Source organism: Pan troglodytes, chromosome 11, assembly GCF_028858775.2.
Source record: "Pan troglodytes isolate AG18354 chromosome 11, NHGRI_mPanTro3-v2.0_pri, whole genome shotgun sequence".
NCBI classification, from domain to species: Eukaryota; Metazoa; Chordata; class Mammalia; order Primates; family Hominidae; genus Pan; species Pan troglodytes.
This window is the reverse complement of record NC_072409.2, coordinates 89034677-89106765: the sequence shown is the minus strand read 5'-3', so window position 1 is coordinate 89106765 and position 72089 is coordinate 89034677. Positions and strand designations below refer to the sequence as shown.

The 72089-nt window shown below is 38.6% G+C and overlaps 1 protein-coding gene across 2 annotated transcripts; it reads right to left on the bottom strand.

Annotated features, from left to right (window-relative positions):
- Positions 1 to 15522: 15522 nt before the first annotated feature.
- CAAP1 (caspase activity and apoptosis inhibitor 1) lies at positions 15523 to 68569 on the bottom strand. 2 transcript variants are annotated; one of them, XM_520516.8, is made up of 6 exons: positions 66173 to 68569; positions 62156 to 62356; positions 60947 to 61031; positions 59648 to 59723; positions 35888 to 35961; positions 15523 to 17501 (listed from the first exon to the last, which is right to left on the bottom strand). In XM_520516.8, the coding sequence occupies exons 1-6, from the start codon at positions 66473 to 66475 to the stop codon at positions 17155 to 17157; spliced, it is 1086 nt and encodes a 361-aa protein (XP_520516.2). In that variant the 5' UTR covers positions 66476 to 68569; the 3' UTR covers positions 15523 to 17154. The 2 variants fall into 2 exon arrangements, with proteins under 2 accessions (XP_520516.2, XP_063643981.1); XM_063787911.1 differs by having other exon boundaries at positions 66019 to 66582.
- Between the last annotated feature and the right edge of the window lie 3520 nt (positions 68570 to 72089).

The following is a 72089-nucleotide window of genomic DNA, read 5'->3' as shown; positions in this document are numbered from 1 at the left end:
CTCTGCCTCCCGGGTTCAAACGATTCTCCTGCCTCAGCCTCCTGAGTAGCTGGGATTACAGGTGCCCATCACCACGACCAGCTAATTTTTGTATATGTTTTAGTAGAGACGGGGTTTCACCATGTTGGCCAGGCTGGTCAAGAAGAACTCCTAACCTCAGATGATCTGCCTGCCTTAGCCTCCCAAAGTGCTGGGATTACAAGTGTGAGCCACTGCGCCCAGCCAAAAATGCATTTAATACATCTAACCTACCAAACAATCATAGCTTAGCCCTGCCTACCTTAAACATGCTCGGAACACTTACGTTATCCTGCAATTGGGCATAATAATCTAACACAAAGCCTATTTTATAATAAAAGTGTTGAATATCTCATGTAATTTACTAAATTCTGTACTGAAAGTAAAAACTAGAATAGTTGTATGGGTATTCAAAGTACAGTTTCTACTGAATGTGTTGCTTTTGCACCAATATAAAATCAAAAAATTCTAAGTTGAACCATCATAAGACCATATTCCTATGATATTCTCATGAACTCCATAATATAAATTATTATTTATTATTAGAGCAGGCCACTAACGAGTCATAAAACCTTCATAATATCAGCATTTCTGTGGAAGAAAGCAAAGGAAAGCCAATTAGGATAGGTTTTGTCTCTAATAAGAATGCAAGGAATAATAAGGTCTGAACGGAGCCGGAACAGTGTAACCCCTAAGAACTCCAGAAACTGACCAGCCAGGACTCCCTTCTAGGACATAATTCCACACTAAGGAGAAAGAGCTAGTTGTGATATAGAAAATCCTTCCGCCTTCCTCGAGCGGCTACGGGAGGACTTAAGGAAATATACTCCCCTGTGACCCGACTCCCTCGAGGGTCAATTGATCCTAAAAGATAAGTTTATTACCCAATCAGCCGCAGATATCAGGAGAAAGCTCCAAAAACAAGCCCTGGGCCCTGAACAAAATCTGGAGGCATTATTAAACCTGGCAACCTTGGTGTTCTATAATAGGGACCAAGAGGAACAGGCCCAAAAGGAAAAGCAAGATCAGAGAAAGGCCGCAGCCTTAGTCATGGCCCTCAGACAAACAAACCTTGGTGGTTCAGAGAGGACAGAAAATGGAGCAGGCCAATCACCTGGTAGGGCTTGTTATCAGTGTGGTTTACAAGGACACTTTAAAAAAGATGGTCCAACAAGAAACAAGCCACCCCATCATCCATGTCCCCTGTGCTGAGGCAATCAATGGAAGGCACACTGCCCCAGAGGGCAAAGGTTCTCTGGGCCAGAAGCCCCCAACCAGATGATCCAACAACAGGACTGAGGGTGCCCGGGGCAAGGGCCAGCTCATGTCATCACCCTCACTGAGCCCCAGGTACGTTTAACCATTGAGGGCCAGGAAATTGACTTCCTCCTGGACACTGGCGTGGCCTTCTCAGTGTTAATCTCCTGTCCTGGATGACTGTCCTCAAGGTCCATTACCATCTGAGGAATCCTGGGACAGCCTGTAACCAGGTGTTTCTCCCACCTCCTCAGTTGTAATGGGGAGACTTTGCTCTTTTCACATGCCTTTCTCATTATGCCTGAAAGTCCCACACCCTTATTAGGGAGGGATATATTAGCCAAAGCTGGAGCTATTATGTACATGAATATGGGAAACAAGTTACCCATTTGTTGTCCCCTACTTGAGGAGGGAATAAACCCTGAAGTCTGGGCATTGGAAGGACAATTTGGAAGGCCAACAATTGCCCACCCAGTCCAAATCAGGCTAAAAGATCCCACCACTTTTCTTTATCAAAGGCAATATCCCTTAAGGCCTGAAGCTCATAAAGGATTATAGGATATTGTTAAACATGTAAAAGCTCAAGTCTTAGTAAGGAAATGCAGCAGTCCTTGCAACACCCCAATTCTAGGAGTACAAAAACCAAATGGTCAGTGGAGACTAGTGCAAGATCTTAGACTCCTCAGTGAGGCAGTAATTCCTCTATATCCAGATGTACCCAACCCCTATACCCTGCTCTCTCAAATACCAGAGGAAGCAGAATGGTTCACTGTTCTGGACCTCAAGGAGGCCTTCTTCTGTATTCCCCTGCACTCTGACTCCCAGTTTTTCTTTGCCTTTGAGGATCCAACAGACCACACCTCCCAACTTACATGGACGGTCTTGCCCCAAGGGTATTGGGATAGCCCTCACCTGTTTGGTCAGGCACTGGCCCAATATCTAGGCCACTTCTCAAGTCCAGGCACTCTGGTCCTTCAGTATGTGGATGATTTACTTTTGGCTACCAGTTCAGAAGCCTCATGCCAGCAGGCTACTCTAGATCTCTTCAACTTTCTAGCTAATCAAGGGTACAAGGCGTCTAGGTCGAAGGCCCAGCTTTGCCTACAGCTGGTCAAATATCTAGGCCTAATCTTAGCCAGAGGGACCAGGGCCCTCAGCAAGGAACCAATACAGCCTATACTGGCTTATCCTCGCCCTAAGACATTAAAACAGTTGCGGAGGTTCCTTGGAATCACCAGCTTTTGCCTATGACTATGGATCCCTGGATACAGTGAGATAGCCAGGTCCCTCTCTATTCTAATCAAGGAGACCCAGAGGGCAAATACTCATCTAGTAGAATGGGAACCAGAGGCAGAAACAGCCTTCGGAACCTTAAAGCAGGCCCTAGTACAAGCTCCAGCTTTAAGCCTTCCCACAGGACAAAACTTCTCTTTATACGTCACAGAGAGAGCAGGGATAGCTCTTGGAGTCCTTACTCAGACTCATGGGACAACCCCACAACCAGTGGCATATCTAAGTAAGGAAACTGATACAGTAGCAAAAGGCTGGCCTCACTGTTTATGGGTAGTTGTGGCGGTGGCTGTCTTAGTGTTAGAAGCAATCAAAATAATACAAGGAAAGGATCTCACTGTCTGGACTACTCATGATGTAAATGGCATACTAAGTGCCAAAGGAAGTTTATGGCTGTCAGACAACCGCCTGCTTAGATACCAGGCACTACTCCTTGAGGGACTGGTGCTTCAAGTGCGTACGTGTGCTGCCCTCAACCCTGCTACTTTTCTCCCAGAGGATGGGGAGCCGGTCAAGCATGGCTGCCAACAGGTTGTAGTCCAGACTTATGCCGCCCGAGATGATCTCTTGGAAGTCCCCTTGGCTAATCCTGACCTTAACCTATATGCTGATGGAGGTTTGTTTGTGGAGAGTGTGATGCAAAGGGCAGGTTATTCCATAGTTAGTGATGTAACCGTACTTGAAAGTAAGCCTCTTCCCCCAGGAACCAGCGCCCAGTTAGCAGAAATAGTGGCACTTACCCAAGGCTTAGAACTGAGAAAGGGAAGAAGAATAAATGGGTATACAGATAGCAAGTATGCTTATATAATCCTACATGCCCATGCTGCAATACATAAAGAAAGGGAGTTCCTAACCTTTGGGGGAACCCCCACTAAACACCACAAGGAAATCATGGAGTTATTGCATGCAGTGCAAAAACCCAAGGAGGTGGCAGTCTTACACTGCCGAAGCCATCAGAAAGGGGAAGGAGAGGGGAGAACAGCTGCATAAGTGGCTGGCAGAGGCAGGAAAAGACCAGCACAAAGGAAAGAGAGAAAGAGACAGAAAGTCAGAAGAAGAGAGAGAGAGGAAGAGACAAAGAAGGAGTCAGAGAGAGAGACAGAAAGTCAAAGAGAGAGAGGAAGAGACGGAGACAAAGAAGGAGTCAAAGAGAGAGACAGAGAGAGGAAGAGACAAAAAGGGAGTCAGAGAGAAAGAGAGATACAGACAAAGAAGAAGTCAAAGTGAGAGAATGAGAAATATAGAAGTAGTAAAGAAAAAACAGTGTACCCCATTCCTTTAAAAGCCAGGGTAAATTTAAAACCTATAATTGATAATTAAAGGTCTTCTCTGTAACCCTATAACACTCCAATACCACCTTGTTGTCAGTGTAAACAAGGGCGTAGCCTGAAAGCACTGAGGCCACTGACAACCCATAGTCTTCTTATCAAAAATCCTTAACCCAGCAGGTTTCCTAACATGGGATCTAAATCTTAATTAATTACCACACAAAGGTCCAACCAGATCTAGGAGGAACTCCCTTCAGGACAGGAGGATAGATGGTTCCTCCAGGCGATTAAGGGAAAAAGACACAATGGGTATTCCGTGATAAGCAGTTAGGAAAATTGCCTAATAACCGGTCTGCTCAAACTGTTTGCACTCAGCCAAATCTTAAAGTACTTACAGAATCAGGAAGGAGCCATCTATACCAATTCTAAGTTAATAGGACTGAATGAGGTTTTATTAATAGCAAAGAAAAATTAAAATCCCCAACTTACAAGGTTTTCAACTAAAGTAAATTTTGCCAAGTTAACAGGGTAATATGCATTATCCTACTACCACACACTCTCAAAGGATTTCTCAGACAGTTTGCAAGAAATAACGAAATCTATCCAGTAAGGATAGTAATTACAACCCCAAATAGACTCTTTGGCTGCAGTGACTCTCCAAAACTGCTGAGGCCTAGACCTCCTCATTGCTGAGAAAGGAGGACTCTGCACCTTCTTAGGGGAAGAGTGTTGTTTTTACACTAACCAGTCAGGGATAGTACGAGATGCCAACCGGCATTTACAGGAAAAGGCTTCTGAAATCAGACAATGGCTTTCAGACTCTTATACCAACCTCTGGAGTTGGGCAACATGGCTTCTCCCCTTTCTAGGTCCCATGGCAGCCATCTTGCTATTACTTGCCTTCAGACCCTGTATTTTTAACCTCCTTGTTACATTTGTTTCCTCTAGAATCGAGGCCATCAAGCTACAGATGGTCTTACAAATGGAACCCAAAATGAGCTCAACTAACAACTTCTACTGAGGACCCCTGGACTGACCTGCTGGCCCTTTCACTGGCCTAAAGAGTTCCCCTCTGGAGGACGCTGCAATGGCAGGGCCCCTTCTTTGCCCCTATCCAGCAGGAATTAGCTAGAACAGTCATTGCCCAATTCCCAACAGCAGTTGGGGTGTCCTGTTTAGAGGGGGGATTGAGAGGTGAAACCAGCTGGTTTTCTGGGTTGAGCGGGGACTTGGAGAACTTTTCTGTCTAGCTAAAGGTTTGGAAACGCACCAATCAGTGCTCTGTGTCTAGCTAAAAGGTTTGTAAACGCACCAATCCATACTCTGTAAAAACGCACCAATCAGCGCTCTGTGTCTAGCTAAAGGTTTGTAAATGCACCAATCAGCACTCTGTAAAAATGCACCAATCAGCGCTCTGTATCTAGCTAAAGGTTTGTAAACAGACCAATCAGCACTCTGTAAAATGGACCAATCAGTGCTCTGTAAAACGGACCAATCAGCAGGATGTGGAAGTGGCCAAAAAAGCCGGCCACCCAAGCCAGCAGTGGCAACCCATTCGGGTCCCCTTCCACACCGTGAAAGCTTTGTTCTTTTGCTCTTTGCAATAAATCTTGCTGCGGCTCACTCTTTGGGTCCACACTACCTTTATGAGCTGTAACACTCACCACCACGGTCTGTGGCTTTACTCCTGAAGTCAGCAAGACCACCAACCCACCGGGAGGAACAAACAACTCCAGACGTGCCACCTTTAAGAGCTGTAACACTCACTGTGAAGGTCTGTGGCTTCACTCCTGAAGTCAGTGACACCACGAACCCACTGGAAGGAACAAACTCTGGACACACCATCTTTAAGAACCGTAACACTCACCGTGAGGGTCCGCGGCTTCATTCTTGAAGTCAGCGAGACCAAGAACCCACCAGAAGGAATAAATTCCAGACACAATATCTGAGCTGAGCCTTATAGTGATAATCATCAGGATGGAATGAAGCCCAGTTAAAAATGGGGGAAGGGAACAGAGCTGATTAATCTCAGAAAGCAAGCCACCATATTTTTGAACATTAGAGAACAAAAACAGACAAAGGAGCATAAAGGTAGAAAAGCTAACCTGTGCCAAGTTCCCTCTACAAGTTCAGGAAAACAAGCTTCACATAAAAATGAGAAACAAAAATATTAAGGTCAAATCCCAGGCAATGTTGTTAAAAATAAAGAGAAAATGAGCAGAATAACATTGCTACAGACAAAGGTACACATATTAAAATTATTAATTGTATTTTAAAGTGAGATAAAAGTTGTGAAAATGATAAAAGGCATAGCAACGTAAATCAGCATTAGATATGAAATGATGGAATTCAGAGAATTAGAAATGAAAGAAAAAAATTTCAGAAATGAACATTAAACTAGAAGGAACATAGGAGTGAATAAACACAATAGATAAAGCCTGAAAAGAAGCAAGTGAAAAGGGAAAAATTTTAAACTCAAAAAGAAGAAAACCAAATGATTTAAGAAAGTGACATATGTTGAAGCAAGGCAAAGAAGATAAAATGCCAACAATGGGAAATCCAAAAGAAAAATCGAACCAAGAACAAATACTACAACAATAATTCAAGGAAATGTACTTGAAATTTTTTTCAAAGAATGTGAAATTACATAATGAAAGAGCACATTGCATATCTGATTATGTCAATACTAAACAATCAATACCAAGACATATTCTAGTAAAACTTACTGAAGCCAAAGAAAGAAGAAACATGGCCACCTATAAGGAAGAGTGTCATTGCCAGCCTCACGTATCACTGATTTTATTTGCTGCCATTCTTGTCTGTTCTTTCTCACATCCTTTCTGCTTGTAATCTATTAAGATTCTACATTAATTTCACTAAACTTGGATTCAGCAAAAAATAAAAATTAGGATTGACAAAAGCAAAAATAGATTTTTAAAAAGTAACAGCTGCTTAAACATGGTATACTGAACATCACATTTACCATGGCTCCCTCATGAAAGTCCACTAAAAGTTCAAGAGATTAAAAGAATTATCCTATTTAGATAGTGGAAGAAATGACAGAGGTGAGTCGAGAAAATTTTGGAAGCTGGAGACAAATAAGTGAATGGAAACGATTTAGCAGATGAAGAAGGTTTCAACCTAGGGGCCTGTGAAAAGATGAAACTGTAACCACCTGATGGGGTTCTTTCTGTCCACTGCACAAACAAAAACCAATCCACAACATTACAGTACAATTGACATGAGGCTGGCCACGCCAAGCAGGAGATACCCCCGAAAATTTGGAGACAGGATTTTTAAGGATAATTGGCAGGTAGGGAGCCAGGAAGTGGGGAGAGTTGATTGGTCGGGTCAGAGAAAAATCACAGGGAGTCAAAGCTGTCCTTTTGCGTTGAGTCAGTTTCTGGGCCAGATGAGCTAGTTTATCAATCTGGGTGGCACCAGCTGATCTGTTGAGTGCAGGGTCTGAAAAATATCCTGAGCATCAATCTTAGGTTTTGCAATAGTGATGTTATCCGTAGGAGCAATTGGGAAGGTTTAGAATCTGACGGCCTCTAGTTGCATGCATGACTCCTAAACCATAATTTCTAATCTTGTGGATAATTTGTTAGTCCTACAAAGGCAGTCTGGTCCCCAGGCAAGCTTCGTTTCAGGAAACGGCTGTTATCATTTATCTTTGTTTCAAAGGTAAATTATAAACTAAGTTCCTCCAAAAGTTAGTTCAGCCTACAGCTCAGGAATGAACAAGGACAGCTTGGAGGTTAGAAGCAAGACGAGGTTAGTTAGGTCAGACTTATTTCACTGTCATAATTTTCTCGCTTGTTAATGTTTTTGCAAAGGCAGTTTCAAACCTAAGAACTTGGTTCTAAACACAAACAGAAGTAAGGCTCAGTACTGATCCTAGGTTCTTCTAAGACAGAGTGCAAGGAGCAAAACATGAAAGTCGGTCTCCTCACAAACAGGCAACCATTCACTATCTTCACAGAAGACTCAAAAAAGTAAGAGATTCTAAACTCAGGTGTACCAAGGAGAGTTAATTGGAGGGTTAGCCAATTGAAAACAGGGGGATTAAGTAAAAGTCTACATAGTGATCTGTGGGTATCTTCAGCCAGCCCAAGAGAAAAGACAGAGTTCCTCCAATTAAGAAGCTTCATCCATAAACACAGAACTTCCAATCAGCTTTTTAGTGTCTTAACTCTTACATATAAAAGCAGCCATGGCCGGGTGCAGTGGCTCATGCCTATAATCCCAACACCTGGGGAAGCTGAGGTAGGTGGATTGCTTGAGGCCAGGAGTTCCAGACCAGCCTGGGCAACATGGCGAAACTCCGTCTCTATAAAACAAACAAGCAAAAATTGGCCAGGCATGGATGCACATGCCTGTAGTTCCAGCTACTTGGGAGGCTGAGGTGGGCGGATCACCTGAGCAGGGGAAGTCAAGGTTCCAGTGAGCCATGAATCAACCACTGCACTCCAGCATGGATGACAGAGTGAGACCCTGTCTCAATAAAAAATAAAATAAAATAAAAAAGCAGCACATAATCAAAGATTTAAGGAAATTTGAAAAAACATCAGAGACAGCAAAACAAGAAAAAATTAACTTGAAAGAAACAGCAAGCAAGAAGCAGACGAAAACTTGAAAACAACGACTAAAATTAACATCCTCAGAGAAGTAAATATTATATCCATGAAACCATCAAGCACAAGGCCAAGCGCAAGGGGCCAAGCGTGTCCTGACAGATTTAGCCAGAAAACAAAACAAAACAACAACAAAAACAATGAGTTCGTTTTAGATTCAGACAGCTTATTATTTACATAGACAGTGAAAAATCATAGTCAAAGGTGCCAAACCTCCAAGGTCCTGACCTTGTGCGGGGACATCAACACAAAAGGGACCAGACAACACAACAGGAGTGAGAGACTTCTTGTTGCTGTAGAGCTAATGCCATGCTGCCGCTAAGCAATTTTATAGCCTGCAGCTGTGCCCCGGGTGGGGAGGAGGTGGGGCAAGTGGGAGTAGAAAGTCCCATGTCTCAAAGGAAACAGTGAGGGAGACGAGAAAACTGCCTGAAGGCATCCTCCTGCAACATAGGGAGCCTCCCAGATGAAAGCACGGCAAATGAGAAAAAGATCATGCAAAGGCTCCTCACAAAACTGTCTGGCTATGCTCCTGGGAGGATCACAGGGTGTGTTCTACCAAGACTTAGTTCAGTTTGAGGTTCAGGCTCCACCTGCATGGCCTATCAAGATACATGCAGGGTCACCAGGATGCCAAGCAGGAGTCACTGCCCTACAGACGCAAAATTTTAGTGCTATTTTAAAGAAGGAATATTCAGAGAATAAAAAATAACAAGATCTTTGGGATATTAAACATATGTTTGAAGTTTAAAAAAAAAAAATCATTGGAAGAACCAGAAGAGAAAATTGAGAAAATATAAAGTAGAAAAGATGAAAAATAGAAACAATAAGAAAAAAAAGAATCAGGCCTAGATATCAATATCTGAATAAAAAGAGTTCTAGAATAAACACTAGAAAAAACAGAGGGAAGGAACTTTTCAAGCAGTACTTTAAAACTTCCAGAACTGAATGACATGAATTTCTCCACTGAAGAAGACATCCTCCTGCAAGACAGGGAGCCTCCCCGATGAAAGAACGGCAGATGAGAAAAAGATCATGCAAAGGCTCATGATTAACTCATTAACATTAAATGAGTAACTAAATGGATAAAAAAATCCGTATCCTGACATATAGTCAAAAACTTTCAGAATATTGGGGATAGAGGTTAGATTCTGACAGCTTCCAAAGAGAAACAGGACACACATTAAGTATCAAGAAATCAGACCACAGTGCAACCAAACTAGAACTCAGGATTAAGAAACTCACTCAAAACCGCTCAACTACATGGAAACTGAACAACCTGCTCCTGAATGACCACTGGGTACATAATGAAATGAAGGCAGAAATAAGGAACAAACACACAACATACCAGAATCTCTAGGACACATTTAAAGCAGTGTGTAGAGGGAAATTTATAGCACTAAATGCCCACAAAAGAAAGCAGGAAAGATCTAAAATTGACAACCTAACATCACAATTAAAAGAACTAGAGAAGCAAGAGCAAACACATTCAAAAGCTAGCAGAAGGCAAGAAATAACTAAGATCAGAGCAGAACTGAAGGAGACAGAGATACAAAAAACCCTTCAAAAAATCAATGAATCCAGGAGCTGATTTTTTGAAAAGATCAATGAAATTGATAGACCGCTAGCAAGACTAATAAAGAAGAGAGAAGAATCAAATAGAGGCAATAAAAAATGATAAAGGGGATATCACCACCAATCCCACAGAAATACAAACTACCATCAGAGAATACTATAAACACCTCTATGCAAATAAACTAGAAAATCTAGAAGAAATGGATAAATTCCTCGACACATACACCCTCCCAAGACTAAACCACGAAGAAGCTGAATCCCTGAATAGATCAAAAACAGGCTCTGAAATTGAGGCAATAATTAATAGCCTACCAACCAAAAAAATTCCAGGACCAGATGGATTCACAGCTGAATTCTACCAGAGGTACAAGGAGGAGCTAGTACCATTCCTTCTGAAACTACTCCAATCAATAGAAAAAGAGGGAATCCTCCCTAACTCATTTTATGAGGCCAGCATCATCCTGATACCAAAGCCTGGCAGAGACACAACAACAAAAAAGAGAATTTTAGACCAATATCCCTGATGAACATCGATGCAAAAATCCTCAATAAAATACTGGCAAACCGAATCCAGCAGCACATCAAAAAGCTTATCCACCATGATCAAGTGGGCTTCATCCCTGGATGCAAGGCTGGTTCAACATACGCAAATCAATAAATGTAATCCAGCATATAAACAGAACCAAAGACAAAAACCACATGATTATCTCAATAGATGCAGAAAAGGCCTTTGACAAAATTCAACAGCCCTTCATGCTAAAAACTCTCAATAAATTAGGTATTGATGGGACGTATCTCAAAACAATAAGAGCTATTTATGACAAACCCACAGCCAATATCATACTGAATGGGCAAAAATTGGAAGCATTCCCTTTGAAAACTGGCACAAGACAGGGATGCCCTCTCTCACCACTCCTATTCAACATAGTGTTGGAAGTTCTGGCCAGGGCAATCAGGCAGGAGAAAGAAATAAAGGGTATTTAATTAGGAAAAGAGGAAGTCAAATTGTCCCTGTTTGCAGATGACATGATTGTATATTTAGAAAACCCCATTGTCTCAGCCCAAAATCTCCTTAAGCTGATAAGCAACTTCAGCAAAGTCTCAGGATACAAAATCAATGTGCAAAAATCACAAGCATTCCTATGCACCAATAACAGAGAGCCAAATCATGAGTGAACTCCCATTCACAATTGCTTCAAAGACAATAAGATACCTAGGAATCCAACTTACAAGGGATGTGAAGGACCTCTTCAAAGAGAATTACAAACCACTGCTCAATGAAAAAGAGGACAGAAACAAATGGAGAACATTCCATGCTCATGGGTAGGAAGAATCAATATCGTGAAAATGGCCATACTGCCCAAGGTAATTTATAGATTTAATGCCATCCCCATCAAGCTACCAATGACTTTCTTCACAGAATTGGAAAAAACTACTTTAAAGTTCATATGGAACCAAAAAAGAGCCTGCATTGCCAAGACAATCCTAAGCCAAAAGAACAAAGCTGGAGGCATCACACTACCTGACTTCAAACTGTACTACAAGGCTACAGTAACCAAAACAGCATGGTACTGGTACCAAAACAGAGATATAGACCAACAGAACAGAACAGAGCCCTCAAAAATAATACCACACATCTACAACCATCTGATCTTTGACAAACCTGACAAAAACAAGAAATGGGGAAAGGATTCCCTATTTAATAAATGGTGCTGGGAAAACTGGCTAGCCATATGTAGAAAGCTGAAACTGGATCCCTTCCTTACACCTTATACAAAAATTAATTCAAAATGGATTAAAGACTTAAATGTTAGACCTAAAACCATAAAAACCCTAGAAGAAAACCTAGGCAATACCATTCGGGACATAGGCATGGGCAAGCACTTCATATCTAAAACACCAAAAGCAACAGCAACAAAAGCCAAAATTGACAAATGGGATCTAATTAAACTAAAGAGCTTCTGCACAGCAAAAGAAACTATCATCAGAGTGAACAGGCAACCTACAGAATGGGAGAAAATTTTTGCAATCTACTACTCATCTGACAAAGGGCTAATATCCAGAATCTACAAAGAACTCAAACAAATTTACAAGACAAAAACAACCCCATCAAAAAGTGGGCAGCAAAGACTTGGAACCAACCCAAATGTCCATCAATGATAGACTGGATTAAGAAAATGTGGCACATTTACACCATGGAATACTATGCAGCCATAAAAAAGGATGAGTTCATGTCCTTTGTAGGGACATGGATGAAGCTGGAAATCATCATTCTCAGCAAACTATTGCAAGGACAGAAAACCAAACACCACATGTTCTCACTCATAGGTGGGAATTGAACAATGAGAACACTTGGACACAGGAAGGGGAACATCACACACCGGGGCCTGTCGGGGAGTGGCGGGAAGAGGGGAGGGATAGCATTAGGAGATACACCTAATGTAAATGACGAGTTCATGGGTGCAGCACGCCAACATAGCACATGTATACATATGTAACAAACCTGCACGTTGTGCTCATGTACCCTAGAACTTAAGGTATAATAATAATAAAAAAAAAAGAATCAGAATGACCAATGAATTTTCAACAAATTTAATGGAAGTTGGAAGGCACTGGTGCAATACTGTAAAATTCAGGACATTGATTTCTGGCATGTAAACATTATTATTCACAGAAAGTTTCAATCAAGTATGTAGGCAGAACTGAGCCATGTGGGGTCACACCAATGAATCAAAATAACTTACTGTGCGTGCAGTCTTTCACAGGAAGCTGTCGGAAGAGGTATGCCACCAAAAGAGAAAGAGAATTCAGGAAATGGGGGATCCAACATAACAGAGGTGAAGAGCAACCAATCCAGATTAGAATAGTACAGAGAGCTCCAGAAGGAATATCTTTGAAGAAAAAAGTGATGGATTATATGATGTGTTTGAACCTACTGAGAAGAGATTTACACTTCTGGAGGACAGCCTGAGTGTAAATTCATGTCATTCTGTTCTGGGAAGTTTTAAAATACTACTATATAGCAGTCTTCTGCTATATAGACCACTCAACAAATAAAATAATAAGGCAGTATTATTAATTCCAAAAAACTCAAGCCAAAAATTGGACCAAAAAAGGAAATATAATTACAGATACCACACATTCCAGTTGTGAATAGTATTTACAGAGTCAAAATAGTATAAATATTGAATGCTAACTTAACCAGAAAGTGTGATGTAACTGCACTCTACTGTGAAAATGAGAGAGGAAGGTATGCGCTTAGGAGAGGTAGAGGAATTACAGCTTAATCTTCAAATCCCAAAATAGACCAACTGATAAAATCTAAAACTGAAATATTTAAAAAAGGGATAACAATCATGTTATTTAAAAATACAGAGATAAACATTACAGGTAACAGCTAAATAGCTACATTTATGGACCGCAGCAAATAACTCTACACAATATATATTAATACTTACCAAGCAATCTTGACATTGAAGACTGGAACAGGTAAAAGAAAGAATACTAGGTTGTTCACATCCAGCAACAGTGAGGGACAAGAGAGACTAAACAAATGGCTTCATTTTGAATTGGGTGGGGAAAGGAAGAAAGAGAGATGAGAAATACTTGAACTCAAAAGAGTTCTGTAAGTTTGGCTAAGTTTACAGCATTCTGTATTGGAATCACAGACTATTATAGCTGAAAGAAATCTTACATAGTGGCTACAATTTATTTCCCTCATTTTACAGTTACTTGCTAAGGTAACACAGCTGGTTAGGCAGAATCAGACCCTTCTGCTCTTAACTCTCACATTCTTTTTCTTGTATCACAAAGCACTTAAAAATAATTATCAAATATCAAATATGTCAGTATGTTGACTATATGAGTTCCTATTGATATACTTCATTGTTTTATTTGAAGAATATAAAGAAAATGTAAACACATCTAAAGATGAAGTTTTAAGTTAAAACATATTGGCCTTTTTAAAGAATTAAGAAGATACAATCAAAGAAAAGTATCCATAACTGACCTCTTCTTGCTTTTTATGATGGGCTAGAACTGAGAATTTTTAAAGCCCAAATATTCGGCCCAAATTACAGGTTCACCTCTGCTTTATCTACCTTGAAAATGGCATTGAAAAATGGTGATTGTATTACAGTTTGTATTACTGTCCAAATAGTTCAGAATACCTTTAATCAGATAACAAATCCTAAGATCTAACATTTTGCTGAAAGTAAGTTTTGGCCAAAAGATTTATAAGGAAAGAATATATTGCCTGATTAACTTGAGGAATTAATAGCGTTCAACAAAAAGATGTGTGGATTTTGAGTGATTTTTCATAATTGAAATGTTACTGGTACCCTGGTGATAGATTTTTAGGATATATCTGTGTGGATTAGTAGGATCATCTAAATGTGAACCAAGGCTTAGTTTGAGGTATCTGCTCATTAACACAGAAGACTTATTATCAGTTGCCACTCAGCATTCAAGATTTGAGGGGCCAGACTCTGTGGCGTGTGCCTGTGGTCCCAGCTACTCAGGAGGCTAAGGTGGGAGAGACAGCCTGAGCACAGGAGCTTGAGGCCAGCCTGGGCAACATAGCAAAAACCTCATCTCTAAAAAAATAAAAATAAAAATAAAAAGGATTTAAGTCAAGTTCTTCATCAAATATCAGGATTGCTTGACATTGAATAAAAAATTCAGCTGCCAATTGTTTTTGTTTTAATTACTAATTAAATATTGCCTAGAAATGTTGCTCACCTTAACAAAAGGAAGGAATCAGGCATAAAAACCAGCAGCACCCACCCACGTCTTTATTAACCAGTCTACTCCATGATAAAATCTATATTGTAAGATCTCTAGGTTTAAGACTTTTTTTTTTTTGAGATGGAGTCTCACTCTGTTGCTCAGGCTGGAGAGCAGTGGCGTGATCTCGGCTCACTGCAAGTTCCGTCTCCCAGGTTCACGCCATTCTCCTGCCTCAGCCTCCCGCGTAGGTGGGACTACCGGTGCCCTCCAACACACCTGGCTAATTAGCTTTTTGTATTTTTAGTAGAGACGGGGTTTCACCATGTTAGCCAGGATGGTCTGTCTCCTGACCTCATGATCCACCCGCCTCGGCCTTCCAAAGTGCTGGGATTACAGGCGTGAGCCACCGCACCTGGCCTCTAGGTTTAAGATTTGAACAAGACTGAGAACCTTATAGGCGTTCAATAAATACCTCTGGGCTGATTATTTAAATGGCAGCATCAGACCGACACATGGTATTTTCCCATTACTTAGGCATTTCTAAAGCAAACATTCCCATTCTCTAAAGCCATTCATTTTCAAAAAGCTCTCAAGTCTTTCAACATTTTAAAAGAAGATAAAAATTTGATTTTCCAAGGTAGGGAATTAAGTAGCCTCTAATTTGTTCTGTTCATTCTACCTCACACATATACACTCGAGTCAAATGTCCTGTAAACCATTCCGCATAGAGTAGAACAGACACACAATGCTTCATGAAGGTGGAGACTTTAATCATCTACAAAGCCCTCAGACCTGTTTTACTTTATATGTTTAATCATACAGATGCCATCTACAGTATTTTGTAATTAGTAAGCAGCAATAAAGTTTATTCTGTACTACTTTAGCATATTAACTATTACTTTTAAGTTGAAATAGAAAAATTATATCACTGTCTTTTCATCTTGAAGCAATAACAATGAACTCATAACTCAAATCTGTTTACCAGCTTAAGAGAAGCATTTAAAATCATATAGGCTTTTTCTATGCTTTATTAGAAAGATTTACGGATGGGAAAAAAATGGTAGAATTATTCCAAGGCATGTTCAGGAACAACAACAACAAAAAGAATTTGTAACTGCAATTCCAGCGTTTCATAAATGTCCTCTATTTCCATTTAAAAACTCTCTAAAATTAACATAATTAAAGCAGCTAATAAAACACAATCCCTGCAACTTTTATATATAAGGAAAGTCCTCATACAGTATCAGTAGACCATGGCTTATAAATAAAATATACTGTATTTGTTATCAAATATAGAAACAACAGTTCCAGATTTATGTTTTTTGAAAAAATTAATTTATTTTAAGTTAAGGATCTCTACGTAAATTTATTTTGGTATCAAACAACTGCAATTAGTGATGGGGGGATAAAAGCATCCCTAATTGTGGAAGGATGGTAATTTATTTACAAAAACTATACAAAATTAGATTAATTATAACAACAACTTATCAAAGGTTTCTGAAATTAATTTTGCTTTTGAAAAAGTATCAAAAGTCTTCAGATCCAGAATGATAGCATTTTATTATTTCTGATTCATGGAATTATAGCACATCAGATCTTTAAGCAACTACATCAGATAAAATCCTAGATAATAAAATATTCTTCATTTCCTGACAGCTTGGAATGTAAATGAAAACTTGTTCCATTTTTATTAAAGAAAAAACCTAGAATAATGCATCCAATGGTATCAAATACCTGTTAGAATGGCGTGTCTGCTATAATTAAACATGGGCAATTAGTTCTACATAGTTAAAAATTGCCTTAAATTAATTCCTTCCTTTAATAAAAAAGTTTTTCTCAGTCATTTCAGATCTCTGTTATTCGGTTTTAACTAGGAAATTTGCATTTACATAAGGAATCTTCAAAATAGTATATATTTAAAAAGTGCATATAAGCAAAACTAAATTTCTCAAATTGTTAACAAATTTAAAGCAATAATTTAATATTGTATTGTAAAATACAAGTAGCCTTAAGAGAAACATGCTTCGTCAATCTTTTGCTTTTAGGTTTGGTGCCCAAACATTTAAAAATAAAGAAAAAAATACCACGACTCTTTGCTAATGGCTTTTAAGATTTGCAGACACAGCTAAATACTCATCTAACAAAGTATCCAGGCTATCCAACTATATTGCCATGAATTCATAAGACAGTAACACACATTTATAATATAAAAGTAGTCAAAAAAATAAAAAGAAACAGCCACAGGTAATTTAGGGCTAAAATGAGTCCTAATAAGGGTTACATGAGAAATAACATATAAGACCCCAAATAAATTTTAGATACAAAATTAAATGATGTGGCTTTGTTCAAACATACCTAAAATTCAAACTCAAGTTAAATACCTAGGCTGGCTTTTTTATATCACCAGCTTTCATTAGGGCTTTAATCGCTCTTGCCCTCATCTCAAGTTCTAGCAGCTCCAGTTGCTGTGCAGAAGGTTGAACATCTTCTGGTGGAGGAACAGCCAGGGTGGCTGCTTTGGGTTCGTCTGGGCTAGACTCTGCTAGTCCTAGAATCTCATTCACACTTTTCTCAATGTCTTTCTCCAGGTCATCTATCTGACCAGCTTCACTTTGGACTGTATTTTCTGGTGCCTCGGGAGCAGCTGCTTCTTCGTTGCATGGGCCTTCTATGTCGCTGTCATAAGCATCTGCATTTATACTGAGTACATCACTATCTTCCCCTTTTCCTGTAACCAAAAAAGGAGAAAGATCCATGTAACCTAAATACCATGGGTCACAATTTCCTTACTGTTTATAATTTAAAAACTGCTTTGATCCCACCTCCCACGATGGAGTCCCAAACACATTCCATAATCCCCATGCCACCCTCTTTTCCCCTGACTCCTCAACCTTCAAAGCAGATCTAATGTAATGTAAATTCAAATGTATTTTTCATTCTGATTTAGTAGAACATGGGAACATTAAGAAATTTCTTCCATCATATGCAGTACCCATGATCTATTTTCCTAATTAAAATGTCATAACATTTTTATCACAGTAAAGCTTCTGCACTACAAAATGAAAGCTGACATTGGAAATCCTCTGGATACACTATGGCTTACTATTCAAGCAGTAAAATTTCATTCTAGAAGGTGTTTAAATACTTTGCTTTATAAACCACAAAAAAGAAAAAGTATCATCAGCAAGCAGGACAACATATGCATTGCAATTATCCCAATCTTTTCATACGCTTTTTCAAACACTTTGTTCCAAATCAATAAATTAAAGAAGAATGCCTAAGGCCATTTTCTAAGGTAAAATTTGTTTTAATGACGAGGATTTTAATTAACAAAGTTAGTACACCATAATTTTAAAAAATGCATTTGTTATAAAACTTCTATAACTGATGCTAAGAACATGAATAAACACAGATTATGGCTCTCAACCACCTTGTTCTTGGCATTGAATACTACTCAATTCCAGGCATCATTTGCAACTTTGAATACTCACTTATATTCCTAATTAATTTATCTTTTAAATATTGAATATGTTTTTTGTGTGTTTTTCTTGCATTTTCTTTTTTTTCTTTTTATTTTATTTTATTATTATTATACTTTAAGTTTTAGGGTACATGTGCACAATGTGCAGGTTAGTTACATATGTATACATGTGCCATGCTGGTGTGCTGCACCCATGAATATGTCTTTTTTTTAAAAAGTCATGATCCCCAAAATGTTAGCTTTCCCTAATATAAGAAAGCTTTGATAGCACTTTCCTTACAGTAGGGAAAGCTTCTTTACAAAACACAGATTGACGGATGGTAAATTCTGATAACAGACTGTACAGGAAGGACATAAACAATTATACTCCATTGGTTTTATAATCAATGATGATTTACTGACCTTCAGTGATCCTCCTACATGCTTATAATTGAAAAACCACCCCCTATTCCAAAATTAAAGTGGAAAATAAAACAAAAAATTATTTGTGTCCATAAATAGAACTTGCAAAAATAAGATTATCATTTTATTTGATGGCAAAGAACATTTTATGTATGTCTGCAAAGCAACAAATATTTCCAAATAGCATAAAAAACTACATAAAATTGAATAAAACCTTTTAAGAAACAATATTTTATACAAGTATTCTAACTTGAGACTAAAATAGATTTAAGAAAATAAGGCCAGGTGCAGTGGCTCATGCCTGTAATCCCAGCACTTTGGGAGGCTGAGGTGGGCAGATCACCTGAGGTCAGGAGTTTGAGACCAGCCTGACCAACATGGAGAAATCCCATCTCTACTAAAAATACAAAATTGGCCAGGCGTAGGGGCACATGCCTGTAATCCCAGCTACTCGGGAGGCTGAGGCAAGAGAATCACTTGAACCTGGGAGGCGGAGGTTGTGGTGAGCCAAGATCGTGCCATTGCACTCCAGCCTGGGCAATAAGGGTGAAACTCCGTCTCAAAAAAAAAAAGAAAATAAGTGCTAAGTTGTTCACAGCCTCAAAAAATTAACTTTAGTGTCTCCGAGGCTTTACCTAAAATTTAAAGTGTATAGTCACTGATTCTGAATAAGAAACTACAGGCTGTATAAAATATTTTAAAATACAAATTTTTGAAAAATGTGACTTGTTTTTCAGACTAGAGGTTGTTGCGAGATAATGAATGAAGAGCTGGATAATATAATGAGGGGGTGGAGAAGAGGTAAACGGTAGTTGATTCAGAGGCTTGATCAGACTCGGGTTCAATTTTCTGGTAAGAATATTTAGAAGTGACGTTGTGTACTTCCAGCACATAATATATAATTGCTTTTCTTTTTGTGATCATGTCAGTATCCATTGAGATTGGGTATTGTCTACAGTGCCTGATGAGAATACTCTTGATTCCCTGAACCTAACCATTGTAATGCTTTTGTCTGTAATATAGTTTTTTTCTGTGGCAACTTTCAGGAATTTTTTTTATTCTTGAATTCTATTTCATAGGATGTGTCTTAGGTTTGATGTTCTACACGTGGCAAGCCCTTTCAGGGTGACGGCCTTCTTCACCTCCTAACAGTTTTATCCAGATTATTTCTTTATTTTCCCTTTTCACTATCTACTTTCTTGCTTTCTGACTTATTCTGTCACTTTATCAAGTCCCTGCTCAAATGGTACCTTATCAGATCATAGTGATCACTCTCTGTGAAAGTGTCATCCTGCTACTGTCTTCTTATCCTGTTTTATTTTTCTTCATTGCACCTGACATTTTTATGTATTTTTACTCTCTCTCCACTACTTAAATGTAGGGCAGAGATTTTTGTGTTGTTCCCTGCTGTTTCCTTGGTGCTTAAAACAGTGTCTTGTACACAGTAGGTGCTCAGTAATATTTGTTGAATTATACTCAGTTCATGTTGGACTTCATGAGTTGTTCATCTTCATCTCTTAACTTTTATTGCACATTTAAAAATATTTTTCTTTTCTGGATTTTGAGATATTTCCTTAACATGATCTCCCAGCACTGCTGAATATTTGCTTTTTCTGTCACCCAGGCTGGAATGCAGTGGCACAATCTCTGCTCACTGCAACCTCCACCTCCAGGGTTCAAGTGATTCTCCTGCATCAGCCTTCTGAGTAGCTGGGATTACAAGCACGTGCCACCACACCCGGCTAATTTTTGTATTTTTAGTAGAGACGGGGTTTCACCATGTTGGTCAGGCTGGTCTGGAACTCCTGACCTCGTGATCCACCCACCTCAGCCTCCCAAAGTGCTAGGATTACAGGTATGAGCCACCACGCCTGGCCGATATCTGTAATTTTAAATTCTAACAATTCTTGGTCTCTGGCTTTTTTTCATTGCACCCTGTTTTATGGCTGCAGTGTCCACATTAGTCTCTCTCATAAGGATATTAAATGGACTCTCTTCTTCCCTTTTCTCCAAAAGATTATCTTCTGATCCCTGAATTTTATTTCTTCTTTTGTTTATCTTGGTCCTTCATTTGTTTTAGCTATGTTTTTCTGGTAGCTGGTTTGGTTTTTTTGAGCAGTTGTTTATTTCTCTAACAGATCTTTTTCTTTGATATAAAATGGATGAGGGGTAGGCCTCTCAGAGTAGAGTGCTTGGATATATGGCCATGAAAAGGAGGGAAAGGAGGAGGAGTTCAGTTGGCTTAATTATTAAAAATGAATTTAATTTTAATTGCCATGTTGTTTGTTCCACAGCCAATTCTTCCTTCTTTCCAAGACTCAAGAAAGAGTTACACTTACTGGCTGGGCACGGTGGCTCACGCCTGGAATCCCAGCACTTTGGGAGGCCGAGGCAGGTGGATCACGAGGTCAGGAGTTCAAGACTAGCCTGGCCAAGATGGTGAAACCCCATCTCTACTAAAAATACAAAAATTAGCCGAGCGTGGTGGCGGGTGCCTGTAATCCCAGCTACTATGGAGGCTGAGGCAGAGAACTGCTTGAACCCAGGAGGCAGAGGGTGCAGTGAGCCGAGATTGCGCCACTGCACTGCAGCCTGGGTGACAGAGCGAGACTCTGTCTCAAAAAAAAAAAAGAAAGAAAGAAAAAAGAAAGACTTACACTTATCTATGGTGTCTTTGGCTATGATTTTCCTTTCTTTTGTCAATTTGATCCTGTCTACTTATATTTTGTGAAAACCATAAAATTTCTAATCTTTACATTATATCTTTTTTTGTTATACTGTAAATTCATTTTTTCTTTTAACACTTTTTACAGTTCATTCTTGTAAAAGGTTGAAGAAATACATGTTCACAGAGCAAAATGGGAAAATTAATTTTTCTTCTTTTTTTTTTTGAGACAGAGTTGCACTCTTGCTGCCCAGGCTGGAGTGCAATGATGCGATTTCAGCTCACCACAAGCTCCACCTCCCAGGTTCAAGCAATTCTCCTGCCTCAGCCTCCCAAGTAGCTGGGATTACAGGCATGCGCCACCATGCCTGGCTAATTTCGTATTTTTAGTAGAGACGGGGTTTCTCCATGTTGGTCAGGCTGGCCTCAAACTCCCAACCTCAGGTGATCTGCCTGCCTCAGCCTCCCAAAGTGCTGGGATTACAGGCATGAGCCACTGCGCCCAGCCAATTTTTCTTCTTCTTTTACTCCCCTTCCCAGAAGCAATCACTGTTAATAACTTAGAGTATTTATTTTATTTTTAACAAAAACATAATTATCACTCTTTGGCTTACTTTTTTGACTTAAAAATATATCTTGGTCATTTTTTTCATCTTAGCAATGTACTAGCTTCTTTTATAGACAGATAAAAATCCTCGTTTTTACTAGTAAGTAAAAAGCAGTATTTTTTTTTTTTTTTTTTGAGACGGAGTCTTGCTCTGTCACCCAGGCTGGAGTGCAGTGGCGCGATCTCGGCTCACTGCAAGCTCCACCTCCCGGGTTCACGCCATTCTCCCGCCTCAGCCTCCCGAGTAGCTGGGACTACAGGCGCCCGCCACCACGCCCAGCTAATTTTTTGTACTTTTGGTAGAGACGGGGTTTCACCATGTTGGCCAGGATGGTCTCGATCTCCTGACCTCGTGATCCGCCCGTCTCGGCCTCCCAAAGTGCTGGGATTACAGGAGTGAGCCACCGTGCCCGGCCAAAAGCAATATTTTTTTAATTTACATTTATCTGATTAGAAATTAGGTTGAGCATTCTTTTCCACGTGTGTATTGCCTTCTGTATTTCCAGTTTTGTGAAATATCTGACTTGTTTCTACCCTTTGCCCATGTTTTTGTTTCTTAATAATACCTAGATTCTATATATTCTTATATTTGTCCTTTTTTTGTAGTTTTCCTGTCTTATAATTTTATTTATGGTGGTTTTTTTCTCAGAAATATTAAGATTTAGCTAAATCTGTTGATTTTTTTTCCCTTTGTTTATTCCCTATTTTGTGGTTTACTTTGGAAGGACTGCTGTTTATTAGTTTTGTCATCAGTTAATTTACAACTTATGTTATTATTTTAAGTATCCCTCTTCTGTCACTTCAGTGGGTTCTTGGTAGGGAGGGGAAGTAGATACGTATGTTCAATTTGCTGTCTTTAGAGGAAATTCACACCAGTATCTAAATAATCCATGTTCTAGAGTTTGTCTTGGCTTAATTTAATAATTCACTATCAAGAGGTTTCACAAGCATATCACTGAAAACACTAGATATAGTTTAATCTTATGCATAAGAACTGTTTCTGATAAGCTGAATTATTATCAACTCGAATATTTATAAGTCCTATCAAGGTTTAAATACTTTAGCATAACTTAAAAGTTCCTTTTATTTTTATAACTCAAAATGTTTGTGATGTGATTAACAGTTCTTATACGTGGCCAGGCGTGGTGGTTCATGCCTGTAACCCAGCACTTTGGGAGGCCAAGATGGGCGGATCATGAGGTCAAGAGATGGAGACCATTCTGGCTAACACAGTGAAGCCCCGTCTCTACCAAAAAATACAAAAAAAATTAGCCGGGCCTGGTGGCAGGCACCTGTAGTCCCAGATACTCGGGAGGCTGAGGCAGCAGAATGGCGTGAACCCGGGAGGCGGAGCTTGCAGTGAGCCAAGATTACATCACTGCACTCCAGCCTGGGCGACAGAGCGAGACTCCATCTGAAAAAAAAAAAAAAAAATAGTTCTTATATGTTTGTTTACTTTCATTGGATATTCTATTTAAAACTTTCAACAGAAAGCAAACCTATGCCACAAGTGTTTACTTTTATCTAATTTAGAGAATCCCACAGCTCTCACGCACTGAGGTTTGTTATAGATGATAATAAAAACAGTGGTATTACATTTTAGTTTTTTCTATTATGTGGCACACTCCTTTTTATTTATATTAGGAGTATATTACTTTTAGAGAGATTGGGTCTTATGTTGTTTATTTTTTCTCCTGGCTAATAAAATGTTTAGAGTGTTGGCTGTTCTATTTAGCTGCCAAATATTTTGCCTTTATGGTTTTATCCCATATTCACAACTATGGCTCACTGAATAACATAAACATATATTCCTCTGAAAAATTATTCCATTTATTTATATGTCAGTGATGAATCTGAGCAGTGACTGGTTCATTTTGCTGTCTAGACACCAAGCCTAGATGGATTCGTTTATTTAAAAAATCTTCAGTACTTGGGTGCAGAGTTTGAGATATGAATCAAGTTGGTAGGACTGAAGATGGCAGGAAAACAAGAGAAATAGTGAAAGTATACAGGCTAGACGACAGTGTAATACAACAAAGGTACATTGGTGAGTAGCTAGCCAGAGGATCAACTATAAGGGATGAACGCATGATAAAGCCCTTTTTTTCCCTGAGAAATCTTTTACATCTTTGTCTTCCTATAACTATTGCCTAGTCAAGCTCTTAAACTACTTTACTCCTTTCTCATAAGCTATTTGCTCCATTTCTTCATTTGCATTGTTTTTCTCTCAAGTGCCCTAAATGGTATGTAGTATTTCAGGGGTTACCCATCTTAGTGAAGGAGCACAGTTAATGTAAGGAATATATCGTATCTTCTTGTTTCTTTGTGTATTGTTTAAAGTTAACTTTAGTTCTTTCGCTGCTCTATAACATCAGTAACTTAGATCTAAGTTTTTACTTGCTATCTTTCCTGTGCCACTTTGATTATTACGTCTCTAGTTAACAGTCTGAATTTTTATTCTTATTATTGTTAATTGCATTTTTTATATTTTACCTCAGGCCCAACTGTCTTTTATTTTTCTTGGTGGATTTCAGTAACATTAGTTTAACATCATGCATACATCAAAACTGTTTTTATTTCTTTTCTTTAGGTATTTTTTAAAAAGCTTAAATTAAGTGGGCTTAAAGTACTAGCAGTGCCTTTGTAGAACCCAAACACCTCTTTAGTTCATAAACAGATTTTTGACATTTTACCATAAACCATGTTATATGATTACTTCTAATAGTAAAACAATTTTTTTTTTTTTTTTTTTTTTTGAGATGGAGTCTCACTCTGTCGCCCAGGCTGGAGTGCAGTGGCATGATCTCGGCTCACTGCAAGCTCCGCCTTCCAGGTTCACACCATTCTCCCGCCTCAGCCTCGCGAGTAGCTGGGACTACAGACACCCGCCACCAAACCCAGCTTATTTTTTGTATTTTTAGTAGAGACAGGGTTTCACCGTGTCATCCAGGATGGTCTTGATCTGTGACCTCGTGATCCGCCCCCTTGGCCTCCCAAAGTGTTGGGATTACAGGCGTCAGCCACCACGCCCGGCTAGTAAAACAATTTTTTAACAAAACTTTATGAAGACTTATTTTAATGCTTTATTAAAATAGGTATCACATTACCTGTTATATTTCTTGCTACTGACTAGACTTTATTTGAAGGAGTAGAAATAATTTACCTCACTTCTTCCTGAAAACTCTCTCTCTCACACACACACAAACACACACGTACGTGGGCAGAGTGGGGGTTGGAGAGACAGAACATGACTACCCCAAAAATGTCGAGATCTTTGAATGAGTTATTTGAGGATGAAGTTACTTCTTTAGAAAGAATGTACAAGTTTTACCTCTTCTGTTTGAGGATCATGATTGACAGGGAAAACCCCATAATTCCCCAATACCAAAAACAAGAGTAAATTATCTTTGGAAATACATTAATAAGTTTGCAGATGATGCTTTTAAAAATGAGTTACTGACTGATTCTACTGGAATGATGAAAATTAAGAAATACTGAAAAGACTTGAAGTATAAAGCTCTTCCAATAATTTGCCATGTTCTATTGTACAAGTCACTTAACGTATACTAAATTATTTCAGATGTATAAAAAGCTTTGGCATCTATGATGCAGTTATAATGGACAGGTGAAACCTATGAAGGCATTCAGCAATACTGTGTTATAGAGAACTTGGCTTTTTTTTTCTTATGTGTAGTGTATTAAGCTACTAATTTAGATTTAAGTGCATTAGGTTGACCATCATTTATAAAATTTAATTGTGGCATGACTGATTTCTAAAGATAAAGAAAAAATGCAAATGATTCAGTAAAGAAAACCTGTCTAGTATTCTACTGAACCATTATTGAACTTCCAAATAACATGAATATCCACCAGCCTGTAAACTTGACTTTTAAGACTCACAAATCCATTAACTATCCCCTTCAGAGATTATTCGAAGAATCAAATAAATATTCACTAAGTATCTTTTACACATGTCATGATGGTGCTGCAAAGGCCTTAGAAGTAGGTGACAAAATATTTGTGACATGATTAAGACACAGGTTTTGCCTTCACAGTATGCTTAATGTATGGCATTATACTTTAACATACCAAATTACGCAATACAAAATATAACAGAATTTCAGAATATACAAGGCAACAGGCAAAAATCAGGGAGATATTCATAGATATATGATATGAGACGGGCCTTTAAGAATGGGTACAATCTAATAGGTGACATTAACAGAAGAGGAAACTGCAAGTGTGAGGGACAGAATGGGCACAAGCAAAATGCTAGATGTAAAGCTCGGTACAGAGGTATGTGAGCCTGACAGAATAAAATGCACAGGTGAGAATATATAAAAAAAGGCAGTATCCAAAATTATTGTCTCTGAAGACATCACCATTCTAGGATAAAAAGCACAATAGGGACTCCCTGCTAGTCTTTTACAATGGATCAGATAAGTGGATATTTTTGGTCTTGCATTGGGGCACAATAACAGGCTGACATAAGCAATTCCTGACTATAATCTTTTGTTGAGTAATCTGAAAGTAAATAAAAAACTGTTTAAAATAGCATTTATCATTTCTCCTACCACTGATTAAACAGGGTTCTGGTAGAATAAAAGTTTGATATCAAAAATGAAAATACCCAAAAGGGAAAAATGAAGGCAGAACAGCTGTCTCAATTTCCAAGCATCGGAGTTTGGAAGCAAGCAACTTTTCCCCCTCAAGATTTCTTGGAACTTACACTCATTCAAAAGGGCATCACACTCAAATACTTTCTGTTAGTAACATCTCAGTGCTCCATAATCTACCCATCCTAGGAAAGTGTGCTCAAACTCATTATCTACTTCATAAACTACCATGTTTCCTGTGGCACTGCTTTTGCTTGTTTAAATATAAATATAAGCTCAGAAAGAGATACTAGAGACTTGATTCTAATTTTAGATAATGTAAAATTATTTATTTATTTTTAAATTTAATTTTTCTGGAGACAGGGTCTCACTTTGTCACCCAGGCTGGAGTGCAGTGGCCCAATCATGGCTCACTGCAACCTCTGCCTCCTGGGCTGAAGCAATCCTCCTACCTCAGTCTCCCAGGGCTCATGCCTGTAATCCAGCACTTTGGGAGGCCAAGGGAGGTGGATCACTTGAGGTCAGGAGTTCAAGACCAGCCTGACCAACGTGGTGAAACGCCGTCTCTATTAAAAATACAAAAAAATAGCTGGGCGTGGTGGTGTGCACCTATAATCCCAACTACTCAGGAGGCTGAGGCAGGAGAATTGCTTGAACCCGGGAGGCAGAGGCTGCAGTGAGCTGACATCACGCTACTGCACTCCAGCCTGGGTGACAGAGAGAGGCTCTGTCTCAAAAACCAACAACAACAAAAAAAGGGTATTGAGAGAAGAGGGGAGGTGAACAGAAGTAGGTTAGGGAAGGGAAGGCTTCATAGATAATGGAGATAATCTTAAAAACAGTAGTTTGATGTAAATAAGAGTACACTACTGGTGTAAATAAGTTTAGATTTCAGATTTGACATATTGGAACACATGTATTAAAACCTGCAGTCACAACTGATAGGCTGTGAAGTAGACATGTGATAGATCAACACAGTCCTGCTTTTCAAAAGGTGACTTCTATAAGACTACAGTACAGTAAACCTGACATCAATTCCCAGTGAAATTCTAGGTTTATTAGAAGGTTTACGAGCTCTGGAAAAAAAAATTAGTATCAACTAGTTTAGACAGATCAGGTAACATTTGATCAGGAATCTAAATGATGCATGGAAGACCCATATGGTTATCTGAGGAGCAAGCGGGCAGGCAGAAGGAACAGCAAAAGCAAAGCCTCTGACACAGGAGTGTTTGCAGTGCTAGAAGCAAGCAAGGAGGCAGGAGCAGAGAGAGCAAGGCGGAGAGTAACAAGTCACATCATGTTAAGGCTGTATACTGGCCAAAGGAAAGATGGACTATGGATTTTGCGTAGAGATGGGAAGCTATTAGAAGGCTTTGATAAAGAACCGTGACATGACCATTCATACAGTACAAAATAATCAGACTGCTGTGTGAAAGAGACTCCCGGGAGCATGGATAGAAACAGTGGGATCAGGATGGAGATGAAGGAAAGGACTAAGGAATGATTCCAAGGTTCTTGGCCTGGACACTGAGAAGAATGTAATTGCTATTTATTAAGACGGGATAGATGGTAGAAGCAGCAAGGTATTGCTGTTTTTATGTTTCTTGTTTTTAGGGTGGGTGGGGAGTCAGAGAGGGATCTAGAATTTATTCAGGTACATGCTAACTTAAAATGCTTATTGGACATTTAATAAGTAAACCGGATACACAAGTGTTAGAAGTCTGAATTGTAGAAATAAATTAGTAGTTGCCAGTCTTAAAACTACATAAGATCATCAGTTAGACAGTGTAGAAAAAAGTCAGTCCTGGGGCACTCATCCTTTAGAAGTCATAAAAAGCCAGGAAAGCCACAGTCAAGAAAGAGAAAATAACCAATGCTGTCAAATGCCGCTGATGGGTCAAGATGAGCACTGAGCAATGACGAGTGAAATGGCTGCTGGCAATAATTCACTAGAGAGGGGAACATTAATTAGGTGGAGAAATGAAGTATTCGCAGGTACCAAAAGGTAGCAGGATCAGTACTCAAACAGAGGGTCTGGTCTTGGCAGCACAAAGAGTTCATCCATTTTAACAGGAGATAAGTGGAGTATACAGATTCAGATACAGATAGATATGAAAAAATTTATTTACATATCTGTTTTCCTTTATTAGACAAGTTCTTTCCAGATCCAGACATATTTATCTTTCTATCCCTAGTGCCTAGAACAAAACAGTAGGTTTGTTGGATGAAGGGGTGAACTTCAAAATTTGAAGAGCTATTATTTAGAAGATGTATTAAACTCTTTTTCTTCAAATCAAAGGGCACAGAGAAACCAATGAGTACAAGTTACATAAAGGCATATTATGATTCAATATATAGAGACCCTTTTACCAATTAGAAACTGCCAGGTTGATACTGAGGTGATGAGACAGAAAACAACAATGATAACAGAAATAATTACAAGGGCTGATACTTTTGAGCACTTAATATCTACTAAGCACTGCCCTAAAGCATTTTGCATGTATTAATTCATTCAATCCTTACACCTACATAATGAAATAGGCATTCATATTTACTATCCTCATTTTATAAATGAGGAAGCTGAGGAACAGAGAGTTTAAGTAACTTGCCCTAGGTTCACATAGCTAAAGTAGCAGAAACAAAATTCAAACCCAAGTAAGTTTCCAAAACCTATGCACTTAAAACATTCTATACTATTTCCCAGAACTTAACAGATTCAAAATAACCACAGAAGCTTCACAAATTAGGATGCTGGGTTCAGCTGAATGTATCTTCTTCTTGTGGGTCCCGTAAATGATATATTTACAAAGTCTCACCTGAATAAACATAGTATGTACCAAACATACACCTAGAGTCTGTGTATTAAATATGAATAAGTAGTAAGAGAACAAAAAGACAAGTTACAGATTCACAGAAAACATCTGCAAAACATATGTGACAAAGCACTGGTATCCAAAATATATAGAGACCTCTTAAAGCAACAATACGAAAACAACCCAGTTTTTAAAATGCACAAATGATCTGAGAAGACAACTCACCAAAAATATAGAAATGGCAAATAAGTGTATGAAAGATGTTCAACATCACATATCATTAGGGAATTGCATAAGAAACAAGAGATTACTTATATGCCTATTAGAATGACCAAAATCCAAAACACTGACACTACCAAATGCTGATAGGAATGTGGAGCAATGGGAACTCTCATTCATTGTCAGTGGGAATGCAAAATGGTACAATTTGGAATACAATTAAGCAATTTCTTACAAAACTAAACTTGGTATTTATCCAAATGGGTTGCAAAGTCATGTCCACACAAAAACCTGCACACTATTTTATCCACAATTGCCAAAACTTGGAAGCATCCAAGATGTTATGGGTGAATGGATGAACAAACTGCTGTACATCCATGCAATGGAAAATATTCAGCAATAAAACGAAATGTGTTATCAAGCCACACAAAGACATAGAGGAACTTCAAATACTGAGTGACAGAAAACAATCTGAAAAGGCTACACACTGTATGATTCAAAACTACAGAGATTCCAGGAAAAGCATAACTATAGGGACTATAAAACGATCAGTGGTTGTCAGGAGTTGGAGGGGAGAGAGTGGGCAGGATAAATAGGTAGAACACAGAAGACTTTTAAGGCAGTGAAAATATTCTGTATATTGTAATAGTGGATTGATGTCATTATAAAATTATCAAAACCCACAGAATGTACAACACAAAGGTTAAGCCCTAATCATAAATTATGGACTTGGTTAATAATAATGTACAAATTGGTTCACTTGGGGAAGAGTTGGTAAGCAGGTATATGGGAACTCTCTGTACTTCCTGCTCACTTTTTCTGTAAACCTAAAGCTGCTACCAAAAAAAAAGCCTTTAATAAAAAATAAAATGTAAGTTCATCGTGTATCAACTATACGATGTGGCAGCCAAAACTGCAAATTAAATCATAGACTATGATGTGCTGTGTGTAAAGAGTTCTGAAACTGGTAACCAAATCTGGATTCAAGCCTAGTATTTACTGTCTTTCCTTTGGTAGGAGCACTTTGGTAAAGAGCTGCTTTCCCTAATGAACTGGGTAAGAGCGTAATGACTAAAAAGAACTCAGTGTCCCAATAATGACTGAAGGTTTACACTATGTGACCTCCAAAGTAGATGCCTTAAGAGTGTGTCTAAGATCCTATGATACACATCACAGGATAGAATGTTTAAAATGAGTACTTAAAGACACATAAAAATAAACATTTCTCTCAAAATACTGAAATCTTTGTGGTGCAATCATGGCTCACTGCAGCTTCGACCTCCTTCCTGGGTTGAAGCGATCCTCCCTCCTCGGCCTCCTAAAACTCTGGGATTGTGGGTGTGGGCATGAGCCTGGCCAGTAATTTTTTTTAAAGGGGGGAGGGGTAGAATTTGAGCCTATTTAAAGCAAAACTCTGTGTGCATATTTTGTGCTTGCATGTCTTTAGGGAAAAGATTCTCACATGCGACAGTTAATGTACAAATATTCAAAATAAGATGTAAATATCTTCATTGATTTTGATCATTTTATATACCATTTAATTATATTATTTATTTTAATGACTGTATTCAAATGAATATATTTTAAGGAACCATTAAACAGATCAAAGACTAAATCAAACATATTTTCTTTTCTTCCAATAGAATAAAAAATGTAGAGATAGCAAAAAAGAGTGTATATTTCACATTGCTTCCATTAAACAATTTAGGAAAACAGTTATTAACCATTCTTCCTAAGTACAAACAATGCACTAGGCACTGGTCTTAAAACCTGACAGCTAGAAAGGAACTAGAAGATCAAGGCCAAACAGCCAACCATTGCTTGAATCCTCTACAACAGCACCACCAAGTGGCTATTTATGTGGCCTGTGTCCAAACACCTTCAGCATCAGAAACATGTCTTAGAAGGCAGTCCACTGCGTTAGACCAAAAAATTTTGTCTAATGATAATGCTATCTATTGGTTCTATTTTTTTTCTCCAAGGCCATACAGAAAAAAATCTAATCACGCTTCCATTTAATAGTCCTTCAAATATTTTACAGCAACTATAAACCTCAACTCTTCAATCTAACTTAACAAAGCTATTTCTCATGTATAGTTTTAAAATTTCTCTCATGAAAACTTCCAAGAAAAAATACAAAAACCATAAGAACTTAATTTTTGAATTTACAAAGGAAAATAGTTCACAAAATGACATACTTCTCCAACTGTAAACTTTAAAGCAACAATTTAAATACAGACCAATATTTTACTATTGCTGAATGTCTTGAGTAAACTTAACATTAGCAGATACTTGATATTTTAAAAATATTGTCTACAAATGAAATACCTTCAACAAACAGTTTTTATTTTTAACTAGAGCACAACTGACCAATTCAGAAAATTTATATAAGCCACCATTATATGAAAAGCAGCAATCTCTGAAATCCTCAAGGAAATTAACATAAGATCTGAAACTTGCACGTGAGCTTGCACAGGTATGTGCATGCACACGTATACCTACACATGTGCTACAGCTGTGCTAATGAGTAAAAACTATAACTGATGTTTCTTATACAACTACATTCTGAGTGAAATGAATGATTTAAGAAATAATTTCTGGCCGGGTACGGTGGCTCACGCCTGTAATCCCAGCACTTTGGAAGGCCAAGGTGGGTGGATCACCTGAGGTAGGGAGTTCGGGACTAGCCTGGCCAACATGGTAAAACCCCATCTCTACTAAAAATACAAAAATTAGCCGGGCGTGGTAGTGGGCATCTGTAATGCCAGCTACTCGGGAGGCTGAGGCAGGAGAATTGCTTTAACCCAAGAGATGGAGGTTACAGTGAGCTGAAATCACACCACTGCACTCCAGCCTAGGTGACAGAGCAAAAAAACAAAAACAAAAAAGAAAGAAAGGAAGAATTTCTAACAGAAGAGTTTCTGTTTTACTACAGTACCAATCATTGAACCAATAGATTATATTTACATTTAAATAACATTTTCACTGTAAAGGTAGTTCCTTTTATTAGCTCATTATTAAAGTGCAGTGGAAGTTAGTGTAAAATCTGATACTCATCTTCAGTACTGCCGGTTTCAAAAATATTTTCTAGCAACAAAGATGAATGAAACCAGTACTAGACAAAAAAATGCCAATTTCAACTTAATTCATAATTAATACTTGTGTATTATTCAAGCAATACTTCAGTATTTTAAATGCTCTAAATACTGATAGTGTAATTTAAATAACTTATATACCATTAATAGGTCACATGATATGATTTATTTTATTCTGAAAGAGCAAAAAGAAAATTCAATGCTGCTTTATATTTTGGTCTACTGAACAAAAGGTTACTTTCGTACTAAATAAGCTTCAGTGAATTTTCTCAATTGGTCAAGCCATTAAAATGACAATGCATTCACAAGGAGCTTATATTCTGCTTTTATTGAGCTCACTGGGAACAAAAATAGCTAGTTATGCAAGAAAAGTTAGAGATACTAGATTTTGCAGGTTATGCACATTACAAATAGACAATATTAGTGCACTTAGAAAACAGGGAATAATCTTTATTGAGCCTATCAGGATTTCTATTTCTTGATATACCTCAGCTTGTTTGGTAACTTCAAGCAAGTTACTATCTAGTCATATTTCAGCTATATTAATATTTATCTGGAAGATGTTTTCCATAAATAAATATTCTAAGTAACTTATCCACTATGCAATAAAACATTTTATATTTTAATCATTTAGTAGATATTCTTCTAAAAGACTTTAATTCCCTGCTTTTTAAAAAAAGGTTAAAACTGGCTGGGCGCGGTGGCTCACGCCTGTAATCCCAGCACTTTGGGAGGCTAAGGCAGGCAGATCACGAGGTCAGGAGATCAAGACCATCCTGGCTAACATGGTGAAACCCCGTCTCTACTAAAAAATACAAAAAATTAGCCGGGCGTGGTGGGGAGCGCCTGTAGTCCCAGCTACTTGGGAGGCTGAGGCAGGAGAATGGTGTGAACCTGGGAGGTGGAGCTTGCAGTGAGCTGATATTGCACCACTGCACTCCAGCCTGGGCGACAGAGGGAGACTCCATCTCAAAAAAAAAAAAAAAAAAAAGAAATTAGCTAGGCATGGTGGCAGGTGCCTGTAGTCCCAGCTACTCAGGAGGCTGAGGCAGGAGAATGGCGTGAACCTGGGAGGCGGAGCTGGCAGTGAGCCGATATTGTGCCATGCACTCCAGCCTGGGCAACAGAGCGAGAGACTGTCTCAAAAAAAAAAAAAAAAAAAAAAAAAAAGGTTAAAACTTAACTATTTGCTATACATTTAGTCACAACATGAGCATGAACTGTATTGTACAATGGTACTGCTACACTTTGATCTTATGTCTTCTCAACTCTGCTTGATGCCAGTGTGTTCCTAATGTCTCATACCTCCTTGAGAACCTGAGTGTGGTTACAGGCTCCTAAGCATAAAAGGCCTGGACTTTTGACATCTGGCTCATTGGAGGTCTTCTTCTCTCCCTCTCTGCACCTTCATGACTGGTTTTTCACATGACTGAAGTTCTCGTAAAGAAATCACAGTACAACAGCCTGTTGACACTAGGAAGGGAGTTCTAAACAATTCTGAGTGTGTGAACATGGGAACAGAAAAACATCTTCTCTTACAAGGTAACATTGGCTAATTTGTGGTCTCCATTCCTTTTTCCTAGGAACTGGAAATCAACCTGCCCATTCTAGCTTTTCTTATCCTTTATAGAACATTCTCTTCTCCTCAGATGATCTAATAGCATATCCTCCATACTGCCTGTTCATTTGCTACAAAGAGCAGAAACAAAGAAGAAACAGTAGCAGTGTAGTCTAATTATACATGAGGTGTAATCTAATTATACATGAGGTGTAAGGTAATATGATTATGATTATATTATATAAAAATAATATGTGTTTAGCATGTATTTATATGTGACAAATAAATGTCAATTAAACTATGAATCTGAGTTTATGGCGGTGCTCAGAAGAAGTCAGAGTACAAAGACGTAATTTTGTCTGGCTTTATATGAGGTTATCACAACAGGACTTTTGAAAAGCAATGGGAATTTTTGAAACAATCAGAAATATTCATAAATCCTACAGTAAATAAATCAGAATTACAGAAAATCTAGATTTTGCTCTCTCTACATATAAATTGAACAAATCACTAAATTCGCTGTCTAACCTTTTTTTCCACTTTTTAAATTAAGCAGTAATAAAAGACCAGTTTTTAAACAAATTCTGCCTAAATAATGACTTGTTTCTCTCTACCAAATAAGTTCATATGACTCATATTTTAGAGAAACTATTCTAAGCCATCAAAGATTAGGTGATTACATGATAGATAACTTAATCTTCTTGGATGCAACAAATTTTTACTGTTCTGAATTAATTTTATCAGAAACAAATGTGAGCTGACATTTGAGTAACTAATAAAAACTTATTTTACTTTCAATTCTTCCTACTAAAGATAAAAAGAAGTAAAAAAGGCATTTAAAAGATTAGCCCTACAAATGTACTTGGCTTGAATAAATTAAAATTACCACTTTATTTCTGCTAGCTGGTAATGTCAAAAACTACTGATTTAAAGAAAGCAATAAATGACGAAGAAAGTAGTAAACAAGGACAAAATACCTCAGGGGGAAAAAAGTTATGCTATAAAACTTACTGGTTTTTTCCCACATACAACCCAAAGCTACCCAGTTAACATATCTCCAATGTCTTGCAGCTGATGATATATAAATTACTAAAACAGGCCGGGCGTGGTGGCTCACCCCTGTAATCCCAGCACTTTGGGTGGCGGAGGCGGGTGGATCACAAGGTCAGGAGATCTAGACCATCCTGGCTAACACGGTGAAACCCTGTCTCTACTAAAAATACAAAAAATTAGCTGGGCGTGGAGGTTGGCACCTATAGTCTCAGCTACTTGGGAGGCTGAGGCAGGAGAATGGCGTGAACCCGGGAGGCGGAGCTTGCAGTGAGCCGAGATCGCGCCACTGCACTCCAGCCTGGGCGACAGGGCAAGACTCTGTCTCAAAATAAATAAATAAATAAATTTAATTTAATTTAATAAATTACTGAAATAAAACTATTCAAGATGATAATTCTGGTGGCTTCTGTAACTAACTAAACATCATAAAATATAATCATTTCAGTAGCTAAAAGAATCATGAAGTGACTGATTTTTGACCAAATAAATTGCTCTCTTCCTCTATCTGTAAAATGGGGTGAGTCAGACACTGAAAATTTATTTTTGGTAAAATGCTTCTATTCTTCAGGTAAATTTTATACAATAATCAAGTACTTGGTTCATACCTTGTTTTAATTCCAAACCTTCAGGTTGCTTATTCTCTCTCATGGATGAAGCAGAATCTATACAGATGTCTTGCCTGGGAAATGAAAATAAGATCAACCTTTAAAACTATATTTAATCACATAATATTTACTACCCAGGTTCCCAGAATTAAGTTAGGCACTAGGGAAGACAGGCTACATTCTTCTAAGCTCCCAGGGTATCATTCAGTGTACTCTGGAAGCTCAGAAACAAGTATTCAAGGGTCAGAAGCAGCAGCTACAAACTACTAGCAATTTAAGCAGTATACTTCTTTGTAAAATCAAGGGGCAAACCTGAAAGGAACATGGAAGTAATTTTTTCTCCCTTACAATACTCTGCAGGGTAGCTGATAGGAGAAATCACAACTCACAGCAGTATCCAATAATTTTTCAAGTTCAACTGTTAAATTTAATGAGCATTTTGGCACTCAAATTACTTTATATTCATTTAATTTCATACCTCAAATGCTTTAATGTCTACAGTATGTGGAAAATACATATTTTATATGTAATATACATATGTAATCAAAGTAAAAGGATTAAATGTAAGATCATGCAAAAAACTTTCAACTCACTATGTTCTGGAATACAGCTGCAAAATAATGTGCTTTCTTAGCATTATACCATCTCAATATTAATATACTTTTCAGCAAAAAGGTCAAGAAATTATAAATGTTCAAATGAGCTATGTTACAATTTTCTTCAAAATAGGTATCTCTGTTGCCTTCTGAGAATTCTTATACATATCCTAAAGCTAACATACTAGAAATATTTAGGAAATCTTCCTACTCACAAAGTTGTGTCTGTTCATTAACAGTAACAAATCCGTCAAATAACCGAAGGATTAAAAAAGACTTGTGATCATTTCTTTGAGAAGTTTACAATATTCTTTCCAGTCAGCACCTCTGGCACTTAAATGTTTGTTTTGTATTAAAACTGCACTAATACAAGCCCAAACTCAGAGAATACAAAATTATTTGGCTTTGCTGTTAATTATGACATCAGAAATTTATAATTGAGATCTCAGTGTTTTATACTTCTGTCCAAAGTCACCTATTCAGATTTTATTCGTTCACCAGAATGACTGGCAGGTCCCAAGGAGGATATCAACAATTCTCCTTGGCAATCCAGGGAAAGATTAAATGCCAGTATACTACATTAAGAGCTTTGCAAGGTTTAAAGTTAAAATGTGCTACCTCAAACCTTCCAGTCAAATTAGATTTTACCTACTGGGAGCATTAGTCTTAAGTATCTTCCTTTAGAGAAAACGTTTGCTTTCACACATCCTAGAATTGCATTTAATTATTCTTCTAAACATACACATCTAAATTTACAAAAAAAAAAAGACTTCAAAATATAATGTAACATCACCAATAAGAGGAGGATGGATATATGTAATACTCTAAGGAAGATACAACATCATTTATATAATATTCTAGCTGAGAATATATAACCTGTATTATGAAGAATCACCAGACAAACTCAAAATGGAAATGAGTAATGTTCTGTTAAGGAAAGTTGAATGTCATTGTTATAAAATACAAAGGCTGTGGATCTACTCCAGGTTAAAGGGTTGCTAAAGAGCCAAGACAATTAAATGTTATAACTGACCTGAGACTGCTGAACTGGTAGGGAAAACGTAATGAAGGACATTACTGAGTCAAAAGACAAACTGAAATACTGATGGGGAACTGGATAAAAGTATTTTATCAATGTTAAATTTACTCAAGTTGATACTCTGTTATGGTTACATAATAGAGTATCTCTATCTCTTGGAAAAACACAATGTAACATATAGTGAAAAGTGTCATGGTGTATATAACTTAGCCTCAAATGTTTCATTAAAAAAAACATGTATGTAAGAAGGAAGTATGCAAATGGGATAGAAGGTCAATAATAAGTAAATCTTGATAAAGGGTATATGGATGTTTCTTGTACTATTCTTATTCTTGCAACATTGTAATAAGTCTGAAAGTATTTCCAAATGTTTTAATAATAATGCAATGTAACTGCCTTCCCTATGAAAGCCTCTTAGAGCCCCTTTAAATAAAAATTGGACCCCTCTATAAGGACTATCTTCTCTCATAAACAATTTAGTTTAGTGCCCAAAGTGAACTTCTACAACATTCTATTTTAAGTTGGGTTCTATTAGGCTGTTGAAGTCGCCAAACAGAATTTCAGACAGTAAGTATTTTACACCACCCTGTGGCAGAAAAGTGAAGTTAGATGCTGTCAGTATTACCTGAAGTAAATGGGGAAAAAAAATCCCAGAAAGTCTTCAATAGTTTGAAAATTTAAAATCTATACTAGCTAATTTTTACAAGATGTACTTTATGACTAAAATATAAAGTTCTCTAATACAATTTAAAGATCTCCAATAAATGGCATAAAAGGCAAGATATTTACAAAAAGGAAATATCTTAAATTGTAAGAAAATTATGTGTACAGGTCTTTTTATTTCTAGTTTTATGAAAATAAAAATTTTGTCCACTCTCAGGTGGTAAGACATACTAAGTGCCAGAATCAGGATATATATTTAAATGACATTCAAATATTTCTATCAAACACTTTAAGGAAGAATTTTATAAACAACTGTAAAGAGAGGAATGGGGAGAGGGTGGGAACACACTGCCAAAGCCAGTTTGGGTTAAGAATTTTGCAATTATCTTTGTGCTCCCTTCCGTTTAAATTAAAAAAAAAAAAAAAAAAGCCTGTTTTTCTTTTTTGAGACAGGTTGTTGTCCCGTCTTCCAGGAGGCTGGAGTGCAGTGATCACAGCTCATTGTAGCCTCGACTTCCTGTGCTCAAGTAATCTTCCTACCTCAGCCTCCCAAGTAGCTAGGGCTACAGATGTACACCATCATGCCCGGCTAATTTTTTTAAGTAAAGGTGGTATTTTGCCCTGTTGCCCAAGTTGTTCTTGAACTCCTTGGCCTCCCAAAGTGCTGAGATTACAGGTATGAGCCACCTCACCCAGCTCTGTTTTTATATTTCTAACTCACTTCTCCTATCTCCAACACTCCTTTAAAGCAGCTTAATTTACAAGCTGGGCATTGAATCACAAGAGAGCCCTATACTTATGACTGAGATTTAAGTTCTGAAACCAACATCAGTCCAACTTACTTTATTTTACCTCCACAAGCTATCCACTGTCCATCCTTTCTTACAGTTCAATGATTTTTTTAAAATCAGAGTAATACACTGGGGAGATCTGTGGAACTTAATAAAGAACCACATATATGAACCCCTAAAAGTTAAAAATATATTTCTAAATATGGGGGGTGGGGGTAAATTTCTTGTCCAAATGTAAAATAATGGCAAATAAATCAACTCACATCTCTATTGTGTCCCTCATCAAGCCCCTTCCTCAGACAGCAAAATTTAATCCTACACCTGCTGAAGGAAACCTTGTTTCCTCTGCTCAAATAATATAAATCAAACGATCAGTTACCACACCCCAGTGCTTTTTCTGACCCGTGATTCTCTAAGGCTTCATTGTATATAAACTGTCCCCCACCCTGCGACTCCAAGATTTTGTCAATAGGCATTTTCCTAAATAGGGGGCTCTGTTTTATTTTAAAGTGACTAAAGGGAATCAAAGAGGTGAGTATAGTATCTCCTCTTTGCTCTATCCCTATATTACTGCTTTAATGTCCTTTCCAACTTCAAAAATCAGCGTTAGATCACTTTGTATGGACATTTAAAGGTGCAAACATGCAGGTTTCAAAATGTGGAATGCTATCTAGCATTTTAGGTCACAATATTGCCAGTGATTAGTAATACTTTCTGTAAAGATTTTCTGAAAAACTGTTATTTTGAATAAACTTATTATGTTATGCAGAACATTCTACATATTATATAACCTAATAGCAATTTACAAAGGATATGAGAACATTAAGTGGTGTCCAGATAACCAATTTATGATCCTTTACCAACCCAAAAGCACAGTTAGCTCTTTATATGTGTCTAAGAGAATTGAATTTATAGAAAATAATGTCAATATAACAGATTGATCTCAACTGTGAGAAAAATCCTTTTATACATTCAAATATATATGTTTTCTCCTAAATGATTTTTGTAATAAATGAAAAAAATAGACACATACCAATGAATTTTTTAAGCAAAAGTAAAGATTAAAAATCACAAGAAATTTGGCGAGGGGCAGTGGCTCATGCCTGTAATCCCAGCACTTTGGGAGGCCAAGGTAGGCAGATCACCTGAGGTCAGAGTTTGAGACCAGCCTGACCAACATGGAGAAACCCCATCTCTACTAAAAATACAAAATTAGCCAGGTGTGGTGGCACACGCCTGTAATCCCAGCTACTTGGGAGAATTGAGGCAGTAGAATCACTGGAACCCGGGAGGTGGAGGTTGTGGTGAGCCAAGATCATGCCACTGCACTCCAGCCTGGGTAACAAGAGAGAAACTCTGTCTCAAAAAAAAAAAAAAAATTATTGGTTTCTTTAGGTTTGTGTAGCATAAAAGGAATGGAGGGGAAATCCCCAATACTCATCAGTATAAAGTAGAATTTTAGGAACAGTCACTGTTACAGATTCCAAGTAAAAATTCCAAAGCAAATTTTGTAACATTTTTTTCCAGTGCTTACCATGTGGCAAGTACTAATTCTAAAGACTTTAAATCATTTTCTCATTTAATCATCATAACAATCCTATGAGGTAGGATTCTATTTTCCAGATGAGAAAAACTGAGGCCTAGGAAGGTTTCGTAGTACTAACTAAAGACAGTAAATAACTTTATTTATTTATTATTTGTTTTGAGATGGAGGCTTGCTCTGTTGCCCAAGCTGGAGTGTAGTGGCGCGATCTCAGCTCATTGCAACCTCCACCTCCCAGGTTCCAGGGATTCTCCTGCCTCAGCCACCCGAGTAGCTGGGATTACAGGCACATACCACCACACCCGGTTAATTTTTGTATTTTCAGTAGAGACGGGGTTTCACCATGTTGGCCAGGCTAGTCTCAAACTCCTGACCTCAAGTGATCTGCCCACCTTGGCCTCCCAAAGTGCTGGGATTACAAGCGTGAGCCACCACACATGGCCAGTAAATAACTTTAAATGGACACTAATAAAATGTTTAAATGTCTAATAAGAGACTGTTTATGTTCTGGTATACCAAACAATGGAATAGTAAATAGGCATAAGTATATGTACTGGGTAGGACAAAGTCAAAGAGAAAGACATTATTATATGGAAGAAATAAATGGGAAAAGGTACAGAATAGTTGCACAATATGCTACCATTTGTGTGAGAAGAAAATATGTACATATATATGTAAAGGTATAGAATATCTGTGGGAGAAGACACAAGAACTGGTTTACTGTGGTTGCCTATAGGAAGAAAGAATAAGGAATGGCAAAAGGACAGACTTACTCTCACTATATCCTTTTAAAATCTTTGTATTATGTGTATGTGTTTATAATTCAAATAAGTAAGTTGTTAAAAAACAGACAATACATGAAGACAAACACTCTGGTATAACATTTCTGAATAAGAGCATACACAAGAAAAGGTTAACAGTGGTTACCTTTGAAGCTTGGGACCTTAACATGGATTCTTGGACCATCTCCACCTCTTTACTGCCAGGTATACGAATTGAATTCAGGAGATTTGTGAATTTGCCTAGTGTATTTGTTTCCTATGAATTTTGTAATAAACTACCACAGCTTGCTGACTGAAAAACAATAAAAATCTATTATCTCCCAATTCTGGAGGCCAGAAGCCCAAAATCACTACAAATTACCCAAAATCAATATATTGGCAGGGCCACAATCCCTCCAGATGCTCTACAGCAGGGGTCCCCAACGCCTGGGCCACATATCGGTACCAATCTGTGGCCTGTTAGGAACTGGGCCGCACAGTAGGAGGTGAGCCGTGGTGGGCAAGCAAGCATTACGGCATGAGCTCCACCCCACATTAGATTCTCATAGGAATGTGAACCCTATTGTGAACTGCACATGCAAGGGATCTCGGTTGCATGCTCCTTATGAGAATCTAATGCCTGATAATCTGAGGTGGAACAGTTTCAGTCTGATATCATCCTCCCCACATATTCCCTGACGGAAAAATCTTCTTCCATGAAACCAGTTCCTGGTGCCAAAAAGGTTGGGGATCGCTGCTCTATAGAAGACACTGTTTCACAGGCCTTAAGGCCCTTTCTTCTATCTCCAAAGCCAACATCTCTGACTCTGCTTCCTTATGCTTCTATCATATAGTCTTCTCAAAGACTGTCAAATCTCCTCCTGTTTCCCTCATATAAGGACACTGGATATAAAGATACATGCGAGTGATTGCATTTAGAGCCCACAAAAACAATACAGGAAAATCTTCCCAACTCACCATCCCACCTATTCATATCTGTAGTCCCTTTTGCTATAAAAACTAACATTCACAGATTCTAGGGATTAAGATGTGGCTATGTGGGGGGATTTTCTTTAGCCTACCACAGATGGGGAAAAATTCCATCTGTATTTTCACTAGAATCCATTTTTTTTTAGGTATTAGCATTATCTGTGATTCTGTCATCATTAGAAATCAACATATTTTCACATAATATAGTTGTTGCACACATCCAAAATACTGTTTATACTTAACCTATACTTTAAAATTATTAAAGTTATTAGAACTGCTGCTAGATCTTATTAATATGTCCATAAGTATATTACCATATTGCAAAATATTTTAATATTAACTATTTTATTATTAATTTCCTTTCCAATTCTGTTTTAATCCATGAATTTAAAATAAAAAAAGGGCAAACATCATTTTGAGAAAGAATCCATAGGCTTCACTAGACTTCCAAGGGTCCTTGACACAAAAAAGTTTTAGAAGTATGGGACTGCTTTGGAGAAAGAACAAGTATGGGAGGAGGATGGGGTGAGATCAGAAGGTGAAACAGAAAGGTTTTTATCTTTATTTTAAACTTGTGTACTATTTGAATTTATCTATCTACTATTTATGTACATACAACTCTGCTTTTATTTGAAAGTCAATAAGAGTTATCTTCAGTTTCATACTATTCCTTCCTTATTATGCTAGGCTGAATAACAGCCCCCCCAAATATGCCCACATTCTAATTCCCCAGAACTAGTGAATGTTACCTCATATGGCAAAAAACTTTGTGATTGTGATTAAGGATCTTGAAATGGGGAGATTATCTTGCATTATTCCGATGAGCCCAATGTGGTCACAGTAATCATTTTATAAGGATGTAAGAGAAGTCAGAGTTAGAAGAAATGGCAATATCACCCTGGAAGCAGAGAATGATGTGATATGCTCTGAAGATGAAGGAAAGGGCCACAAGATAGAGAATATAAGCAGTAACTGGAAGCTGAAAAGGGCAAGAAAATGAATTCTCCCCTCAGAGCTTCCAGAAATAACCAGCCCTGCTGACACCTTGACCTCAGCCCAGAAAAACTGATTTTCACTTCTGACCTCCAGAACTATAAGAAAATAAATATGTGTTGCTTTAAACCACTAAGTTTGTGGTAATTTGTTATAGCAGCAATAGGAAACTAACACACTTATAATTTTAAAAAGTTAATAAATCCCAGCTTACAAGAAAACTCAGAGGATATAGGAACAAGTCAAATAACACCATGAAGATACAATCAGATAAAGCCAACAGGTGTACAGGACAACTTACCTACTTTCTTCAACACGTTCATTTATTAATAAAAAAGCAAACAACAGACAATAGGAAGGTGGACGCAGTTCTACATTAAAAAAGACTTAAGAGAGAGAACAACTAAATGCAATGTGTACTCTTGCTTGTACTCTGCTTCAGAGAAACCACATGTAAAAGACCTTTACGGAACATCTGGGAAAATCTGAATATGAAATGAATATCACATATTAGAGAATTATTGCTAATTACGTTAAGTGTTATAAAGATATGACTGCATAGACAAATATTAAAATTAAAAAATTAGATTTAAAATATCTAATATACTGAAAATACTATAAGAAAATAGATGAAGCAAATGTGGAAAACTATAATAATTGTTAGATCTAGATGACAGGTATATGGGAGTTGATACACTATTCTTTCTACTTTTCTATATGCTTGATAATTTTCATAATAAAAAGTAAAAAAAAATAAATAAACCAAAATAAAACCTAATAACGGTGAAATTCCTTTTATTTAACTCAGATAGAAAATGTCACTTCTGTAAAACAGAAACTTATTACCACAGGAAACACTTTTTTAAAGTAAAATATGTAAATCTGAGCATTTTTTATTAACTTAAAATTAAAAACACATCTTTAATTCACCAATCTTTGGATATGGGGCCATGGCCTTACCTTTAATACAAATTCATGGAATAGAGCTCCATATCATTCTACTCACATAAACCATTGTTGACATTTCTAGTTTTGGCTTAGTTAAAATGAAAAAATCTGAATGTGGAAAAAAAAACCATTTATATTTATACAATGTCCCTCCAGATATTCTGTTTCCCTACAGCTAATTGAGTACAACTTTTCAGCAACTCGAGTTTTCCCAAACTCAAAACAATCTAATCAATTAATCTTTTCTTATTAATAGTTAACCTGTTTACATATTTAAATTACACAATTATAAATTGCCTTGGAAACACAGATGAGTAACTCTTGGTAAGCCAACAGTTTAAATGGTGGGAGAGGTACATGGGCATTATTAGAGAGAAGTTATTAACAACCAATTTAGGACACTGTGAACATTAGTGAATTTATTTTTCAAATGAAATGAACAATTAATAAAACAAATCAGTTAAGTGATTAAGAGAAACTTCAATTTTTTAAAAAGGTGATAGAGAAAGAGTAGAAAAAAGGAAAAATACCTGCTAATCATCTAACCCAGTGCTTGAGCAGCAGGATGAGGCAGTAAATTGACTGATGGAAAAATGACAATAGATACAGTTTAAAAGTTAGGTTTCTGTAATAGAAAGAATAACTTTTTTTTTTTTTTTTTTTTTTTAAACGCAGAGGCAGCTACAAAAACAGATAACAATGCTTCCCAAGTCCCTCAAAGTTCCCCACAGGGAAACCGTTGCCAAGCATAACACCTGATTGAAATGAAGACCCCATCTGGGGATTCTGACAAGCTCATGCCCTGCCATTCTAAGGAAAAGTTCTATAGATTCTGGAAAGGTGCCTATCTGCTTCCTATTTAAAAGTAACTACACCAAGATTTGCTTCAAAGTAATCAGATTAGAAAAACTGGGAGGAGGTTGTTTAAAATAATATGGAAGGGACACAGTGAGTGATAAATATGCAAGGGTTCATCCTACTGCTGTCTTTTTTGTAGGTTAAAATTTCTCTACGTAGAGTTAAGCAAATAAGTAACTGGTACATAACAATCGATGCATTCCAGAGTGGTTATCTGAGTTGTCTGAATCACAGGTCAATTTCCTAAGTGGGTAATTCCCAAGACGCCTAGATCTCAGGGGTGTGTATATAGACACATACACACACACACACGTATAAATACACACATATATACGTGTGTGTGTGTGTGTGTGTGTATATACATATATTTTTTTTTCTGAGAAGGAGTCTTGCTCTGTTGCCCAGGCTGGAGTAATGCAATGGCGCGATCTCGGCTCACTGCAACCTCTGCCTCCCCAGTTCAGGTGATCCCCCTGCCTCCCCAGTTCAGGTGATCCCCCTGCCTCAGTCTCCCAAGTAGACGGGAATATAGGCATGCGCCATCACACCCAGCTAATTTTTCTATTTTTAGAAGAGATGGGGTTTCACCATGTTAGCTGGGGTGGTCTCAAACTCCTGACGTCAAGCGATCCACCCGCTTCGGCCCCCTAAAGAGCTGGGATTACAGGCGTGAGCTACCGCGCCCAGCCGCAGGTCTATATTTTTGATAAAAATATTTCCTTAGGTATGTACTGCAGATTTATGCTGCCCATCAATGCAGTTCTATAGAGCACAGTAAATTTTACTCAAATACTTTATTGCATGCAAGTTTATTAACAGTGGTTTAAGGAGGACTCTTTTATTCCCAACAAGTTCAGTTTTGCTGACACTTACTGAGAGAGGTTATCATTTGGCTGAACACCATTGACCCTCTGAAAGTTATTTATACATACATATTCAGGGAATATATGTCATCTAAATTGAAACAATTCAAATTCTTAGTATTCTAATGACATGAGCTAAACCTACTGGGTGGCTCCAACTCATCAAAAAGGACATGGATGTTTTTCCCTTATTAAAAATAAAAGAGACCGGGCACAGTGGCTCATGCCTGTAATCCTAACACTTTGGGAGGCAGAGGAGGGCAGACCACCTGAGTTCAGGAGTTAAGAGACGAGCCTGGCCAGCATGGTGAAACCCTGTCTCTACTAAAATACAAAGATTAGCCAGGCACAGTGGTACTCGCCTGTAATCCCAGCTACTCAGGAGGCTGAGGCAGGATAATCACTTGAACCCGCCAGGCAGAGGCTGCAGTGAGCCAAGATTGTGCCACTGCACTCCAGTCTTGGTGACACGGCAAAACTCTGTCTTTAAAAAAAAAAAAAAAGATGGTGAGTAGCTGTGTTATAATAGCTCAGTAGAAAAAGTAATGCAGTCCAGGCATGGTTGCTCACGCCTATAATCCCAGCACTTTGGGAAGCTGAGGTGGGTGGGTCACCTGAGGTCAGGAGTTCGAGACCAGCCTGGCCAACATGGTGAAACCCCATCTCTACTACAAGACAAAAACTAGCTGGGCAGGGCAGCGGGTGCCAACTACTTAGGAGGCTGAGGCAGAAGAATCACTTGAACCTGGAAGGCGGAGGTTGCAGTGAGCCAAGATCATGCCACTGCACTCCAGCCTGGGCGACAGAGCCAGACTTCATCTCAAAATAAATAAATAAATAAATTAATTAATTAATTAAAAAATAAAAAATCTAATGCAGCTGCTAATCTCTGGCTTTCAATTGGGCTATGTAAGTGGATGGGCTATGTAACTCTATACACTCCTGAAAATTTATTAAACTAACAAACAGCAAGAGTTCTACCACATATCACTGCTAGGGTTCAGCAATATAAAGAGTGGTTATACAGGTAACTCTAGTTACTGCTCTCAATAAGACAACTGATTGAGCGAAAGGAATAGCCAGTATTTTTCAAGAATAAATATCTTACTGCAAAAGCAGTCATTAAACCTCCTACATTTATGCACTGTGTTCTTTCATTCTATCTTCTCTAAATGCCTACCCTGAGCATAAATAGCAGTCTGCAGGAAACTCCTGTTTTGAAGGGTGGAATAAGTTGCAGACTACATAAGAAACCTAACTGTTAAACAATGTACTAAAATCTAGTATAACTAGTAACCAGTACACTTTCAGTAGTAACTAGTAACTACATGACACCAACTTGCTTTTTAACCAATTTATATTTTAAGAATACATATGTATTCTATTGTAAACAAAAGCACTCATATTTCAGATTTATAAAACAGGCAACTTAAATGGAGATTTTAAATAGATAGATATACATATAATATATATATATATATATTTAGACAGAGTGTCAATCTGTTGCCCAGGCTGGAGTGCAGTGGCACAATCAAAGCTCACTGTAGCCTCAATGTCCTGGGCTCAGGCAATCCTCCCCTCTCAGCCTCCCTAAGTGCTCAGATTACAGGCATAAGCCACCATCCCCTAAAATAATTCTTATCAAAGATTTACTCATATTACAAACAATTCCCTAAAGAATATACTAGATATTTAAATATTCTCATGGAAATAAAATGGTTCCATTTATACATATTGCCTAAATGTAAGGCCTATTTAGGAATATCTTTTTCAAGTTAATAATTTGAAATTAAAATTTGGTAACTAATTTAGAACACACCCATCCTCTACTAAGAAGCAGTAGTGGCTAGAAACAACAGCTCCAAAACACTCATATAGAAGCTACTTTGGTTGGGTGCAGTGGCTCATGCCTATAATCCTAGCACTTTGGGTGGCTGAGGCAGAAGGATCTCTTGAGCCAAGGAGTTTGAGACAAGCCTGGGCAACACATGGTCTCTACAAAAAATTTAAAAATTAGCTGGTTGTCATGGCTCATGCCTATGGTCCCAACTCCTCAGGAGGCTGAGGTGGGAGGATCACTTATCACTTCAGCAGTGACCCGTGATTGAGACAATGCACTCCAGCCAGGGTGACAAGTGAGCAGCTGCCTCAAAAAGAAAAAGTACCTACTTTGTGTTTTAACTTATTTTGAGAACTTGAGATTTTTAAAATTTCTTTATCTTCTACAACTATGATACTATCTCAACACTGTTTATTATCTGTAGGAAAATGCAGCACCATTTTCACTGATATCTCCCTCAAAATCACTCAATAAAAGCACATTCATTTAAAATTCATAAAGATATTTAGAGAAAGCAATTTTAAAACTGCTAAGATTTCCCTACAGTATTTATACTTTTATTCCTTATATATGAAATCTCAATCCTGATTATTTTATTGTGCTATTCAAGACTTAAATTTCATTATAAGCACATTCTTTGGAACATAATCATCTAATATTACAGGCCAAACTAATACCTGTTCTCATTTTCAGTGCTATTTTAACTGGAATAAAGCTTTTTTCCCAGCCCATCTCCGATCAAAGACAACACTCTAATTCCAAGACTTCATATTACCTACTTACTTAAAATTGTTGCATTGTTAAGCGGTTTTGTCTTAATCTGTAACTTTTACAAATGTTGTCACAATTCCTAATAGTTTTAAAACACTATAAAACTATACATGCTAAAGTTTTTAGACAACCTGAAATAAAATATAAATTTGCTCATTTTCTTTTCCCTAAGGTGACAATACCATTCCTCGCCTTTTTTCACTCTTTAAAAAATTTTACAGATACCTGCACCGGGTACGGTGGCTCACGCCTGTAATCCCAGAACTTTGGGAGGCCGAGGCGGGCAGATCACGAGGTCAGGAGACTGAGACCATCCTGGCTAACATGGTGAAACTCCATCTCTACTAAAAATACAAAAAATTAGCCGGATGTGGTGGCAGGCGCCTGTGGTCCCAGCTGCTCGGGAGGCTGAGGCAGGAGAATGGCGTGAACCTGGGAGGTGGAACTTGCAGTGAGCCTAGATCACACCACTGCACTCAAGCCTGGGCAACAAAGTGAGACTCTGTCTCAAAAAAAAAAAAAAAAAAAAAAAAAAATTTTTTTTACAGATACCTACTGGTTGTACTTATTTATGGGGTATATGTGATATTTCAAATATAAGCATACAATGAATAATGATGAAATCTGCATAACTGGAATATCCATCACCTCAAACTCAACATTTCTTTGTGCTAGGAACATTCTAAATGTTCTCTTCTACCTATTTTGAAATAAACAATAAATTATTGTTAACTACAGTACCCCTATTGTGCTACTGAACACTAGAACTTATTCCTTCTTATCTAACTATACTTTTGTACCTACTGAACTAACTTTCTTTACCCAAACGCTCCCTGCACCCACCCCAACCTCTCGTAACCACCTTTCTATTAATTACCTCCATGAAATCAATTTTCTCACTTAAAAAATGAAGGTATTTAGAAATGATGGATGTTGTATCTTCACAGTTCCTAATCTTCATCCCCATTAAAATTTTTGTCACTCTCATTAATTTCAAGTTTCAAACTGGCACACTAACAAAAATTTCTTATGACTACTGCTTTGTTACTATTGGTAGTAAAAAGGAGCTATCTTAAGGTATGGTAAGAGTAGGGAAATAATCTTTAAAACAGCAACAGAAAGAGAAATCTGGAAAAAAACAATACATTTGTAAGCTGACCTTAGAGGAGAAATAGAATTTGAATATATAAAGCTGGCAATATAAGAAGATAAACTGTAAAGATAAATTTATAATCTTTAAAGCTTGTTCATAAACACTTGTGCATAATTCTGTATCTTAAAATATTTAATGTAAGAAAACTAACATACACAGGGTATGTTAAATACCATACACACACACATATATGTACACCTCATACTGAAAGATGTCACTTTACAGCTTCTTAGACAATTTTACTGATGTTATGTCTCTTTCTAATTAAAACTATAATAAAAGACATTTTGGGAGGCCAAGGCAGGTGGATCACTTGAGGTCAGGGGTTCAAGACCAGCCTGGGCAACATGGTGAAACCCCAACTCTACTAAAAAATACAAAAATTAGCCAGGCGTGGTGGCATGCACCTGTAATCCCAGATACTTGGAAGGCTAAGGTGGGAGAATTGCTTGAATCTGGGAGGTGGAGGCTGCAATGAGCTGAGATCACACCACTGCACTCCAGACTGGGCAACAGAGTGAGACCTTGTCTCAAAATTGGGCAACAGAGTGAGACCCTGTCTCAAAAAACAAAAACAAAAAGCACTATAATAAAAGAGCATAGGTCGCCTACTAAAAGAAAACATCAAATTTTTTCATGTATTTTAATAACACAGATTGCTTTAATCTAGACATATTTGAAATTATTTTTCTTCTTTAAAAAAGCTGTATGTCTCAGTTGATAAGAAGCTGACAAACTGATATAATTGTTTCTAAAGCCAGCCTTTGTCCTTTATGTATTTTCCCCTTCAATCAGAGTCTCATTTTATAAACATTTTGTATATTAAACATTCAGGCAAATGAAGTACTAGGTAGTGCACTGAAATACAATGTCATATAAAGAACGGCAGCAGTCAGCTCTAATTTTTTGCATGCCCAGGAAAGTTGCTTGATCTGATTTTTTTTCAAGCAACTAAGAAATCCAGATTGTGATGTGATCTCATTTGGAATGTTGGAAACAATTTCAAAAATTTTAAAACATCGCTTAGGTCATAGAAAATAACCCTATTGCTCTAGGCAACCAATCTATAACTTTGGCTTATTGTCCAGGTTTTAATCAAGCACATTTTATTAGTTTTCTATTGCCACTCTAACATATTATCACAAGTTTAGTGGCTTAAAAGAACATATATTTATCCTCATACAGTTCTGAAGGTTGTTAAGTCCAAAATAAGTCTTAAGAACTAGAATGAAGTTGTAGGTAATACTGCATTTCTTGCAGAGGATCCAGGGAAGAATCTACTTCCATCCTGTCTTTTCCAGCTTCTAAAAGGCAGCCTATATTCCCTGGCTTGTGGATCCTTCCTCCATCTTCCAAGCACATCATTTTAATCTCTGCTTCCAGCATCTCTTGACTTCGACTGTCTTATCTCCCTCTTATAAGGATCCTCATGATTATACTGGTCTCACCTTGATAATCCAGAAGTCTCCCCATCTCAAGATCCTTAACTTAATCAATCACATCAGCAAAGTCTCTTTTGTCTTTTGAAAGTACATATTCACAGATTCTGGGAATTAAAATCTGGATATCTCTTGGGTGAGGGGGAGGTCATTATTCTATCATATATGCATTCTAGAAGGGTTTTTTTTTTTTTTTTTTGAGATTCCTTAAAACTTTCTATATAAATGGTCATGCTTCTGTATTGGTAAGTGCCCTGTACAGGTGTATCATTTATTGTACCTTTTCTATGTTTAGATAATATTTGGATACATAAATACTTACCACTGTACCACAATTGTCTACAGTATTCACTACAATAACATGCTGTACAGGTTTGGAGCCTAGGAATAAGAGGCTATATCATATGGCCTAGGTATGTAGCAGGCTATAGTTTAAGCATCCCTAATCTGATCCGAAATCCAAAATGCTCCAAAATATGAAATTTTTTGAGCACCAACATAATGCCACAAGTGGGAAATTCCACACCTGACCTCTTGTGGCAGGTGCATAGAAGTTTAATACTTTAATTTTATACAATTGGCTGGGTGCAGTGGCTCATGTCTGTAATCCTAGCACTTTGGGAGTCCAAGGTGGGAAGATCACTTGAGGCTGGGAGTTCAAGACCAGCCTGGACAACATAGTGAGACCCTGTCTCTACAAAAAATTTAGAAGTAAGCTAGGGATGGTAACACAGGCCTATAGTCCCAGCTGCTTGGGAAGCTGAGGCGGATCACTTGAGCCCAGGAGTTTGAGGCTACAGTGAGCTATGTACCTGCACTCCGGCATGGGCAAAAGAGCGATACCTGCCTCTAAAAAAATTTGTTTAATAAATAAATATTGTATAAAATTACCTTCGGACTATATGTATCAAGAGGTATATGAAACATAAATGAATTTAATGTTTAGACTTGGGTCCATCCCCAAGATATCAGTATGTATATGCAAATATTCCAAAATCTGAAAAAAAAATCTGAAATCCACAACACTTCTGGCCCCAAGCATTTCCAATAAAGGATACTGAACCTGTAACATCTAGGTTTGTATAAGTGTACTCTATGACGTTTGCACAACAACAAATCACCTAACTATACATCTCTCAGTGCAATTCCTCATTATTAAGTGTCACATGACTGTATTTTCCTCAGATGAGTACATGAGTATATCATCTCTACATTCCTGCCTATCTGCATCCTTCTTTCACCCAACAAATGAATGGTATCTTGACCAAGTATAGGAGCAAGGGTTCAATTTCAGTTGTATGAACATGTTACTCCATTATCTTATTACAGTTTCTGGTGTTGTGGATGAAAAATCCGATCCTTTTCCTTCTTTGATGTGTTCTGTTGACTGGAAGGCTGCTAAATTTTTCACTTAATAAAAAAAAACTGCTTCCATGTTATTTTTTCCCTGCAATCCTGCCTAGAACTCAGTGAGCACTTTCAATTTGAAGACTTAAATTTGTTTTTCAGGTCAGAAAAATTTTCCTGTATTTATTACATATATTTCCTATATTTGTTATATTTTCCTGTATTTATTACACAGGAAAAATTTCCTATATTATTAAATTATTATTTAATAATTTCTTAATGTTTTAGTATTTTACCTCTCCTTTCTATGTTTCATTTTCTCTTTCTAGGATTCCTACTTATTATACATGAGGATGATAAAGCCTTCTAACTTACTCGATTATTTTCCCTTATGATTTCCATCTTTCATATTTTTGCTTTGTGAATCCATTATTTCAGGGATCTAATTTGGGACTTAATGGTAACGATCCCCTATTCTGATTAACTTACAGAATTTAGTTTAAAAAATCATATTTTTCAGCCCAAGAATAATTCTTCATGCTGCACTTGATTTTCCATAAGAGCTCATTTTATTCCCTGCAATTGTTCATTCCTCTAACAGCTTAATTTAGCTTGGCATGTGCTTTGTTTCTTTCAAGTAATCTTCTCTCTAGATATCAAGATCCTTTAAAGTTGTTATATATGTATTCATGCATGTGTTTATGTATGTCATTATGGTCAATTCCTTGGGGCTCAGGGTTAGTAGCTACTCCAAAACTGGCAGAAAGCAAAGCAGTCTCTCCCTCCACAGATCCACAATGAAGAAGTAAACCACTATACTTTGAGATATCTACTCCCCAGTTTTTTCAGGTTCTCCCAGACTCAGAGACAGGAAACAGCTGGCTCATTCAATTCTATCTTCAACTTATAAAATGAAAGAAACCAGGCATATTCACACAAGATACATGTTAACTTTCCCCTTCCCATTCTCCATCTTCCTCCACTTCCACACAGTTCTCAGACCTCAGTAAACCAAGTTCCACCACTTTGGCCAGGCATGGTGGCTTAAGCCTCTAGTCCCAGCAGTTTGGGAAGCCAAGGTGGGAGGATCGCTTGAGCATGGGAGACAGAGGTTTCAGTGAGCCAAGACTGCACACCGTACTCCAGCTTGGGGGACAGAGTGAGACACTGTCTAAAAAAAAAAAAATCCAACGCTTTCCTCTAGGATCTTCAATGCAAATCAATAAGTACCTATCCAGCCCAAAGTAAACACTTTGTAGTTATCATCTTTGTCAAGATTCCCAAGAAGCCAAAATCTTACCTGCAACCAACATCCATCTTACTTTGGAGAAACAGATACACTACATGCTTATTAGTCAAAGAAAAAAGGAGCAACATTCAAGTTTCCTTCTTCCCTGAATCTCTTCCTCTGACTTTGGAGAAATGTACACTGATTCTTTGAGATTTGTATACATGGAAGTTTTCCACAGGTATCTTTCCACGACATTACTTGAAAATCACTGCATTTAAGAATAGCTCCTCAAAGTGATTTGAAGTTAAGGATATCTCCTAATTTCATCCAAGATAATTTCTATTTCTGTTTATTTTTGTTGTTGCTTTGTAGTAAATTCTAAGAAGGGCAAAACTGCTGTTTATGATGTCATTTTTTTCCAGAACATTTTAACAGATTTATTTATAATTATAAAGTTGAACCACTGAAACTTGTTCACTGAAATATTCTGACTTGCATTAATGCTTTACGTCCCTGAATTTACGTTAAAAATTCACACATGAATAAAAATGGAAAAACTGGAAATAATTGATTTCTATCCCCTATTTTTTCACTAACAATCATATACTTAGGTACTGTGATGGTTATTAAGTATCAACTTGATTGGATTGAAGGATGCAAAGTATTGTTCCTGGGTATGTCTGTGAGGGTGTTGCCAAAGGAGATTAACATTTGAGTCAGTGGACTGGGAGAGGCAGACCCATCCTCAATCGGTGGGCACCATCTAATCAGCTGCCAGCACAGCTAGAATAAAGCAGGCAGGAAAAGATGTAAGAGTAGACTTGCTGATTCTTCCAGGCTTCATCTTTCTCCCATGCTGGATGCCCTTGAACATCAGACTCCAGGTTGTTCAGTTTTTAGACTCTTGGACTTATGCCAGTGTTCGCCAGGGGCTCTCGGCCTCTGGCCCCAGACTGAGGACTGCACTGTCGGCTTCCCTACTTTTGAGGTTTTGGGACTTGGACTGATCCACCATTGGCTTCCGTGCTCCTCAACCTGCAGACAGCCTATTGTGGGACTTTACCTTGTGATCGTGTGACTCAATTCTCCTTAATAAACTCCCTTTTACATATACATATATCCTATTAGTTCTGTCCCTCTAGAGAACCCCGACTAATACAGATATCTTTTGACTCTATGGCAAAAAAATAAGCTCAAAACTACCAATAATAGGAAAAAAATCCGGGGGGGGGGGTTCTCTTTTAGAGAATGTAATGTTTCCCATCACAGTGGTTTCTTAAAAGGATGTTCTCCACACTCACGGGGTGTCTTTTGGCATAATTGTTATACATTTGGCATGGACAGCACACAGGTTGGTGTCTTCAAAAAGGCCAACCAGATAGGCCTCACTTGCCTCCCGCAAAGCACCAATAGCTGCGCTCTGGACGCACTGGTCTGATTTGAAGTCCTGAGCAATTTCTCAAGCCAGACCGTGGAAGGGAAGTGTGTGATTCAGAAGTTCAGTGGACTTCCAGAAACAACTGATTTCATGGAGTGCCACAGTACCAGGCCTGTAACAATGAGGTTTCTTCACCACTCCAGGAGAGGGTGCACTCTTGTAAGCAGCCTTTGTAGTCAGTTGCTTCCTGGATGCTTTATCACCAGTTAATGTGCAAGCAGTCTGCTTTGTAGGAGCCACCATATAGCAACCTCCTTACTTAGTCCCCTTTTCCTTCACCTAGAGTTCAGTGAGCTAGAGATGGCACCAGCCTTGGAGAGTCACAGTGGGTCAGCAGTACAGCAGAAGTTGTGAAAACCTGTCATCTTTCTTTCTTTATTTATTTTTTGAGATGGAGTTTTGCTCTGTCACCCAGGAGTGCAGTTGTGGGATTTTGGCTCACTGCAACCTCCATTTCCTGGGTTCAAGTGACTCTCCTGCCTCAGCCTCCCAAGTAGCTGGGATTACAGGCACACATCACCATGCCTGGCTAATTTTTGTATTTTTAGTGAAGACCGGGTTTCATCATGTTGGCCAGGCTGGTCTCAAACTCCTGACCTCAAGTGATCCACCCACCTTAGCCTTCCAAAGTGCTGTGATTACAGGCATAAGCAAGTGTGCCAAGCCCTCTCTTTCATCTTTAAACCTTAAATCCTATTCCATAACTTTAGAAAAAACATTGACTAAAAATCAAAATTGAGTCACCCATGCTTTGGGATGCTGAGGTGGGAGGACAGTTTGAGGCCACGAATTCAACATCAACCTGGGTAACACAGCAAGACCCCATCTAATTTAATTTTTTGTAGAGACAGGGTCTCACTATGTTGCCCAGGCTGGTCTCAAACTCCCAGCCTCAGGTGATCCTCTCAACCTGTACTCACAAAGTGCTGGTATTACAGGTGTGAACCACCATGCACAGTCGTTGTTGCAATCGTTATAAAAAGTTAAATAGCTACTATAATTGGCTATCCATTTGATATACTTTTGCTGTGTCCCCACCCAAGTTTCAACTTGAATTGTAGTTCCCATAATTCCCACATATTGTAGGAGCAACCTGGTGGGAGATCATTGAATCATGGGGGCAGTTTCTCCCATACTCTTCTGGTGGTAGTAAGTTTCACAAGATCTGATGGTTTTATAAGGGGAAAGCCCTTTTGCTTGGTTCCCTCATTCTCTCTTGCTGCCGCCATATAAGAAGCGCCTTTTGCCTTCCACCATGACTGTGAGGCCTCCTCAGCCATATGGAACTGTGAGTCCAGTAAACCTCTTTTTCCTTATAAATTACCCAGTCTCAGTTATGTCTTTATTAGCAGTGTGAAAACAGACTAATACAGTAAATTGGTACCAGTGGAGTGGGGTACTGCTGTACAAATACACGAAAATGTGAAAGTGACTTTGGAACTGGATAACAGGCAGAGGTTAGAACAATTTGGAGGGCCCAGAAGACAGGAAAATGTGGGAAAGTCTGGAACTTCCTAGAAACTTGTTAAATGGCTTTGACCAAATGCTGATAATGATATGGACAAGGAAATCCAGGGTGTGGTGGTTTCAGACGGAGATGAGAAACTTGTTGGGAACTGGAGTAAACGTGACTCTTGCTATATTTTAGCAGAGACTGGCAGCATTTTGCCCTTGAGCTAGAGATTTGTGGAACTTTGAACTTGAGGGAGATGATTTAGGGTATCTGGTGGAAGAAATTTCTAAGCAGCAAAGCATTCAAGAGGTATGTGGGTATTATTAAAAGCATTCAGTTTTAAAAGGGAAACAGAGTGTAAAAGTTCAGAAAATTTGCAGCCTGCCAATGCCACAGAAAAGAAAAACCCATTTTCTGAGGAGAAAATCAAGCAGGCTGCAAAAATTTGCATAAGTAACGAGCAGCCCAATGTTATTCGCCAAGACAATGGGGAAAATGTCAGAGGTCTTCATGGCAGTCCCTCCCATCACAGGCCTGGAGGCCTAGGAGGGAAAAATGGTTTCATGGGCCAGGCTCAGGGCTCCCCTGCTATGTGTACCCTAGGGACTTGGTGCTTCAGAGGGCACAAGACCCAATCCTTGGCAGCTTCCATGTGGGGTTGAGCCTGCAGGTGCATAGAAGTCAAGAACTGTGCACCTGCAGGAGGTTTGGGAATCTCCACCTAGATTTCAGAGGATGTATGGAAACACCTACATGTCCAGGCAGAAGTTAGCTGCAGGGGCGGGGCTCTCATAGAGAATCTCTGCTAGGGCAGTGCAGAAGGGAAATGTGGGGTTGAAGCCTCCACACACAGTCTTCATTGGCACACTGCCTAGTGGAGCTGTGAGAAGAGGGCCACCGTTCTCCAGACCCCAGAATGGTATATTCACTGACAACTTGCACCGTGCACCTGGAAAAGCCTCAGACACTCAACACCAGCATGTGAAAGCAGCTAGGAGGGAGGCTGTACCCTGCAAAGAAACAAGCGCGGAGCTTTCCAAGACCATGGAAACCTACCGTTTGCATCAGTGTGACCTGGATGTGAGACATGGAGTCAAAAGAGATCATTTTGGAGCTTTAAAATTTGACTGCCTCGCTGGATTTCAGACTGGCATGGGGCCTGTAGCTCCTTCATTTTGGCCAATTTCTCCCATTTGGAAGGGGTGTATTTATCCAATGCCTGTATCCCCATTATATCTAGGAAGTAACTAACTTGCTTTTGATTTTACAGGCTCATAGGCGGAAGGGACTTGGCTTGTCTCAGATGAGCCTTTGGACTGTAGACTTTTGAGTTAATGCTGAAATGAGTTAAGACTTTGGGGGACTGTTGGAAAGGCATGATTGGTTTTTCAAATGTGAGGACATGAGATTTGGGAGGGGCCAGGGCAGAATGATACGGTTTGGCTGTGTCTCCACCCAAATCTCATCTGGAATTACAGCTCCCATAATTCTTACATGTTGTGGAAGGGAACCAGTGGGAGATAACTGAATCATGGGGGTGGTTTTAGATCCATCAGATCTTTCACTTGGTTCCCTCATTCTCTCTTGCTGCCGCCATGTATGAAGCACCTTTCACCTTCCACCATGATTGTGAGGCATCCCCAGTCATGTGGAATTATGAATCCATTAAATCTCTTTTTCCTTATAAATTACCCAGTCTTGGATATGTCTTTATCAGCAACATGAAAACAGACTAATACACATCATTAAATGGCTTCTAACAGTTGAAAAGGTAACACTAATGCTCAAGAATGAAGAAGCAAAGCACTTAAGCCTAATGGCACCTCAAAAACTGGAAAAAAATAATAGATTTTTAAAAAGGGATAACAAATATAATCAAGCAAAAGCTCAATTCAGGATTCTCTGTAAGTAGCATCAAGAAACAAAATGTTGATCAACGTGGGGAATGGGGCAAAGAAATTTTTTAAAAAAGAAACAAAGTGATTAATTTAGATAATTTAAGAAACTTTAAAATATTAAAAAGTTAACAGGTCTTGTAAATGCTTAAACTAGTGGAACTAAATTAGTATACTACATAAATGATCTAAAGCTAAGTATGTTGCAGGAACGCCAATAGTAAGACATTAAAAATGTGTAAATTTTCTACTCTATGTTTTCATATAAATTACCCTATAACACTCCTACCCAATAGCATTTATGAAAAAATTCTGTATTTCTGGTTAACTATGTACTTCTCTATGTTACTGCCCCTGGTAACCTCTTCTTATGTGTACTACTGCCTGTGACACAAGTATTTATTTTTATTTTATACTTTATCTTTTTCAGATCTAGCACAAATCTCTTATATTCTTCAGGAAAAATGCTAAGCTTTGCAAAGAACAAGTCATTCTTTGGAAACTACCAAAATAGTTAATTGTTTTAAGCAAATAGCATCAATAGATGCTCAAATTAAAAGGTGAAACTTTGAAGTGCACTAATGAAGAAAAAACTAATAATTAGCATGTAGCTTCTTGATTAGTCAGCATCCCAAAACTTCAGGTATTTTTTTTATCATCCCGACAGTCAAATAATATACATTTATAGGTAAAATATGCAGACTTACATGAACATAACTATCTCTTCTGTGAAATGAGGCTATTATTGCCTAATATTAATAAATACATAGATTATTGTAATGAGATCAAGTGTTCTATGCTGTTTAATGTAGTACCTGGTAGAGTAAGTGCTTAATAAATAAATAGTGAGGATCGTGAATAGTGTATTCAAAATCCAAATGGGAGTGATTCTGCTTCAGGTTGGCACTGCTATTGTTCTATATCTATGTGGAGTAGTTTTAAAAAATCATCTTAATCCTGAAAGTAGTTAACTCCATCCTCACATATACCAAAAGGACCAATCATTACAAGTACACAAATAAATCTTTCTATACCATTGAATGATTTTATAAATAAAACACAGAAAAACAATCATATCTTTGACATAAGAAATCACCAAAGGAATAACAAAGAAATTTTGAAATAAAAGTGAAAGTTTTTAAACTTACTGACTGACTAAATCAGATCCCATCTTAGAACCATCATCTGCTTCCTCTTCCATATCAGAGTCCATTCCATTGTCACCTTATAAATGAAAGAAACTATTGAAAGCACACTTATAAAAACATTAAAATGATGCAATCATGACATTAAAAAGTATAAACTTTAAAAGTGATGCAGATTAAAGAACTTTATACTGGGTCAAAACTTAAATTTTTAATTGCTTGTATTTAAAATAATTTTTTCAATGCCTTATTAGGTATTTCTCATTGCTTTTTTTTTTTTTTTTTTTTTTTTTTTTTAGACGGAGTCTCACACTGTCACCCCGGCTGGTGTGCAGTGGCATGACCTCGGCTCACTGCAACCTCCACCTCCCGGGTTCTAGCAATTCTCCTGCCTCAGCCTCCCGAGCAGCTGGGACTACAGGCGCCCGCCACCACGCCCGGCTAATTTTTGTATTTTTAGTAGAGACGGGGTTTCACTATGTTGGCCAAGCTGGTCTCGAACTCCTGACCTTGTGATCCGCCCGCCTCAGCCTCCCAAAGTGCTGGGATTACAGGCGTGAGCCATCGCGCCCGGCCTCATTGCCTGCTTTTTATCTATTATATAAATGTATACAGACAACAATGTGTGTATATACACTTACACACTATGTACATATGTATATATTTCCAGAGTTACAAAATGCCATCAATTTTACATTTAAAAATGAAGCTATCACTGGAAACTGAAAGGCTCCAATTTTTGTTTCTTCTTCTGTCATGTTAAAGCTAAAATCCTTGCAAAGTCCCAAAAGAAAAAAAAAAATGCCTGATAATCCAAAATTCTAGAGGTATGAGTATCACCAAGTGTAGTCACACTATAGGCAGACAAACAAATATTGGTAAATTGCATGGAAGTATTCTAACTCTATATCTGGGTCTTATTAGAGAGTAAACAGTATGCAATAGGTGACTAAACACTATAAAAAATCTAAAGCAGAAAATTAAAAACATTTTAAGGGAAATCTTTGCCTTTCCAATAATTAATTTTTTTACAGATTTTTCGTAAACATTTTTTATTTCATTTTATTAGTTATACTCTTACCTATATACACTTGACCTGGAAAAACAATATATTGTCTATTCTTGAAACGCTTTTCTGATATGTAAACTATATTTTTTAGTACAAATAGAAGTAAAAATACTCTTCAACAACAACCCAATAATGAAATTAAATATCCAAGTAGGAGAAAGAATACCTCAGGATTTATGCTGAATATAGTATTAACTAAGAAGTTGCCAGAATGTAAAAATATGTATTCTTACCCTCAAGAATCTTCAAAATTTTTTTTTCAGACAGGAGCTCTAACTGTTCCTGGCATAGTTTTTTAATTTCTTCTATTGAACAGTTCTAAAGGAAATGACATTTTTAAAAAATGCATTTATGTAACACAGCCCCAATGTAAACTGGAAAATTTCAATCATAAAAATTTAAGTTAGCAAAATCTTACAATAAAATAAATTAAAGCCTCAAGTAGATTCACATACATCTTTTCCTGGGATGAAATCTGAAAAACTGCCAGTTAATATGTGAACACTGTATATTTGAAGGTAATGCATAAAGCTGTATTTACTATCAAAGAAAAAAACTAAAGAGTGAGTCAGTTTCCCAGCTATTCTTAAGCAGTCTATTTATGTTAAGTAATTATTCTAAAGGTTTAAATATTCAAGTCTTGTATCTTTAGATATATGATCTCAGGCTTAACTTGAGTGTCCAAGGCCAATTTCTACAACTGTAAAATTAGAACAACAAATATTTCCCTAAATAATTTTCAAAAATAAATAAAAATACTTGTGAATCTAATGAAATATAAGCTATTATTAACCATTGCTGTTTGTTGTTACACAGCAGCATATTGTGACATTATTTCTTAAAGCACCATAAAGATTGTATGTCCAATTTAGTTACTATCATTCCCTGCATTTAACAGAATTATCTCCACAGGGTCAACACATTTCTTGCCTAAACATTTTTTCTTGGCAAATTTTTAAATACACAAGGCTCCAAGAACGAAATATATTATGGTTCTCTATTTTACAAAATCTTTTCAAGTAGCTTATTTTAGATGTAAACATCCAATTAAAAACTGCATTAAGGCCAGGCACAGTGGCTCACACCTGTAATTCCAACACCTTGGGAGGCCAAGGTGGGCAGATCACGAGGTCAGGAGTTTGAGACCAGCCTGGCCAACACGGTGAAACCCCGTCTCTTAAAAATCCAAAAATTAGCCGGGCATGGTGGTTCATGCCTGTAGTCCCAGCTACTCAGGAGGCTGAGGCAAGAGAATTGCTTGAACCCAGGAGGCGGAGGTTGCAGTGAGCCAAGATCACGCCACCACACTCCAGCCTGGGCGACAGAGCAAGACTCCGTCTCAAAAAAACAAACAAACAAAACCGCATTAAGTAAAACAAAAAATTGCTACAAAGAAGGCTGTATTTCTACATATGTATCTAGTCTGATGTGTAATGAAGTACCTTTAACACATCAGGAAGCATCTTCTGTAACTTTTTCTCTCCTATAATACAGAAGCACTGCTGAAGCATTTCTTTTTTGTCTGATATATAGAAACTAACTGGTTTCAATGACACAGTCAGGTCCAGTCCACCTTCTTCAAGGTCACTGTGCTCTGCCAAGAATAATTCTTTTTCCAAAGCTGGCAAAATATATTTAGTTTCCTAAAGTTAAAAGAATAAAGAACCATTAAACAATACTACTTAAAATATAAAGAATACGTACATGACATCATACTTTTTCATTTAATAAATTCTTCTTCATCAAAAATTCCCAAATTCTTTGCATAATTATTTATCAAAACCATAGGAGAGAATATCTGTTTAATATTACTTGATTTTTCTCTCCACACTGCAATTAACTCAAGGAATAGCTATAAGGGAAGAGATATTTAGGATACACAAACAAAAGTATAGTAAATATTGAATAATTTCTTAAAGTTTCAGACTTTTGAAGAATTAGGATTTTCCCCTAAAAGGCCATTCACCCAAAAGCTCTATGTATGCATTATCACTGTACTTAAATTCATATAAATAAATTGAAGTAAAGATGTTACAAATCACAAATATTATACAGAAAAGTAACATACTTACCAGGAGCTATCATCATTTTTAAAACTTTATAATCATAATCGAAGTAACCAAGTAATTTCAGTAATTTAAGATATTTCTGTCCATTTTACTTTCTGTCTCCCAACTCTATCCAGTCTCTCCAAATCTACTGCCATAATTCTGTTCCAAACTACCACAATTTTTTGCCTGGGTTACAACAATAGCCATTTAATGGGACTCCCTGCATCTAATCTGAGGTCTCTTTGTTTTGTACACTGTTAGCAGAAAGGACTTTATAAAATGTATACGTACTCATCCTCCTTGTTTAAAACTCTTCAATGAATTCCCATTGCTCCTAAGGTAATATGGCCTACCTGGCCTTCATGCTCATTCTTTGTGTTTAGGACACAATCTTCTTTGAATTACTCGACTGTAACCTATTCTCCTTCCTTCAGTTCACAGAAGCAGGGCTTTTGCATACCATTTTCCTATGACAGTCTTTCCTCCCTCCTTTCTCTATCACACTATATTCACAAGATTAACAAATTCAGATACTTCAGACAATTCAACAGTCATTTCCTCTGGAAAATCTTCCCTGACCACAGAGGTCAGATAGTTGTTTACAAAGCAGTTTTAAAATGGGTCAATTTTAATGAACACTATGATAATTAGACTGAAAAAGTAAAAGAATCAGCACTTGTTCTAACAGTTTACAATGTAATAATGTAGAGAAACTGGAATCCTCATACACTGTTAGCACGAATATAAAATTGTGCAGCTACTTTGGAAGCTGATTTGGCAGTTCCTCAAAAAGTTACCATATGACCCAGCAATTCCATTGCTAGATACATACCCAAGAGAAATGTAACGATATGTCTACACAAAAACTTGTACTTGTTCTTAACAGCATTATTCATATAGCCAAAAGGCAGAAACAACACAAATGCCCATCAAGTGATAAATGGAAAAATGAAATGCTGTATAGCGTTATCTATACGTATGTGGTACATATGTACAAATATACAAAAACAAAACAAAATGTGGTATAGTAACCATAAAAAGGCATGAATCTCTGTGATACAAAGGAATGAACCCTATGTGCTACAACATGGATGAATCTTAAAAACATTATGCTAAGTAAAAGATGCCAGACACAAAACACCACATATTATATAAACTAAACGTTACACATAATGTTGCTTTCTGGAGTGATGAAAATATTTTAAAACTGACTAGGCCGGGCGCGGTGGCTCACGCCTGTAATCCCAGCAATTTGGGAGGCCGAGGCGAGCGGATCACCTGAGGTCAGCTGTTCGAGACCAGCCTGGCCAACATGGTGAAACTCCGTCTCTAATAAAAAACAGAAAAATTAGCTGGGTGTGGAGGCGGGTGCCTGTAATCCCAACTACTCGGGAGGCTGAGGCAGAAGAATTGCTTGAACCCAGGAGGCGGAGGTTGCAGTGAGCCGAGATGGCGCCATTGCACTCCAGTCTGGGCAACAAGAGGGAAACTCTATCTCAAAAAAACAAAAACAAAAACTGACTGTAGTGACGGTTATACAACTCTGAATATATACAAAATCACTTAACTGTACATGTGAAATGGGTGAATTGCACAGTATGTCAACTACATTTCAATAAAGTTCTTCCCAAGAAAATAGGGAACTCGGCCGGGCAGAGTGGCTCACAGCTGTAATCCCAGCACTTTGGGAGGCCGAGGTGGGAGGCTGAGGGGGGCAGATAACAAGGTCAGGAGATCTAGACTATCCTAGCTAACACGGTGAAACCCTGTCTCTACTAAAAATACAAAAGCATTAACTGGGCGTTGTGGCAGAGGCCTGTTGCCCCAGCTACTCTGGAGGCTGAGGCAGGAGAATGGCGTGAAACCAGGAGGCGGCGCTTGCAGTGAGCCGGGATCACGCCACTGCACTCCGGCCTGGGCAACAGAGCGAGACTCCGTCTCAAAAAAAAAAAAAAAAAAAAAAAAGAAACACATACATGAAAGTAAAAATACTGAATTCCAGCCAAGTACAACAAACTCAACAAACCAAACAGAACTTGTCCCAAGACTCCAAAGACTGTTCAACATCAACTAACTTATCAACAAATTACATTATCTGATTAAAGGAGAAAAAGTATGTGATCATCTCAACAGAATGCCAGAAAACCACCTGATAAAATCTCTACATAAACTGTTTCTACTCTACCAAAGAGAATAATGAGCAGAGGATATGTACAGAAAATTACATAAGAAGGAATCAAATGGCAAGTAAAAATATTAAAATGTTCAATCTCACTAATAAGGAAAATAAAAATTAAAACAAACAATATTAATTTGACCCACTAGTCTGGAAATTTTTTTTAAAAATGGTCATCAAAAGCTAGTTAAGAATCTCAGAAATAGGTATTCTTATATATATACTGTTTGGACTATAAATCTGTAAAGTCTCATTTGGAAAGCATTTGGTGGCATTCACTAAGTTTTTAATAGCATAAACTTTGACCCAGGAATTTCAGTTCTCACACTCTCTCCCAACATAACTCTTGTAGGAGATATATACATAAAGGTGTTTGTATTGTAGTCACAACAATACAAAAAAACCTGCACACCCAAATATCAGAAAAATATAATACAATACCAGGCAGTCAGTAAAAATAACAAACCACGTATATAAAGAAGCCTATCACAACAATGCAGGTACTCAACAGCGGGAATAACACAATACAGCTTAAGTGTAGGAACTTAAAAACACGTATCTCACGAGGAGTGATTAAAAGAGGCCGCGTATCAAAATACTAATGGAGGGGCAAGAAAAGGGACTTGACGCTTTCCCTTTATTTCCTCATTGAATGAATTTAAAGTACATATTCATTCATTTGTTTTCAAACAAATTATGAACTTTTTAAAAACGGCGTTCTCTTGGCAGACTGGTGGCGTATAAAGAACATGGCTTTTGTAGTCAGATATTTGGATTCAAACCTAGGAGCTATTAACAAACTCTGTGACCGTGGGTAAAGTTTAACTTCTTTGGGCCTCAATTTTCTTATCTCTAATGCGGAGTTAACCATATCTACGAAAAGGTGAAGACGAAGGGAGAAGTGTTTGGCTCGCAAGGGAAATGAAGGCTAGCTTCCAACTCGTATTCTTCCGGCAGACTGAAACCATAGGAGTGGAAGGAGCCAAGAGTTTAAAAAATAAATTTAAAAAAAAGTGATCAGGAAATCCAGAAACTTGAAGTTCAAGATTCAAGACACGGATGGGAGTGTGGGGCTCACCAGGACTTAGGTAGGAACATGAACCTCAAGGACGGACGACCTTGGGATTGCCGCGCTAGCAGTGAGCTCCAGCCTGCGCCCCATCCCTCTGGAAGCCCGACTTCTTCCGAAAAAGCAGCAGCTCCAGGAAGCGGCCAGAGGGGCGCGCACGCACCTGCTGCAAGGAGCCCGAGACGCTGGAAGAGTCGGTACTCCTCCGCTTCCGGCGCTCGCTGCGCTCCACGCTGCTCCCGCCCCAGCAGCTGCCGCCGCTCCCACCGCCGGTGACACTTCCACTAAAATTGGCGTTCCCACAGCAGCTGACGCTCCCGCAGCCCCCGGCGCTCCCGCAGCCGCTAGTGCTTCCACTGCTGCCGCTGGCCAACGCGGGTACGATGTCCGGGGCCGCGAGCGCTGCGGCCGCCTCCTGACTGCTACGTTTGCGCCGTTTCTCCCGGGAGGACTTCTTCCCCGTCATGATCCCGCTGCTGCAACCATCGGAGGAAAGTCCGCTGTCTCTGGTGCGACCGAAGCCCGACTCCTGCGGCCGTGGGCGGCAGGCACTGGCGTCGCAGGTTATGCGTCACTTCCGGCCGTGGCACAGAACGTGGTGAAGCGTTATGGGCCGGGGTGGCAGGGGGGTTGCCATAACCAGTTGCGCTTCCCCCTCCGGTCGCGGAGGTCGATTTGAGTGTGTAGCGGGTAGCCTGTCTAGTCAGAGTTTGTTTTGTTTTGTTTTTATATCTCTACAAAGGATAGAAGGTGGAACTTACGTCCTTTTAACTTCAAAACTTTTTATTGTTAGTGTTTTGTCTGTTTACAATAAGGTTGAAGTATAGTTGCTGATTCTCCATTTCCGTTTACCTCCAAATCTTAAGATATTAACAACGCTATGACAATAAAGAGAATAGGGAAAAGTAGTTCCATCTCATTTTCCTCATCACCTGGGCAAATTAGGTATTTCTTGCGTAGAGTCTGACATGGACAAGTAGAGCTTGAGTTCGTTTTTGAAAATTGAGAATGGGTCAAAGCTTTATGAGATTTTATGGGTGGATGTAATCTAAATAGAAGGCAGATTTTAAGACAAGGGAGCTAGAACACTTAAAACGTGAACCAAGGTCTTTGTCGTTTCAGCAGGGGCCTTTAGCCACTGAGGGAAAAAGGTACAGCCTGGGGCAAAGCTAGCTGGGTGGTAGTAATTCTGTGCCTTTCCCTGGGGTGAGAAGCAATTAAAGAAGCTTCCCTTCACTTTGTCTCCTGTTTGTTTCAGTCATTCAACTACTACTTAAATGCCTAAAACCAGCCTAGGGTTAATAAATAGGGACATTTCCAGCCCTAGGAAAACTGTCTTCCCCCAGGCCCCACTCTTAAATTGGCCTTGTAAGGTAAATGCTGGGGCTGAGCCCACTGTGTTCCCAGTTCCATTAAGTATCACACTCATTGGAGTCATACCTGAAAGGATTGAGAGTGTTGTGTTCACAGATAGGAAAAATACATAAAATTAATAACATGTTACATTTATAAACCTGTTATGAATTGTGTCCCAGAAACCATCATAATTTTAATAAAACTAAATTGCTAGATTTTTTCTTTTCTTTTTTTTTTTTGAGACGGAGTTTCACTCTCGTTGCCCAGGCTGGAGTGCAATGGCACAATCTCGGCTCACTGCAACCTCCGCCTCCCGGGTTCAAGCATTTCTCCTGCCTCAGCCTCCTGAGTAGCTGGGACTACAGGCATGCGCCACCATGCAGGGCTAATTTTGTATTTTTAGTAGACACGGGGTTTCTCCATGTTGGTCAGGCTGGTCTTGAACTCCCGACCTCAGGTGATCCACCCGCCTCAGCCTCCCAAAGTGCTGGGATTACAGGCATGAGCCATCGTGCCCTGCCAAATTGCTGGATTTGTGACAAAAGATAAGCTTTTAGTAGAAGCATAGCTAAACGTTAACCAACTTTTCCTATAGCCCACTTCCTTATAGCTGCTTATTGCTTTATAGATATCTTTGACTCGGTTAAGAAATCTCAAGTTTTCCATTTTGAGATATTTACCAGATTCTGTACTCCAATGGTGTTACAGGAGTTAAGAAATTATTTTAGGCAGATAGAGAGGTAAAGGGGTCTTTGGGAAGTTTTTTTTCTTTTAAAGCAGCTCCAGAAATGTTTCTTGTCTAGCAAAAAAGCTGGGCTGGCAAGCTTTGATATGCAAATGCAGGCCGTTAGAAACTGGGTTTACTCAATATGGCGATTCCCCTCTTCTTGTCCCCACATGTGCCTAGCAACATGGCCATCCCCACATATCCCCACATGTGTAGAACATCGTGGCACCCTACATTCGCATATTAAAAGGCTAGGGTGGGAGGGCCACTTTTTTTGCAGGCTACGTGAATGACATACCTGGTCAAACCAATTCCCTGGGTCATATGCAAATTAGTCACCACCTCCTCCAGCCTCATAATATAACTGGCTCTTGTCTGCTGCACCCAGGGTTCCCTCTTTCATCTTGGAGCCCTCTTCCCTCTGGTTCTGTATGAGGGAGCCTCTTCTTTCTTGCCTATTAAATTCTCCGCTCCTTAAAACAATTCCACTTGTGTCTGTATCGTTTTATTTAAACCAGCACGAGACAAAAGACTGTGGTGTTCCTCCAGTCATTGGAACCATATCAGTGGGGTCACTGATGCTACTCAGTCTGAAGACCCCTTCTGAGAAACGAACTCAGCACAAGAATGCACTTTCTACCTCCTTATGATTACATCCCCCATGCCCTAACCAATCAGCAACCCCTAGCTCCTCAGCCCCCTACCCACCAAAATTCCCTTAAAAACCCCTGTCCAAAAACTTACTGGGGAGGTGATTTGAGGTTCCCTCCCATCTTCTCCCTTGGCTGGCATACCATTATTAAACTCTTTCTCTGCTGCAACTCCTGCTGTTTCCATGTATTGGTCTGGTACCATGTAGTGGTTAATAGAACCTGATGGTCCTATAACATCACCCACAGAATTCATATGTTGAATCCCTAACCCCAATGTGACTGAATTTGGAGATAGGGTCATTAAGGAGGTAATTAAGGTTAAATGAGGTCATAAGGGTGGGTCCCTAATCTAATATAACTGGTGTCCTTATTAAAAGAAGAGTCTGGGCCAGGCATGGTGGCTCACGCCTGTAATCCCGGTACTTTAGGAGGCCGAGGCGGGTGGATCATGAGGAAGATGGAAACCATCCTGGCTAACACGGTGAAACCCCGTCTCTACTAAAAATACAAAAACAAAATTAGCCGGGCGTGGTGGCAGGCGCCTGTAGTCCCAGCTACTCAGGAGGCTGAGGCAAGAGAATGGCGTGAACCCAGGAGGTGGAGCTTGCAGTGAGCCAAGATCGCACCACTGCACTCCAGCCTGGGCGACAGAGCAAGACTCCGTCTCAAAAAAAAAAAAAAAAAAAATCCTGGTACAGTGGTGCATGCCTGCAGTGCAAGCTACTCAAGAGGCAAACTGGGGAGGATTGCTTGAGGCCAGAAATTCTGGGCTGTAGTGCGCTGTACTGATCAGTTGTCTGCAGTTAGTTCAGCACTAATATGGTGACCTTTTGGGAGTGGAAGCCACCAGGTTGTCTAAGGGGGGTGAACTGGCCGAGGTCCAAAATGGAACAGGTAAAAACTCCCACGCTAGGCTGGGCGTGGTGGCTCACACCTATAATTCTAGCACTTCGGGAGGCCGAGGCAGGCGGATCACTTGAGGTCAAGAGTTCAAGACCAGCCTGGCCAACATGGTGAAGTCCCGTCTCTACTAAAAATACAAAAATTAGCCAGAAATTGCTTGAACCCTGGAGGCAGAGGTTGCAGTGAGCCGAGATGGTGCCACTGCACTCCAGCCTGAGCAACAGAGTAAGACTCCATCTCAAAAAACAAAACAAAAACTCCCATGCTGATTAGTAATGAGGTCACAGCTGTGAATAGCCACTGTACTCCACCCTGAACAACATAGTAAGACCATGCCTCTAAAGAAAAGAACAGACTGCCCTGTCTTCTCACCACATACAGAGGAGAGGCCATGTGAAGACACAGTGAGAAGGTAGCCATCCACAAGCCAGGAAGAGAAGCCTCACCAGAAACCAACCTTGATGATATGCTGATCTTGGACCTTTAGCCTCCAGAACTGAGAAAATAAATTTCTGTTTAAGCCACCCAGTTTGTGGCACTTTGTTATGGCAGCCCGAGCTAGCTAATACAGACCTAAAATGTTATGTGTGCCTGGATAGAGCTACCTGGCTGCAAATTACTCTCTTATAAAATCAGTTGAGAAGCTTCTGGGTTTCCACTTTGTTCTACAGCAACCTGACAAACGGTGTTCATATTTCTTCAGGTGGACCAAGGAGGCAAAGCACTCCTCACTAGATTGCTGTACAGTATTTATGAACTTGGCAGATGAATCACAGTCTTTGTCTGCCCTCTCACACACTTGTTCTAGGACACAAAGGCATTGTTCTACCACTGGTGATAGAGAAGGGGAGAAAATAGACAAAATGCATGTCTTCATAAGCAATTTTCTAGTGAGGGGAAACAATAAGAAAATACACAATAGGAAGTGCTTCTATCTTCACTCACTATGGCACTCTGCATTCTTCTTACCCTGTTTTTCTTCAGCACCCTTAAACACCACCACACATATATTTATCTGTGTCCTTCCACTTGAATGTAAGCTCCTTGAAAGCAAGGACTTTGTTTTATTTGCTTTTTTTTTTCCTTTGAGACAGAGTCTCACCCTGTTGCTCAGGCTGGAGTGCAATGGCACGATCTCAGCTCACTGCAGCCTCTGCCTTCCGGGTTCAAGCAATTCTCCTGCTCAGCCTCCTGAGAAGCTGGGATTACAGGCACCCACCACCACGCCCAGCTAATTTTTGTAGTTTTAGTAGAGATGGGGTTTTACCATGTTGGCCAAGCTGGTCTAGAACTCCTGACTTTGTGATCCGCCTGCCTCAGCCTCCCAAAGTGCTGGGATTACAGGCATGAGCCACCGCTCCTGGCTTTATTTGCTTCTTTATTCCCAATATCCCACTGTCCTGAATAAAAATTTGGCACAGGCCAGGCACAGTGGCCCAATCTGTAATACCAGCACTTTAGGAGGCTGAGGTGGGCAGATCCCTTGAACCCAGGAGTTCAAGAACAGCCTGAGCAACATGGCAAAACACCATCATTACAAAAAATACAAAAAAAAAAAAAAAATTAGCCAGGCATGGTGGTCCCAGCTACTCAGGAGGCTGAGGTGGAAGGATTACCTGAGCCTGGGAAGATCGAGGCTGCTGTGAGCTGTGATTGCACCACTGCACTCCAGTATGGGGGACAGAGTGAGTAAAATTAATGGCTAGAAACTAGTCTTTAATAAATGAGGTTGGGAGGAGGTTTGCGGTGCTCTTACGTCGCGTGGTGGAGAGATATAGCCATAGGGAGTTAGCTGCTACTGTGAAGTTGACAGTCAAGTGGGCTTTGGAACCACAGGTACAAACTGCTTTCTACATGGGGTTCTGCTGAATGGAAGATGGGGAAAGGACTTTGATTTATGCTAAGAACATGCCATAGAGACATCACAAGCCTGACTTACAGTCAGAGAGATGTCTTTTTAGGTTGAACCCATATGAAACTGGCTTTTTACAGGTTGAAAATGGTTGAATGTTGATTCAAGCAGCAGAGAGAAAAAAAAGGAAAAAGTAGTTGAATATTGACAATTTCATATGGTTCACCTTAATATGCTTAAGAGGCCCAGCACTAAACATTGCTATGGACTTAAAGCTCTGCAAACAAATGCAGACTGCTTTTCTGCCTAGAACAAGTATATATGGGAGGGTGGACAGAGATTGGTTCTTATACACCAATTTCAGCAATGCATTGAGCATTGATCACAATGATTGCCAGGGATAGGCATGCATTAATGCTGGGGTCAATCAGTTCTTCTCTGGGATTTTATAAAGAGATATTTGGTGAGAAATTTGCTCTTTCACACTAAGTCATCACTTAACTTCATTACAGTCAACTGGAAGTAAATTGTCTCCTAGCTGCTTGTTGTCATGTTCTCTGTCTTGTGACAATTCTAAGAAAATTAGGCC

Excerpts from the sequence above, each read along its gene's own strand:
- CAAP1 (XM_520516.8), bottom strand. The coding sequence starts at position 66,475 with ATGACGGGGAAGAAGTCCTCCCGGGAGAAACGGCGCAAACGTAGCAGT. Across the intron at positions 61,032-62,155 it reads TGCTTCCTGATGTGTTAAAG|AACTGTTCAATAGAAGAAAT; the intron begins GTACTTCATTAC and ends CATTTCCTTTAG. Across the intron at positions 17,502-35,887 it reads AGGTTTGGAATTAAAACAAG|GAAAAGGGGAAGATAGTGAT; the intron begins GTATGAACCAAG and ends TTTTGGTTACAG.